General features: G+C 39.6%; 1 protein-coding gene across 1 annotated transcript; it reads left to right on the forward strand.

The window, feature by feature from the left end:
• The first annotated feature begins 16,783 nt into the window (after positions 1-16,783).
• Positions 16,784-19,907, forward strand: pou4f4 (POU class 4 homeobox 4). The gene is made up of 2 exons (XM_060890888.1): positions 16,784-17,128; positions 17,963-19,907. The coding sequence occupies exons 1-2, from the start codon at positions 17,012-17,014 to the stop codon at positions 18,917-18,919; spliced, it is 1,074 nt and encodes a 357-aa protein (XP_060746871.1). The 5' UTR covers positions 16,784-17,011; the 3' UTR covers positions 18,920-19,907.
• Positions 19,908-72,089: the final 52,182 nt, after the last annotated feature.

Consider the following 72,089-nt stretch of genomic DNA (forward strand, 5'->3'; position numbering starts at 1 on the left):
AGCATCGTAGCGAGTCCTGTTCGGGCATTTTGAAAATGGATTCTCAAAAACGATAAACATCGATAAACTTTGAATCAAACCGCAGTCCTGCTCGGTGGAGATCTTAAAGCTTGTAGACGGCTCTAAAAGCTAAACGCAATTCTCTAACTGCTGAGCCGAGCACTTTTCTGAGAAAGAGAGAGAAGAAAAAAAATGAAGCAAAAAAAAAAAAAAAAACAAACACAACACAACAGAAACCTAACACCCCTTCCTGTAAGCTTTCTCCTCACTCATAAGATCTCTCTCTCTGTCTCTCTATCTCTCTCTCTCTCTCTCTCCTGAGCTCAGTCTCCGTCCCAGCTCTAATAAATATTTCACAGGTGGAAAGTTTAGTAAACAGAGGTGCAGAGAGGCCACAGTTGCCCAAGAGATGAATCAGCAGGGGATGAGGAACAGGTGGGGTGTTTTTCAGGATCACCCTATCATCATCTCCAGCTTCTAGGGAATGTGACTGAATCTGATCTTAAACCTTTTTTCTATTAAATCATCATTTGATGTCATTCCACACCACAATAACACATAGCAACTTTTGCTGAGCAAGCTTCTTTTTTTTTGTCTCTGGTCTCTTCTTGAAATCGGGGGCATACCACAAGGCTGTAATTACGGTCCATTCATCTTGTGTTCCATGAGATGATCAAAGGGTTATAAGTGCATGAAGCACAGACATTACATTCATCTTTCCAACAGAGAATTAGTCGGGTTCATGATGCAACACCAGAACTCCGACGGTACACCTGTTTCCTGTCATTTCCTTCTACGGAATAAAGAAATAAACACGGATGGCTAAAATAGATCTATTTGGCTGATGGATAAAGAAGTACGAAATTGTTTACTGTCGACGACGACGAGAAGCCATGTTGATTTTTACGGACATTATTATAACAAATTTTAGTCACAATGCTTGAGAAAAAAATCGTTTTAGAAAAAAATTTAAATAAAAAAAAAAATGGATATGAATTCAGTCAGGATTTCGATCAGAAATACACTTTACACTGTATTTTACTTTAATAAACTTTACAGTAATAACGCTTCATATCATTTAAAAGTCTCACACTGGAAATTCAATAATTTACCTTTATCTAAAGATCTTAAAGATAATAAAAATCTTAAAAGATCTTAAAGATAATAAAAATGATAAATAATGATCTGGAGAATGACAAAATATTTAGAAAGCTATTCTGACGTTATTAGATAGAATAATATCAATCAATCAGTCAGTGAATTGTTTTATATTTTAAAATGCCATTTTTTTAAAAACATTATTATTTTATTTGATCTTTTTTTTATTTGTTAAGCAGGACACACTATTGTTTAGCGCTGTATAGCTAATGTAGCGTATTTATATGTAAGTACAGTGAAATTCAGTTTTCAGGAAAAGATCAGCAACAAATTAAACAACACCTTTACATTATAAGTGTGCAAAAAAAAAAAAAAAATCATTCCCACTATTTGGACCGTCGGCATTCCGTACGATATCCTTGACCCTTTGCTACGAATCGAATGTTAATCAAATTTTAGTTGAAATAAATGTTATAATGAGGATAAGATGGCTGATATTGTGTGTTTTGTTTTAAGTTCTTAGTTGGGGATAAAGTTAAGAGTGTGTGTGAGACAAAAGAGAAAGAAAGCTGGAGAGATAGCGAGATAGAGATAGCGTGTGTGTGTGTGTGTGTGTGCTGTACTAGTGCACAGGGTGCAAACGTGGTGACAGCAGTGAGATCCGCGCTGAAACAGTAGCCGACCCCGGCGGGCGAGCCACACAGGCTGCGAGTGGGCCCTCGCTCTGGGGAGGATAATTGGAGCAGCGCAGGCAACATATGGCTAAGCAGGAGAGCCTGCTGCTGTGGCAGCTGTGGACTGGTGCTGGAGATCAGAAGCACATTAAAGAGAACGTCCCCCTCCTTCTCCTTCTTTACCCCTTCACTCACTCCTCTCTACTCCTCCTCCTCCAGTTCACATCCTCTCTCTCTGCAAACATTTAAATGACAGCTCTTAACAGACCCCCAACCCCCCCTTCAACCATCATCGCCCGCTCGCATGCCCCCAGGCAGCTCTTAATGCAGAGGCAGAAAGAGAGAGAGAGAGAGAGAGAAAGAGAGAGAGGGAGAGTGCCAAGAGAGAGGGTGTGTCAATAAACCTCTTTTTTTCCCCCTCGATTTATTTCGCCTGTATCACTCGAACGTTTTTTTTCCTTCGTATTATTTTTATACCTTTGCCGCCGCTCGCCACCTTTCTGTTCGTCGCCCAAACTCTGAGCTGATGTAAAAGATATGAAGTGGCATCACAAACTCAAACCAAGACCAACTGGAAAAGAAGATCGGCGACGTCTTCTTATGCAGTGACAAGGCGCCGAAAGCAACAGCGCAGGGTTTCTGTAAGTCGAGGAAAGAAGAACGAGGCAGAGTCTCTAAACTGTAGGAAGTACTGTAGGAAGCAGGAAGCAGGAAGTAGAACAGCGTCTGTGTCTATGACGAGGAAGGACGAAGCGTTTGCTGCAAACGTTAAGAGCTGGAGAGTCCGAATAAAGAGCTAAAGCACACGTTGTGTTATAATTGTGTACATCTACACTATATGTGGTGTTGTGGATAGTAGAGTATAATAAAGAAAGTGCCGCGGATTTATGAGATGTTTTCAATCAGTATATTATGTGTCTAATGTGTCTGTGAGTCTGATCTAAAAGAAATCAGGACTCTGTCGTTCTTTCGGTGTGTTTTAGACGTGCGTTTTTCACTCTGTTGATGATCTTATGCTGAATTTTAGTGTTGAAGATAAATCTGAGCTGCTTTTTAGATGAACAAACACTCAGAGCTTCTCAGAGAGCAGAAATGAGTTTAATATCAACATTTACTCTGAAGATACAAACATCTGTGTGGAAGAAAAAGAAGCGTTTTTGTTTTCTGGATCTTTTCTATTAATCTATCACCTCTAGTATTGTAGAGAAAAACAGAAATAGTGATGAAACTCTACAAAGTCCTGAGTGTTTACTTTCATATGAGCTTCTTATTAACACCACAGTGGAGCGAGACACGAGGAAGACGTTCGGTCATCAACACGGACATGAGATAAACAGGAGAAATGACATTTTTTTGTTCTCTGGAAATGTTTCCAATTTTATTTTAGAAAATAGTAATTTAATAAATTATATTTAAGATATAGTGAAGGTTTTGACATTGGATTAACTTTAGTAATTATTTAGTTACTAAATTAATCTTGTAATATTTACTGTTAAATTCAAGAATGTGAACAAATATGATTATTATTTTGATTATTAAAAGCTTTTAAACTTTAGGAAACTTCCTACTGATTTCCTGTCCTCTGGTGGAAAAGACTAGAAACACCTCACGATGTTACTGTCATTTGTTCAGGACATTATTGTGAAATTTCACTCGAAATCTGAACGCATTATTCTCTCATTAAACGCATTAAACTCGCACCACGTGCCACGGGGACAATTCAAATTTTAATCCAACTTTATTTTAAAAAGAATAACAGTAAAGTAGAGCGAGGGGACTTTTCATTCATTCATTCATCTTCTACCGCTTATCCGAACTACCTCGGGTCACGGGGAGCCTGTGCCTATCTCAGGCGTCATCGGGCATCAAGGCAGGATACACCCTGGACGGAGTGCCAACCCATCACAGGGCACACACACACACACACACACTCTCATTCACTCACGCAATCACACACTACGGACAATTTTCCAGAGATGCCAATCAACCTACCATGCATGTCTTTGGACCGGGGGAGGAAACCGGAGTACCCGGAGGAAACCCCCGAGGCACGGGGAGAACATGCAAGGCAGAGGCGGGAATCGAACCCCCAACCCTGGAGGTGTGAAGCGAACATGCTAACCACTAAGCCACCGTGCCAGCGAGGGGAAATTCCTGTTTTAGGAAATTCCTAAAGAAATATTTCAGTGAAAGAATGAAAAACGTCCACGTTGTAGAATAAAACGTTTTCAATCCAGTGATAAAAACCCGAAGATAACGAAATGAAATTTAGTGTAGAATTCATTGCTATAGTGAAGAATTAAAGAAAAGCAAAACCTTTACACTTCTTCAGGAATTCCATCTGATTTTCTGTCATTTGCTGGAAAAATAAATAAATGCAGAGCGATATTTCGGAATTTTTTACTGTTTTTTTTCTTTTTTTCTTTTTTTAAATAGATTATCAGTGAGTCTTGGGCAGGATTTCCAAATCACTGAGCTACTTATGCTACGCTTGATTTAACTCCGTAGCTCAAGAGAACAAATTGAATTCACCAAATCTTAGGAATCTTCTCAAACAAGTGACATCGAATCAACACGGCCGCTCCGCATCATCATCACTGACAGTAAACATTGCTGCTTTGCGTTATTAAATCAATTTATTTCTTTTATATATTATATATCGTCGCTGTCGGGCGGAAACCTTGTATGTCCAAATTTGGTCAATTTCATATTTTTTCACATATCGATGCTATTGGTCAGTCCCCACGTGGGTCTGTTATTTTTACAAGTTATTAACCAATCTAAAGTCTTGAAAATAGCTTGAGCGCAAATCTCATAACTCCATTGGACACTTCAACTGTCCACCTCTTCCTCACTCCGTGGGAGAGCTTCACAGCATATTTCTCCTCAAGAAGAGTCGCAACGAATCAACACGTCTTCTGAGGTAAATGTCTTCAAAACACTGGGCTCAAAGAAAAAAAAATCTTGACCCCCGCTAGTTCTGGTGCTCGTCTGAGGACAGGAATTTAGCACAAGACAATCCACTGCAACGCGGACTAAACCCTGTGCACTGCAGATAAGGTACGGCGTTTTTTTAATTTCCTGAAAAATAACGGTTTTGGAGATACGAGGTTTCCGCCCGATAGCGACGATATACTAGTATTTGCCTCAGTTTCATCAACATTCAGACATTTTTGCTTCGCTGTTTTGAGGCGGTAAATATTTCACGCCAAAAACCCACCGCGCATGTTTAAATTAGCGAGCTAGCTCATTGCTAACAAAAGATGCACGTTGAGGCGTTCGCTTGGTTTTTTTCCCACCTTCTTAGATCTGACACATGGAGGTTGAAAATGATGTAACTTCCAGTTCCTGTTTATGAGGGAAGGCTTGTCTTCGGTGAAGTAATAATCGTATTTCAGGAAGAAATGATAACAAAACTGAAGGATCGAATAAAGCGCTTGAAAAAAAACTAAACAAAAAAAAAACTATCTTTTTTTTTTACCGTAAAAAAAAAAGAAAATGACAAAACTCTGATATTTGAATAATTGATAATGCAGCTGTGGTTAATAATTCAGATGAACAAATCAGGGAATGTGAGGTGTTATTAATGTTTTAAGTGAACACCTTGTGCAGACAGACTCATGTTTGAGTGCAACGTCGCTCCAGATCTGGACAGAAGAAGAATTTCTAGAGAAAACGGAAAGGAAGAACGTAGCGTACGTATCGAACAGATACGTCAGTCAAGAGCAACAGATATTCTGACCGTCTGTCTGTCGGCGTATCTAATAATCTCTGTACAAAAGAAAAAAAAGGAACTGTCCTGAAAGGTATGGCGATGAGGGAGATGTACTGTAGGGTTGATGCTCATAAAAAGAAAGAGATAACAGCACGCAACTGAAACTCTCGCATGGTGTCTAAATCCGTATCTGCGATATTTCCTTAGAATCGAGTCGAGACAGATGAGTCGTGATGTTATTCGTCCATGCGTATAATCCTTTCATCCCTAAATACACAACATGACATAGATCTCAATAATCTAGATTAAAATCTGCAACTTTACTCTGCCAGGCTTCTGAGCGTGATGAGAATAAACCAGAAATTTACATATGACACGAGATACAATTTTTTTGTCGTTTCTATTATTATGGAGATTTAGTTGTTGTTGGTTTTTTTGCTTTATTGAATTTTTTTTTTTTTAATATGTAACTGTTGCTGTTGTTGCTCAGATTAAAACATTTTAAATTTTCTATAAAAAAACAAAACAAAACAAACAATTGCATGGAAAATCATCCACAGGAAAGAACAGAAATCAAAGAAATTCAATTTCACTTTCATTACATTAAAAAAAAAAAAAAAGATTAATATAATTTTGCGAAAAATAAAATGAAGTATCTTCTGTTTAAATGTCATTTAAAAACAAAATGATTAAATGAAAAAAAAAAAGAATAAATGAATAAAAAAACACATTGCAAATGCTGTATGTTCTATTGTACATCCTGTGTTGTATTTCTGTAGCTCAAAATGTTCAGAGATTAAATTCTATAAACATTTGTATAAATGTTTTTTTTTGTTCTTGTTGTTTTAAATAAAACGATTTAGCGACGTTTCAGACGTGCACCGCGATTACGGCGTGTCCCTTTCTGTGAAATAAAACTGCAGGACGGACAGAATCTCTGAACAGGATCTGATCTGGGATTGTAAAGCTGCATGTGTTGTGTTACAGTGTAAGGTAACAAAGGCCTCTTGTGTTTAGCTGCTTGAGCAGGAGGTGCATCTGCTCCATGATGAACTGCTCTGCCAAGCCAGGCTCGGATGAAGGGGGTGAGAAAGAAAAGTAAAAGAGGAGCTAGGCACCTGAACCCCACCGACAGCTTCCACTTCCCTCTGACCCTAGTTATCTCAGAGCTTCGCCCGTTGCCAAGCATCAGCCGAGGTGTTGCCAGGCGAGCCCTGCATTATTAATGTCGCTCCGTTGAGCGCTTTCTGTAAACCACGCGTTCGAGCTGGACGTCGCTTCACCAAACACGGTACAACTGAAAATATCATTTCTAAACACAGGCACCTTCACTTTGTCTGAGTTACAGAATTTATCGAGAACCTGAACGTGACTCACCTGTGGTCCGAGTCCTGGGTTTTTCGATTAGAAGGCGCCATGTTTAAAGCGCACGGTCTTGACCTTGAGCTCATGGAAAGACTTAATGGATCTCCACGTTCGGAATAAAGAATCCATGGGAAGAAATTCTGACATCCAAACTAAGCAAGTGCAACTCCATCGGTCCTTAGAGAGAGAGTCAGGAGCAGCCATGCCTGCATTTCTAAACAAATATTCAAGCGAGGCATTCTGAGGCCTAGAGAAGCACAGAGAAAACTAGCAAGAACGAAGCACCGCTTTAAAAGCAAGACGAGCTTGCGTATGTGTGTGTGTGAGTGTGTGTGTTTGTGCAAGGGAAAGAGAGTGGCTAGAAGTTTATATGTGTTCTCCCTGAACCAGGGGACTGAATAAATAATACAATAGATATTCCTCTGATGAAGTCTCGCCGCGGCATTCATAATTATTTCATTGTTGCTGTAATGAGAGCGGTGTTCTGCTGTACCGTTCGATGTCAGGTATGAGCGCTGTGCCTCCAGGTGGAGCAGCGGTGCACCTACACCGACTCCGAGGGTGTTCTCTCTGTACTGTACAGTACGGTCCTTTTTAAAAAAATACTTCAACTTTAAGTGCACTGACAGAAAGAGAAATGTTTTTGTTCACACTTTTTCCCAAAGTGCATTTCCTGGTTCTCGTCGTCTCTTACGAAGCCTCTGTTCATTTCTTATGCACGCTTTTTTCAATAAACACTTAGATTTCTGGGTAGCGGTCGGCATCTTCCTTTGGTTTATTTTCTTCAGCTGGTTCTTGTACTGGGGCACGGTGGCTTAGTGGTTAGGACGTTCGCCTCACACCTCCAGGGTTGGGGGCTCGATTCCCGCCTCCACCTTGTGTGTGTGGAGTTTGCATGTTCTCCCCGTGCCTCGGGGGTTTCCTCCGGGTACTCCGGTTTCCTCCCCCGGTCCAAAGACATGCATGGTAGGTTGATTGGCATCTCTGGAAAATTGTCCGTAGTGTGTGATTGTGTGAGTGAATGAATGTGTGTGTGTGTGTGCCCTGTGATGAGTTGGCACTCCGTCCAGGGTGTATCCTGCCTTGATGCCCGATGACTCCTGAGATAGGCACAGGCTCCCCGTGACCCGAGTTAGTTCGGATAAGTGGTAGAAAATGAAAAATGAGTGGTTCTTGTACTGTATCTTCTGGAAACTGATTTCTTTTTCTCCAGAATTGGTTCAAATGCTTCCAAAGTCGGTTCAAGTAACTAACTGGCTCCTTATATCAAAGGCTGTGTGACTTTTTTTATGGATTATTTTGGAATTATTTTGGAAATCACAGCTCGCATTTTCAAAATGATTATATTTAAAGCTCCAGGCACCGAAGTCAACTCCAAAGTTGAAATAGAAAGTTCTTTTTTTTACATGTTTAAATGATGCTCATGAAATAAATCCATTCTTATAGAGCCAATGGAATTTATTTCACGGTTATAGACGCTCAGTGACTCCTAGTCGCGCCGCCATTCTCTAAAATTCTGAGCTGTAGCATCAATTAGAGAAAAATTTGGCAGCAAAATATTGCTTGAAAAGTAAAAAAAGACTTGAAACAAAGATCTTGAGAAGGTCTGAGTTTCGGCGTCAGGGGTTTGGGGTCCGAAATCTTTTGGAATTTGTTCATTACAGTTTTGTTATAAACCGAACTTTACGCTCTTGGTTGCACCTACAAGCCTTCGGTTCCTTTCACATGCGAAGAAACGTTCCAAAATGTTAATAAACTGTAGGTTCCTTATTAAAACCTTAATCCTTAATCCTTGTTTCTTCAATTCACTTCAAATCTTTGCAAAGCTTCTCAGTCCTTTTCGAGCCCTTTTCATCCATTCAACGTTGAAGAACTCGAGGAAGAACCAGAAGAAGATGTGGTCTGTTTTCCTAGAGCTCCCTGAGGACCAGCATTATGGTTTATCAAAGCAGGAGTCGAAGTTCCTCAAAGCCTCGGGTCAGACGAGAATCTGGAGGAACAGCTCGAAGCTGCGTGGAGCGGGTGTGCTCCGGTACGCTAATCCTGTTAGCATGGTGAAGAGGCAGTCATGGAGCACAATGACACCCCGACCTGCACCAGCTGGGGTCCAGAGGGCCCCCCTGCAGACCCCAGGTTTAGAAGCAAACCCCCTTTTCCCCAGAGACCCCAGAAATGTGTCTCCTCACCATCTCGTCCTGCGCCAGGGTTTTCATTTGACCACCTGCAGGATCCCTTAGTGCCGTGGCTTCTGGTGTGAGGAAACACCACGCATTCATCACATATTCATATCGGACCACATCACACCTCTGAGACTGAGACCCGGTGGCCAATTTATTAGGTCAATTTATTAGAAAACGAAGTGGAGTTTTTTGTGGGAAACAGCGACGACCATCACATGGTGATAGAAGATATTTTAGATACCGGTTCCTGTAACACGATGCATCTGATACTCAACGCTTCTGAGTCCAACTTTACTCCATTTTTCCATCATGACATCATGACCTCTCCTTGTGATTAACTTAGTTCTTACACATACATTATGATATAAATATTATACAATACTGTACATACATATTATTATAAAAACCACGAGAATACAAATAAATAAAATAAATATATTACACCTTAAATATTATTATACATAAATAATACATAAAAACATCATCTTAAAACGTTACTGTAAATAATTTTAAATTTTCAGGTCTAAAATATTCAAAATTGATGATAAAATGTATAGAAAATATTCTTTTTTTATATATTAGGAAATATAACAATATAAAACAATGAGATGTACAAAGTACACGTGGGATTATTTTTGCATGATGCAGCTAATTAGAACAAATGAATTTTCTGTTTATTTTCAGTCTAAAATTAAATATTTCTTATGTTCTGCAAAGCGGCTTTTAGACAATGCTGTACAAACTGAATTGAATTGAATTGAATTGAATTGAATTGAATTGCTGGATGTTTGCAAATTTTATCGAGTTCTTCCGAGATTCCGTGATTTCTCTGATGAGAAGCGAACTTTGATGCTTTGATGCAAACTTTCATGTTCTTTCAGAGATTATATGCAGATTTGGGTCGTGTGACGTCATCAAACACGTGTTCTGCAAAGCCCTCTTCTATTCACGTGTGTGGAACATGAGTTTATTATAAAAGCACAAAAAAACAAAAATAAATGGAGGTGCGAATTTGGATAAAAGACAAAATCAAACATTTTTGGCCACAACAATGACAAAAAACTTCAAAGCGACTGATTGGTATAAAGATTGGGGGAGAGTGGAAACAGGAAACAGATTTCCAAACAGGAAATACACATTAATGCAATTGTGCTAAAGCCACGATTATTATTATTATTATTATTATTATTATTATTATTATTATTATTATTATTTTATCATGTTTTTTCTTTTCGATTTTTTCAGGTTATTTATATTAGTAAGACATAACAAAAATCAGCTATTATAATTTCTAACTTTAACCATGAACAAACTACTGTATAATGAACACAGCGGTGCTTTGAAGCGAAGCTGACGAAGTTACATGAGGTTTCGTTATCTCACGTATGAAAAATGCAAAAAGAGTGAGAGACACGTGAAAGAAGGAAGAAGGGATTGCGGTGCACGCCGAGGCGACAGGTGATGGACACGACCAACTCGTGACCTGTAATTAAAAAGAAAAATGGCGTTCAAGGGAATCAATAAGAGGGCATCATTCAAAATTTCAGCCTACATACAGAAAGCTACGCATAAACACATTTGGCCTGAAGCTAGCCATTAATATTTCAATAAATAAAGAAGAAAGGAGATCCAAGACAAATATTTAAGCTTTTTGAGCCTCTTCCTCTTTTCTGCATTTCATCTTTGGCTTCTAAACAAGCCTGCCAGTTATCAACATGCAACACATCTGTCTCAATGTGTCACCCTGCTTCTGTGGAAAGCAGTTGGGAGTACAGATGAAACAGAGCCGTGAAAAAAAAAAACAATAAAAAATTCCCTCTTTTGCGCCCTTCTGTAGCACCAGAGACCAAAATTCAACAGAAATTTACATATCATTAATCTGCCTTCTTGTGTTCGCCTGGTATATTTACATCGTTTTGCTGTTTTTGCTCTTTGTTTACTCCTGTCTATTCATGTAGAGCAAAAAAATAAATAAAGAAAGAAAGAAACGGAAAATCGGGATACGGATCGTGATGATATGGAAATGTACAAATACGAGTACAAATTCAGCATGACAAACGGTGTAGAAAACGACAAGCTACTCTTCGAGCTATTCTTCTATCTCTAAGCGTCATCTGTAGAATATTCAATCACGATTTATTACGAATGTTTACATATTAAGGCTGCGGAAAAAAATGCGAGCTTGTATTAAAGTAAAGTGAAAAGGAAAACATTTTCCGAGCTGCTGTTTTAACTGAAAATATCAGTCGATAATAAATAAAATAAAATAAAAAATAATATTTGCTAGAATTCGACTTGTTAGCTACAACGTTAGCTAAAGGAATCGATGCTAATCTAACATTAGATTTAGCAAAGAAAACGAATCAATAAATTACAGATTGGTGCTAAATGTTAGCAAAACTATGAAAAATTTACATCAGCCTGCTTTCTGAGTGCCGTCTACTGAGGTAAAGGAGACGCCACGTTCTATACGCATCGAACCTTTGTGTATTCAAGCTAACTGAAACATTTTAGCGAGATAAGGTCAAAGACGCTAGATAGAGCGCTAACTACGTCGTATAGCATGAGAAGGTCAAAGAATTGCCATGAATTTTTCATTTCTTCTATTCTGTTTTCAACTCTTTTTTTGGTGCCAGACAGAAACAAACTGTATGGAGATCAAACATAAATTATAAATAAGATAAAAGTATAAATAGGTGTAAAGATACTAAAGCATGTTGATATGTTATGTAAGCGTAAAGTGACTGGTTTGATGAGAGAAGAAGAAACCTTTGATATCTTGAAGTCTACATGATTAGATGTTTTTCCTTCTTATGGAAAGATTATTAAGAATTATAAGAATTGACTTTCAATAAGACTTACAGTAAAATATACTGTAAATATGGCAAAGTTAGATAGTCTTGTTATGTATGATAACAAAGTACAATTATTTATATCATCGCTATCCTTCAGCTATGAGGTCCAAATCTGTTGGGGTCTCGGGATGATGACACGGAGGGGATCTGAAGCCTCGGCACACTGACTGCTCCTGAACAAGTAAACAGGCCTATACTTTAAAGCTTTTACACATCAATTTGGGAGCAGACACACTTTATGTCCAACTGCTGTAAAGCTCCTCTGCATAATTCATAAGCACTCAGTTAATCTATTGATCTGTGCTTTCCCAGCGTTTGTATGGACAATCATGCCGGGATGGGAAATGGCAGGTAAACCTGGAAGGGAGGACAGAGTATGAAGGGAAGAGTCGGATGAGTGGAGAAAAGGTTGGTCAGGAAGGTCGAGAAGATAGTTCGAAAAAGAAAAAACAGGAGAACTTAATAAACCATGACATGAAAGCAAACGCTTTTTGTGCCGAGCGTACTGATGAACAATCGAAAGAAGCCTTAATGTCCATGCGCTTGTTAAAAAAACTAAACAATTAGAAAAAAGCTGTGCTTCCTCTCACTCTGCCCTGACACCAGGGTAACATCTAATCCTTTTATGCCATGACTTGTCAGTTTATGATGCACTTCCTGTACGCATTTTATCATGTCGTTTCTCACGTCCTGTTTTTTCTCCCCATCTCATTTAAGACAAGAGTTTGTCGAACCTTGATAACCAACTTCTGATATCTGAAAATGTTGGTGGAACATGAAAGCGCATCTCCAACGTACTTGATCAACTATAGATATTAGGTTCTCGATCGTGTCCTATAAAAAGCCACATGGTCATTTGTGTTTTGTCACGAATAATAGAGTCTTTAAGATACTTCTGTCCATCACACATCTGTATCCATGTGTAGGTTTAGACAGCTTCTTTTCCAAAACAGAGGAAGAACAAGAGAACAACAAGCTTCCATGTTTTCTTTTCCCACAACAGCATTGTTGTTGATGTTGAACAGGACACGCATGAGAAAGCTGTTAATAACATGTTTGTTAGCGGTATATAAGTTAGTTTACCCGTGTTCTTGAAACTGGTTCTTGGTTACACTGAAAGACTGTATGACTGTAGCATAATGTTAAAATGAATGATGAAAGCCGATTGGCCGATGACAGCCATGTTTTTTTTCTTTAACGATAACATTTTTTTATTCAAAATTCCCTGACGGGTTAGGACGACCATTCAGTACACCAAAGATCAGCATCCTTATTTGAATGTAACTCTGCCCTTGTGCACGACCACATCCCAAAGGTTACACAGAACCATAAACCCAACGATGAGTCACCACCGTTAGAGTACATTAAGCCCCGCCCGCTAGGATCGATTGGCGTGCCATGTCGATATTGTTTCACTGACATTCAAATATAACTTTTATTTTGAAAACGACATTTGTATGCAGAGTTTTTTTTTATATTATTACATTATAATTGTAAATAATATTACAATATTAATATAATTTTATCAGATTATAGTGTGACAATTCAATTCAATTTTTTTTTGTATAGTGCTTTTTTCAATGGACATTGTCTCAAAGCAGCTTTAAACAACATAAACATAGAACAAAATAATATTATAAAGAATAATATAAAGATTAATAGAATACAAAATTCACGATTAATATTAGATATATTTAAATGTGTTTGTATTTATCTCCATTGAACAAGTCTGAGGTGACTGTGGTGACTGTGGTGAGGAAAAACTCCCTTAGATGGAAGATGAAGAAACCTTGAGAGGAACCAAACTCAAAAGAGAACCTCATCCTCATTTGGGTGACACTGGAGAGTGTGAATATAAATTATTATAAACACCAGAGAGTGTTATTATGACTAATGTCCTTTCTAGAGTCAGTTACAGTCTAACAATTGTGTATTGATTATGAGGTTGTTGTAGTCAGAGACTAGATGTTAGCCGCTGCATTGCTAAATGTTAGCCGCTGCATTATAATTCCATCAGCAATCCACTGGGTCACTGGAATCACTGCACAAACACTTTTCTTTCCTCATCCATTCAATACTTCATTAAATGATATACAATCAGCAGATCTGTACAATGTGTTACAAAAACACCTTCTAGCATACTGTTCAAAAAGTCTTCAAACTGCATGCTTTATCATACATAAATACACAGCTAAGAAGTTTTTATAAAAAGATTCTTTAAAAATTGGAATAATTTCCAATAATAATTTAATTAAAAAATTGGAATAATTTCTAATAATAATTTAATTGGAATAATGGTTCAAGAAGCATAAAGAACATTTTAAAAGGTAAAAAGAGGAGAAGAAGAATTCAAATTGAAATTCAATTCAAGTTTATTTGTACGGCGCTTTTTACATTGGACGTCGTCTCAAAGCAGCTTTACAGAACATAAACATAGAACAAAAGGTTAATATAAAGAATAAGATAAAGATTAATAGAACACAAAATTCAAGATTAATATTAGATATATTTAAATGTGTATGTATTTATCCCCAATGAGCAAGTCTGAGGTGACTCAGGTGACTGTGGGGAGCAAAAACTCCCTTGAAGGGTAAAGGAAGAAACCTTGAGAGAAACCAGACTCAAAGGGGAACCTCATCCTCATGTGGGTGACACTGGAGGGTGTGATTATAAATATACAGTCTGATAAATGTTGTATTGATGAGAAGGTTGTTGCCCTCAAAGACCACATGGAGTTGGTATCTCCTCTTTAGTATCGCAGAAGAAGAAGAAGTAGTAGAAGAAGAAGAAGACAAAGAAAAAGACGAAGAAGAAGAAGAAGAAGAAGAAGAAGAAGAAGAAGAAGAAGAAGAAGAAGAAGAAAGAAAACAAACAGGTGCTTGGCCCCCTAAACTTGTATCCATTAAAGCTACCAAGTACACAATGCCTTGACCCCTAAAAAAAAAATTACTATTTTAGAGAATATAAAAATTGGTGTGTTGAAGAACCTCATTCTGAACTCACATGGTTTCATCGTTTTATATAAAACGTCTGAGGATGAAGTAAATATTTACAAACAGTCTAGGCCTCACACGATCTATTAACTCGAAGAGGGAACAGCCAATACGACCCATTTCCCATTCTAGCATTAATATTCATAGGAAAAAAATGTTCCATTAGGATATTCAAGCACTTTCCCATGCTTGTTAGAAGAAAACTCAATGGATAAAATGTGTGGTGAGGATCCATGCTTGGTAAAAAAAAAAAAAAAGCATAGATCAGAGGTGTGTAGAGAAAGAGGTAGATAGGTCACGGGTAACGTGTAGCCGCTGGATAATAGCACATGCCTTCACACACATCGACTCTGTTCTCCGTGCTAAAGTTCCACATTCTGTATTTCTTCTCTGCTTCTCTTCGTCTTTCTATCCTGCTGTGCTTGGAGTCCCCTGGTGATGGTGGTTGCCAGGGGAGAGGTGACGGCGCTGATGTATATTTAATAAGAGGGTGCCAAGACCCTAGCGGAGAGCCAGGTATAAGAGGACAATGTCTCTGGCAGGGCTCAGCGCTCAGGTTTCTGAGTCACACTCACCGAGACTCGCTCTCCCATTGTAGACTTCTATTATCAGTGTCTGGAGTTTCAGCTCCAATTAGAGTGATGACTGTGTGAGGCTCAATACAAGCCAGAGCAAGACAGCTTGTGTGCGTCACAAAAAAAGAGGCCTGTCTGACACTCTGCCCTTTATACGTGATCTATGATCTACATCTTGTTCAGCCATTTTAGCTGTGAGCATGTTGCATGTTGTCGCAATTGGCCATGGTTTCGGTTTGAGTTTCTGAAACATAACTTAACTTAACTTAACTTAACTTAACTGGTAAACAATTATCCAAAGACTTTGATAAGGCTTTTGATTTACAGTATCATTCATTTGACCAGAGGTTTTATGATAAATATTTCATTGTGCTTTTATCCATTCTGAGCTGTTTATACACTAATTGGGAATCCATATTGTGGTATATACCACAAAGTAAAAGGGCAATAATTAATTCATGCATGAAATTGTATGGCTCGCCACTCAGAGATGCAACTATCAGATCATCACTGACACCTTTCACTCAAGGAATTTATTAAATAAGAATCTCTATATTTTGTTGTCGGGATTGAGTTCATTAAATGTATAGATAAATGTTCTATATTTGCTCTATAAGAGGAGTTAAACTGCGTAAACAAAAAGCTGCCGTTAATAATAATAATAATAATAATAATAATAATAATAATAATAATAATACTTTATTATTATTTATAAGTTGTATTTATATAGCACCTTTCCACAGGGACACTTATATAGACCATAATAAACAACAATAGACCATAATAAACTAAGCTAATAGACCATAATAAACAACAATAAACAAACAACAGACAATAAACAAAAAAGTGCCAAAGAGAAACAAAAACAGGTCAATGTGGCTTGTTTTAGCTATGTATATTAAGTTGTTCTAAATATATATAGAAATGTAAAGCTAGACGTTTTAAAAACACACATGGATAACGATATTTACTGATTTTCATACTTTCAGTATCGTTATCGTTATCGGACACAAAAATGTGATATCCTTAAACTTCTAGTCTCTGATGCTCTGTGTCATTACCTGCCAATACCTGAACCGTGTTATTTAGTTTAACAGCGTGCGAATCTGTCACATTGTTCAGCACCAATGAGAACACTCCAAAGGCGGGATGTCCTCACAGGCCACGCCCTTTTCCACCCTGACATTAATTCAGCAGTGCACGGAACTCAAAAAGGTGGGAGTCAGGGGAAGAAAGCGTGCTCGAGCTTAATTCGGCCAATGCGTAAAGAGTAAAGTTAGAAGAAGGCGTGATAGGTTTCGTCGTGTGGGCGGAGTCAGGGACACGTTTATATTTAGACGCCTGCGTCAATACCTGGGCCGTATCAAGGCTGCTGACAGGAGCAATTTATTTTTTTTTCCACGCCAAACGAAGACCTCCCAGGCAGGACTGGTGGGCTGCCTGTCCTCTGTGACGTTTCCCCGACTGCTTTACGCTTCAAGACATCAAGTGTGACCGGAGCAAATACGGACTTAAACAAGGAAGACTTGAAACGACCTTCTCTGACTTCTGCAATCATGATGTCCATGAACAGCAAGCAAGCTTTCATGCATCCGATTCTCCACGAGCCCAAATACACACCTCTGCACTCCAGCTCGGAGGCGATCCGGCGGGCATGTCTGCCCACACCTTCGGTAAGATCCGTGCGATTTATCCACATCCACGATTCATCTATAGCTTCATCATATCTGACATAACGGTGGTGTAGTGATGACATTCAGGTGTGACTTACAAGAATTAGTCATATTAATGTCTTGTTTTTTAAATGAGCAACCTGTAGTGTATTGAAGAAAAGCATTTTGTTACATACAGGATCATATACTATACTATACTATATTATACTATACTATACTACACTATACTATACTATACTATATTATACTACACTATACTACACTATACTATAGTATACTATACTAATAATCTAATACTAGCAAACTAATAATCTCCTAATAAGCACAGTCATTTTATTTTTGCTTTTAAACATACACGTTATTTAAAAAAAAATTGCATGTATATTTATTTTAAGCTGAAGAGCACTGAGGAACCAAGTTAACTTAAGTTGAAAATCTCTACTCCAAATTTCCTAAAATCCCAGTGAACGTAGACTTTCTATATAAAGTATCACTTGAAAGTTTCTTTTAGTCGGCATTCGTTTTTCGAGACCAATTTCAGAAAGACATTTGTGCCGGAAAAACGAAAAGATCTCCCGTGAATTGTTTATGTTTAGTTTATAGAAGGGATTAATAAGACAATTAAATATAGACAAATTGTGTAAACTGTAAAATAACTTAGATTAAAATCTAGCTGTATAATAGTATATATTTTTTAATAATCTTGCTGTTTATTTAAGTTTATGTTTGGCAAGAGGTGCTTAGTAAATTATAATATAGGTTAAAAAATATAATTTAGGCCGACGGTAGAGATTTTCAGTATGTATGTTCTTATTTTGCTCTCTTATTTCGTAGCTGCAGGGAAACATCTTCGCCGGTTTTGATGAGACGCTGCTGCAGAGAGCCGAGGCTCTGGCCGCGGTGGACATTGTGACCCAGAAGAGCCACCCGTTCAAGCCAGACGCCACGTACCACACCATGACCACGATGACAAGCATGACAGGAACCCCTACATCCTCGCCGGCGCACCTGCACCACCCGTCCGTGCTCACGTCTCATCATCATACACACCACCCGCACCACCACCAGCCGGCTCAAGGTCTCGATGGCGACTTGCTCGAGCACCTCTCACCCGCCATCTCGCTCGGTGGCATGCCGACCGCCGCCGACGTGGCCTCGGGCGCATCGCACGCACACTCGCACATGGCTGCGGCCATCAACCACGCGCAGCACCATCACCACCCGCACTCACAGGCTGTAAACCTGCATCACCCGCACCACGCCCTGGCCGCGCACGCCTCCCTCGCCAGCGCCAGCGCTGCGTCCATGGACGCCGAGCCAGACCCCCGAGAGCTGGAGGCGTTCGCCGAGCGTTTTAAGCAGCGTCGCATTAAGCTCGGCGTCACCCAGGCGGATGTGGGCGCCGCGCTTGCCAACCTCAAGATACCCGGTGTTGGGTGCCTGAGCCAGAGCACGATCTGTCGCTTCGAATCGCTCACGCTCTCGCACAACAACATGGTGGCCCTGAAGCCCATCCTTGAAGCGTGGCTCGAAGAGGCCGAGAGGGCGCAGCGCGAGAAGATGGCCAAGCCCGAGATCTTCAGTGGAGGCGACAAAAAGCGCAAGCGCACATCCATCGCTGCGCCGGAGAAACGCTCGCTCGAGGCCTACTTCGCAGTGCAGCCACGGCCCTCGTCCGAGAAGATCGCCGCCATCGCCGAGAAGCTCGACCTGAAAAAGAACGTGGTGCGCGTGTGGTTCTGCAACCAGCGGCAAAAACAGAAGCGCATGAAGTTCTCAGCGACGCACTGAACAAAACGCGCTCATTTTAATGGACATCGAGGAAGCATCAGACATCCCCAATCTAAAAAAATATAAAAACTAAAACTAAACAAAAACAAAAACAAAAACAAAAACAAAACAAAACCACGGGCCAGATAGAGCTCTCAGGGGGCGGACCGGATCCTTTCGGGATGTGAGCATGCAGGAGCGTAACTCCACTCATGGCGACGCGAAGAGGAGAAAAACACTCCGAAACTGGACGAAAGGAAAGAAACGAATCACTTATTGTACAAAAAATGGAAATAGAATAATAACATATTCTCTTAAATAACTCTTTTATATCGATTCATGTACATATCTGTGAATACATCACACCTCTGTGAAGATCACTTCGTCCTTTTAGGTTATTTTCTTTATAAGGGTTTAAAAAGTTTGCCATTAAAACTTTAATGTCATTCAGTGTGTTTCGGAGGAAGGGATTCGATCTCTGTTACAAGACGGAATTACAGTCATCCATTGCGTGGTTTACTTTAGGGCGCTTTTATTATTTGAAATTCCCCGGTCTGCATCGCAATAAGAGAGAAATACGCACAGGCGAAGGCACACTAACACACACACACACACACACACACACACACACATACACACACACACACACACACACACACACACACACACACACACAAAAGGCCCCAGTCTGTGTCTACCTCATGATCCTGACACATCTTTAGCCATCCTGGAGATACGGTATAATAATAATAAAAAAAAACATTAAAAAGCGGCTTTCAGATTCGGTATTATGTTTTAAAAAAGCACAGAATGCTAAAACCAGATTGTGGTATGTCTCAGCTAATTTCACTGCAACGATGCTTTGACAATCAAGTGGTTAGAATAATGATGGGCCCTCTATGTCTTCATCTAAAATCTGATATATATGGACATATGTTCTATTATTATTATTATTATTATTATTATTATTATTATTATTATTATTATTATTATTAGTGGGCCTGTGGATTGAAACATGGAGTCACTGCATTCTGAAAAGTTCATTGCACTTTGTAGATATTGTTGAGATACCAATTTTTGACTTATTTATATTTCAAAAAAAATATTTTTATTGTTTTTCTTTTTTTTTCGTAATTACGTATTTATTTGACATTAATTTATTTTGAAGTTGGCATATTTTTCATTTGTGAAAGTGTGTTTAAATGTGTGTCTGTGTAAGCGACAGAAAAAAGTCAAATAAACCATGCACGTTTTACCTCACTGGTGGCAGCAGAATTTTTCTCAAAAATGTATTTCACCTGGGACCGGAAATCAATTTTGATTTCTGGAAACGAAAAAATATTTTCGTAAGATTTTCTATTAAGAAATGAGACATTTTAAATGTAATTACAATAACATAATAATAATAATTATAATAATAATAATAATAATAATAATAATAATAATAATTAAAGTTAAAGTATTGTTGTTGTTATTATTATTATTATTATTATTATTATTATTATTATTATTATGTCCTAGATCAATTCCGATTTCTGGTGAAAAATATAGAACCCTTTTCCTCAAAATAATAACTAATTACAGAAATAAAACTATTGGTATTAGTTTCAAATGGTCTTTCTTTCTTTCTTTCTTTCTTTCTTTCTTTCTTTCTTTCTTTCTTTCTTTCTTTCTTTCTCTTTATTCGTTGCTTGTCTAATGTTATCGAGAAGTACCGACTTTACCGTAAGAGTTTTCACTTACTGTAGTGCTTTTGGTGGCGATCAGCAGGTGTTTTTTATCCTGTAATGTTGATTAATAATAAATACGGACGGTTATGATGGTATTGATCTCTCAATATGTTTGTTAAGAAAGCCGATTTGCTTGTGTTCAACAAGTCAAACTCTCATTGCACATTTAATAATAATAATAATAATAATAATAATAATAATAATAATAATAATAAAAAGAAGAAGAAGAATCCGTGACATTAACGTAAAGTTATTGACTTTGCTTTAAAACATACAATGAAGAAAGCAGGCTTTCAGAGTAAAATCTTTATAAAATCTTTATGTACAATGCAGTAATCAGTAATACCAACATTCCATTAATAAAAATCTTGGTGATTCTGATCGAATGAGCGTGTATGTTGGTAAACTGGCTTTTTGTCAAGGGAAAATTCAAGATTGAAACTCGACACACCAAACAACTACTTCAGCTAGTGACAGGGGGAAAAAAACTACACCCATCACTCACTACAGCAATAAATATTCCGTTAAATTAAAGGCTGCTATTTAGTAGCGTGTGTGTGTGTGTGTGTGTGTGTGTGTGTGTGTGTGTGTGTGTGCGTGTGATTTAATACAGCGGTTTTCATATAGGTTCAAACCACTGTACAATTCTGCCTTTAAAATTTCCACAAAGGCTTGTGTAAGACACCACGTTTAACGACTATTACAAAATAAAAAATAAAAAAAATGAAGCCCAGAAATTAAGATATTTTGATTATTTGTCCCCAGTTATTATTTTATTTTTTTTTACTAAAAATAATAAGGTATCCGAAGGGAAGAACAAGGCAGCAGCCTTGTCTCTATTCGAGCAGAAGAATATCTATTCGAGAAACGACAGATGCAGGGCTGCCATTAACTGATGAGCACTCAGTGATGATGGGAAGAGAGTGATAGAGATATAAAGAGAGGGAAGGAAAGAGAGGGAGAGAGAGATAGAGGGTGACCCTATAGCCAACCGTATAGTCCTGACGCATGCGGCTTCATATATAAATATTTGCATAAATCATTTGTATAATTCATGAAGTGGCAAAAGTATCAGGGTGCGTTTTTACGTTATCACTTGCGACTTTATTTTGCAACACAAAAAAAAACAACAACACAGAAACAAAAAAACCCAGGCCCGTAAGTAGTACACGCCATAATTCTGCTTTTAGATTTACATTCCTGCTTACTGGTTTGTGTTTCCCGTGGAGCGGAAAGCGCATTTTCATAAATAGACCTTGGGCCGAGCAGCGGCGTATGAAATTTTAATGACGCTCGAGTGTTGAGTGCCGCTCGGCTCGGGAGCTTTGGGAGAATGATTGCGCTCTCTCCGTTACATTAGCACTGCGCTGCGCTCTTTTCCTTCCGAAACTTACTAACACTGCAAGAAGACCCGTTCAAACCAAGAAGAGAGATCACACACACACATACACATACACACACCGCACTGTATTGATATTAGTAATAACGTCTTGTTGTTTTGCGGGTATTACGTCTACGTGGATAGATCTATTTCTCTCTCTTGGATAAACCGCGCTTCTCTCTGCGCATGCTCGGTGTTCGTAGGCCGACGATTAAAGCATTCCGCGCATTAAGAAGTTTAAAATCGGGAGAATGCAATATTTATTAAGCGCGTTATATGGATTAAATGCATGTTTAATAAATAATATATAGGTTTTAATGGTGAAACTAACGTTGTGTCGCATTAACTAATTATAGCGTCGTGTTTTACATTAAATGAAGGCATTGCATGTGCGCGCGCGCGCACACACACACACACACACACACAATCACACAAACAGCTGAGAGCTTGAAATGTTTTTTTTTTTAACTCGAGGACAATTAATATTTTTATTTATATTTAGAGCATTTAGCAGATGATTTTTGTATTGACTTCGAATTGTAAATAAAACTTTGCAGAACTGTGAAAGGTCTGAGTGAAAATCAAATGGATGGTGACAATATTAACAAAAGAATGAATTATAGTGTTTTGCAGCATCTGGTTTGGTCAGCAACAGAGTTTACAATAAAACAAACTGTGTTTTTTTTTTATTAAGGCATGCTATATAATGACATAGTTTACTTAATTAAGCATAACAAACGACTGGCGCAGTGACGTCATCCACCACTAACAACCCCCCATCTCACCCCCAAAGAGAGCATCAGCATAATTTCAGTGTCACGAGCCCATCTCACAACATCAGCTACATCACATCCCTGCACATCAGCAGGACTTTTGATTGAGCTTCCGGGTCCTAGGCAGGACATCATTTTATAATGCAATTTGTCAGTTTGCCTAATTCTCCTATAAATACAATTACAATTATTAAAAACACTCAAGAGACACATATTGTGTTCTCCCCTTGGGTGAAGAAACGAAATACGAGCCTCTTGTAAATGTTTGATGGGTTTCGGCGTTACTCAGGGAAAGATTCATAAAATATTGTCGAGAACAAAATCGTGTCATGATTTAGCCCGTGTTTATACAGTCAAGGAAAGAAAAATACCACACAAAAGACACAAATACGGCTTGACAACTGTTGTCGTCAGAGAATTTAATACAACCAGCGCTTAAAGAAAGTGTTAAAAAAGTGGATTTTGTTTCCCGGAGATCCCAACAGGTTTAAGACAGATTACAGTAAATGAAATGCATTTATCTTCTAGAAATAAACTTCACAAAAATAACAGAACAGTTGCTAACTTATAGCTTTTAAAAATAATTTCGTTGTTTAAAAAATAATAAAATAAATAAAGAAAAATCGTGTAGATGCAGTTTTTTTTGTACATTTCAGGACCGTGGACAGCTCTTCGGTGCTGAAATGTATAAAAAAGATTTTTTGAATTAAATGCATATATTTATAATATATACATAATAAATAAATAAAACCTGGGTATTCTACTGTAGAATATTTTAAATAGCACATATTGAACATCCCGATTTTCGTCCGTATTGTGATTATAAATAAATTACATATTTTGTCACAAGCCTGACATTATATATGGTCTAAAAATCATAAATTCAGCATTATGATACATACATTAAGGGTCTAAATAACATCATTACATGTTTTTTGTTTTTTTTTAGACACAAAAGCTTTCTAATAAGAGACCATTATATTTTTGTTGTGCTTTTTAGAAAAATATTATTTTACTTTTGCTTGTGGAATCCAGTTAAACGTTTCAGATACAGTTGCATAAATTATTTAGACAAGCTATTATTTTGAATATTTTCAGGATTTTATTTATTTATGTATTGTTTATTTGTTTATTTATTATAAGTAAGTAAATAAAACATAAGACAAACATAAGACAATTAGATTTAATTTATATTACAAACATTGTCGATCAGTCATGTCCCCTTTACAACCTAATTCCAAACATGCATAAAATCAATGTCTGACAATTACATAGCCGATATCTGAGGAATATTTTCAAAGAAATGCGTAGAAACTCTTAAACCTTGTCCCATACATTATTTATTTTAGACTGACAACATACTCTAACATGGTCCGAGTATAAAATCTCGTTCACAGCCAGACAACAAGCTAAATATATCCGTTTAGCCGAGGTACAAATTTAATGAAACTAAAAACACTGATGATCATTTATAAAGACGTGTTATATTATTTATTTTTAATACAGAAACCAATAGTTTATGATTCGCTGTTTAAAGTAGAAAGGAGAGTAAAGAAGGCTACACGCTGGGTTTCTTAATCTTATCTGGTATAAATCTTCTTTTTTAAATGGGTTCAACAAATTTCATAAATGAAATATTTGAAGAAAAAAAAATCCGCGGACGAAGGAATTTCCTGATGAAAAATGAGTCAGTTATACACATAACCCATAATTAAAATACGTATACACTATAAATACGTAAACCACTATATGGTGGTTAAATACAAGATTGTTTTGATCCATTAATGCTGATATATTCAACCTAATTTTAGAACACATTAATGTTTTGATGTTTTGACGCATGTTAAAAAAAATGGAACAAAATGTGGAACTAATGCCAAACTGTGAGCAGGTAAACTTGTTAAAAGACTAAGTGCTGTCCACATGCCACGCCGTCATGCGCCCTAGTTTTCCTCCTGTCCTGCAGAGCAGAGGGGAGCGCAGAGAGGAGCGCAGAGGCGCGGCGCTTCTTTTCTCGCATACAGGCCATGAATAATGCAAAGCTCGCAGGCCGGCGAAGTTCCACTTAAATACCAATTTGCTTAACCAATGTTTCCACCCTCCGCCAGCTCCACTCAGCGCGGTGCAAAGGGGGAGCTGGACACCACTATAGGGTGCGTAATGAAAAGCAAATATCAGGGTCAGTGGGAAAGGCAGCAGCTGCAGGAGCGGAGAGTAGTAGAGAAAGCAGAAAAAGAGAGAGAGAGAGAGAGAGAGAGAGAGAGAGATGCATCACCAACACACACATGCAGAAAAGTGTCTATCCAGCATGTGTGCAATGCAAATACGTGCGTTAAATCTTACGATCAGCGAGATACTAAGATTTCTAAAACCTGGGTTCATCCACATTTACTAAAAATATTTATTAACATAATCTGCACAGACGCAACCATAAGGTGTTTTTCATTTCATTTAGTATAGCGATGCCGATACTAAAAAACATACCGCTTTTCAGTCGATATCAAAACAGTTTTTTTTTTTTTTTTTTTAAAAACTCCTTTTAAAACAATCCAGGAGAAAGATTCATAGCTAAAACATGACAATCATGTATATCTCAAATCCAGTTCTAATATTTTTCCCTTTTATATTTAATATAGAATTAATTTTATTTTAGAAATTTAGAAATTGATGCTCATTAAACTGCCAAAATTGTAATACAGACAATGAATGAAAATAATAATAATAAATATATAAATGTATATATTTAATACTCAGATCAATGTTTTTGATTTTATTATAAGGAAAAATGTAACATAACCTGTGTGAGCGTCATAATAATTATAATAGTAAGGAATTTGTATATGTAAATATGCATATACTATAAATCACTAAAGCATTTAAGTGTATTTAAAGTATTTTAGCTTATAGGAAGCTGAGTGATAAACAGATAAACAAAAACCAACAAATAAATAAACCTGGAGCCATGATCATGACAGTTTGTGGCATTCTGTTTCTATTATTTGATATAACGTTGCTATTTAAGTCAAATTGACTGTGTTATTTTAACATATCATTATTGCGTGCAGTCACACGTATGTAGCTTCTGTGGAACCAGGAACCAAGCTGAACTTTTCCACTCGCAGCTAGTCTGGCCCTAAACGCTACAGGGAGCAGAGAGACGCAAACCAACTACGCCAAAGTAAACACAGCCTGCTGTCCCTCACCAATTGTTATTCATAGAACAGATGAATATTTAATATCTTCTAAGGATACCTTTTGTTAACAGAATTACCAACAAGCGCCCTGTGATGAATTCATATTTTACTCGCAGTACTCTGAGGCACATGCACAGCTAAACAATGAAAAAAAGTTAAGTAGGAAAAAAGTCATGGTTTTTGCCATCATTGTCCTGATTGAGAGTGTTGGTATTGGTGTTGGTGTTTGTGTTGGTTGGCTTTGACCACTCCAGTTATTGCCAGTTGGCCAAAGAGTAAAGGAAATACATGAGTTATGATTTTGGAAAAATAAATAAATAAATAAATACAGTTATTTATTATTGAATTGTAATTGTCACATCGATGAATGCATTAATTAGAATAAAGTATTAATTAGAAAGACAATACTGTATATTCAGATACAGATGTATTTAGATTCTCTGCATGGAGGTTGATGCTTACAGTAAAAAAGTTCACAGATGAATAAAATATCCTATTTTACACACAAGCTTGTAAAACCGATTGATTTTCTGTAGCTGTTCTGTAATTCAGTCTGGATTCCCCAAGTGGTTGGGTATAATTTCTTTCACTAAGTAGTCCTTGTTTGGAAATGTAGACATTTATAAGAACAGTGATCAAATTTCTGGGGGGCACGGTGGCTTAGTGGTTAGCACGTTCGCCTCACACCTCCAGGGTTGGGGGTTCGATTCCCGCCTCCACCTTGTGTGTGTGGAGTTTGCATGTTCTCCCCGTGCCTCGGGGGTTTCCTCCGGGTACTCCGGTTTCCTCCCCTGGTTCAAAGACATGCATTGTAGTTTGATTGGCATCTCTGGAAAATTGTCCATAGTGTGTGATTGCATGAATGAATGAGAGTGTGTGTGTGTGTGTGTGCCCTGCGATGGGTTGGCACTCCGTCCAGGGTGTATCCTGCCTTGATTCCCGATGATGCCTGAGATAGGCACAGGCTCCCTGTGACCCGAGAATAGCTCGGATAAGCAGTAGAAAGTGAGTGATCAAATTTCTGATATTTTTTCACCTCAGATTTCAATGTCTGCTGTAGTAAAGTGTCTGAGCAAAGCCAATAACGTGGATGTGGTAGCTCAGTGGTTAAGGTGTTGGGCTACTGATCGGAAGGTCATGAGTTCGAACCCCAGGTCCACTGCTGGGCCCCCTGCCACTGCTGGGCCCCTGAGCAAGGCATTTAACCCTCAGTTGCTCAGGTGTAAGTCACTCTGAATAAGGGTGTCTGGTAAATGTAAATGATAAAAGGAAGGCATTTGTATGGTCTGATATTGAGGCTTTACATTTATTTTCAGGACCAAGACTTTTGGAGATTTTGAATCTTTTTGAATTTTGTCCCAAACAAGGTTTCATACAGATGTCATGTCATGGGTTTTTATCACAGGATGTTACAAGAAGTGTTAAAATGGCATTATTATTGACTTTATTTGATTGATTGATTGATTGACTGATTGATTGACAAATATTTTCACTTAAACCATTTCACATGAAACACTTTTTTAAAAGCATGTGACAAGCTATACAGAGCTCCTTCTCTCCCATGTGAAGACTAACACCTACATCTGACTTTGCAGAACCCTCTGTATGTGTTAGTCTTGGGTTCTCCAGGGTTCTCTGGATACCTTCAACCTCCCAAGTAGGTGGATTAGCAAAGATAAATTTCTATGAAGTGTGAATGTGTGTGTGTGTGTGTGTGTGTGTGTGTATGGTCCACTGTGATATGATATGTTTCCTGGATATTTCCCAAATGCATCATGACCCTGACCCAGTCCTAGCACCCTAGACAAAGGTGTCACTGTGGTGAAGGGTGTGGCTCTGGGAATGCTGTTCTCAAACGTTCAGAAACACAAATGTGTTTGCTTGGCACACTCTGTGAACACGCAGCCAACACAAGGGCCTTACTTAGCAACATGACTGATACTAGAACTGTCGCTGAAACAAGCGAATGTATAATACACCCAGGAACAGGGTAAGGAACCAGTGTATTAGGGCAGTATGTCGTTTCCGACATGTCCGTAGAGCTGTAATGCACATAGCCTCTGACAGACTAGCTTATTTATTATAGTAGAATCCGGTCTGGGATGTTACTCGAATGTTTCGTCTTCCAGGCTGCTTGCAACTCAAAACGGTCCTGCATTTACTTCAAATACTCATATTTCCCTGTACCGCCCGAGATTCACTCGACGACCTGTTGAGGCTACGGAGTGCAAAAGTCTGTTGGTTAGCTATGAAAATTTAATCAGCCTCAGTGCTTCTGGCCACAGTTTACGGAGCAGGCGCTAATAAAACTCACAGTTTCTAGTGAAGACGGAGAGCGGTGGAGGTGGATTTTTTCGCAGGCCTTTTCATTTCCTGTAGAAGAAAAATAAAATAAAAAATGCAACAAAAAGGAAAAAGGCGTGCAGTGTCGTATGAAACGAGGCTGATAACACGAGAAAATTCACCCGAAGCAAACTGTGTGTGAGAGAATTCCCAACGCGAGGTCACACACTCACCTCATTAGTAGAGAGTGGGGCACTGAGGAAAGGAGGCTTTTGATCTACATTGGTGCAGGACATTAAAAGAACCCATTAGCTGGTGAAAATTGCGTAATATCTCCAATTTATAATGAAAATGCGAGTTAAGAGATGAAAAGCCACTAGATACGACTTCAATAACGCATCATCAGGCTACTGGTCTTACTGGTAAAAGGTTTAACTGGTTTCATTGGTTTTAAATTTACGCAAGTTGATCTAGACCTAAAAGGAGCTGCAGGCGTCTGATGCTTCAGCCACTTGACCAGTGATTAGTTTAGTCATCAGCGCTAATACTAACAAGCTAGCAACCCGACAGCTGACAGCTGTATGTTTATTACTCTAGATAATAACTAGCTTGATATTTAGATCTTAAATCCTCTGGTGTTTCTTCTCTTCTGCTTGTGTGTCGTTCCACTCCGTATATGTAGATATGAACGTTTCAGGATCGCTGCTCTATCGTGAATGTCTGATGTTAGCTGGTGTACTTTATTAAGTAAAGTAAATCACAGTTTCTATTCTGTTCCACACCATAAGCAATCCTAGTAACTGCATTAAAATTCACAGCGCCCCCTGGTGGTCAGGAGGACCAGAAGTGACCGCTTATACCTCAAACTTTTGCCACTTTGCTCGGTAAAAGCATGAACCAAATGAGTAAAATTACAAGTGCGCTGATTTTCTGGCTGATATTTTCTAAATATCGGCATTAATTACATCACATTTAATTTTTCTATTGGCTTGGCTTGCAATCAAGCAAACTGTCTGTCTGTCTGTCTGTCCGTCCAAGTGTCGCTGTGTGTCGAACATTTCAGATACAGAACATCCTACAGACTCTGAAGTTCAGCTGCTGAACGTCTACAACACAAAATCTGCATTTATTACTGCACTTCCTGCCAGGATATTTATATATACTACAGTACATGGCAGTAATGATTCCATCCAGTCGGAATGATGTCATAATTGAAAAGCGCTGTTATGTGGTCGGAGTGCAGATACGAGGTAAGCTGCTGTACTACAACGTGAGCATGGACCAGGTTACCGCTCCACTCACATCCGGTGTGATTAGCAAAAGCTCCTGAGTGCATTAATGCACTTCTGGATTAGCATGTTTTCCTGTGTGCCACAGGCTAGAGCTGTGGTGTGCTTTTGTCATGTCAGAACTCATAGGAGTCAGAGTTGCCTCAACCATATAAAAAAGTGTGTGTTTGTGTGTGCATGTGGGAGAGAGAGAGAGAGAGAGAGAGAGAGAGAGAGAGAGAAAGTTGATAACAATGTCAACGTCTACATTTATGATTGAAAAGCTTGCTCACACACTATACACTTTTAAATGGAAGAAATTACAGCAGCATCCATCCAAATTGGACTCATGAGAAGAAAAAGCTTCTGAGATACGATGATACCTGAAGATATGTGGTTTTGTTTTGTTTTGTTTTGTTTCTCTCAAACCCGCTAACATACCTGTAAGATAAAGAAACTAAAGTCTTGTAGCATTAGTAGTGATTTTTATTTATTTATTTAATTTTTTGCATATTTCAAATCTAAGGTGATGCAATAACGTTGGCTGACATCATAAAACTTGAATCGAACAAAACGTCCGTGTTAAAGAGCCGTGTTAAGAAAGCTGCGGGCTTATTTGACAGAAATGCTGGTATGCAACATTTATATTTCCTGAGAATCAGCTACACTTTTTCTGCTAAATATTTCAGCCCTTTTTGCTCCTTGTATTCAGCCTGGACAGAGTAATGTGTGCTGGAGGAGATGACGGATCCTAATTCTGAGCTGGATTTGAGTTTATCTTCAGCATGTAACGATGTGAGCAAAATCGTATTGAAAATTCGATAAGTGATGCCCTTCGAGTAGAGAAGGAAAGAAGTGCTGCTAAAAAGCCTGCTTTCTTTCATTGGTGTTATCTTCTGGAAAGCCAATGGGTGAGTAAAAAAAAAAAAGAAAAGAAAAGTAAATAAATAAATAAATAAATAAAATGAAACATGCAGACAACTTTAGAGGAGAGAGTACTGTACGTCTCTTGGCGTACCAACACCCATCCATTTGTTGTATCTCAAGATATCTGTAAAAGTGCAGAGAAATTCAGAAAAGGGCAAAATGCGAGCAACAGATAGAGGCAGCGATCAAGTCATGGAGGATTTAAAAAAGTAGAGAAAAAAAAAAGGAGAGTAGAATAAAAATTCCCTTTACCTTTTCTCATACTCCCAACCCCATTATTTCTACTGCATTACTTTCTTCTGAAATCACCCCGAGGCTAAGCACTCTCCTGGGTGGCTAGCCTGGAGCCAGCCTTGTTTTCACACACTGGTAATAATTTCACTGGCGAAGAATGAAGGCTTTTAAAAGATTGTCCTTCTCCCTCAACAACTGGCAGCCCCTTACTCTCCTCACAACTCCTTATCCAGTGCCTTTTCATAGCAACAGCAACCGAACTTTTTTTTATTTTCCTTCAAAATTTTGATCGGTCTCCTGCCGGCCCTATTCTCTCCGGCTCACCCTGCTCCGACTCCCCGACGAATTCCTCCCAAGGCTGTCATCAGAAGCAGGACTCGTGGACTGCTGTTTGTCTGCTTCCAAAAAAAAAATAAAAAATAAAAATGAATAAAAAATAAAGAAGGCCAGATTTTGGAGGAGGAGTGAACTTGGGTCTTCTGTGGATTCATGCATTTTGTAGCGAGCTACAGCGCAATCCGCTGTCCAATTTGAAGCTGCCGCCTTCGGTATGCAGTTTTATGCCTCCGCCTACACATTGAATCTTCTCTCCTGACATGATTTTTTAATCTGACTTTACCAGCCGTCTGCTGCGATTGACTAGAAGCTGAGTTCCAGAGGATTTCATATTGCATCCAGGACTAATAAAGTGGAAACCTGGCTTGGCCGGTTACTTACCAAACCAGAAATCTAAATACTTTTGTTTCTTGTGTTATCACCTAAAATTTAACTCAACTGAACTCATGTTATATATATATATATATATATATATATATATATATATATAAAATTAATGTTTAAGGGCCTTGCTCAGGGGCCCAGCAGCAGCACCTTTGTTTACCTGGGATTCAAACTCATGACCTTTTGATCAGTAATCCAACACCTTAAACACTTGGCCTTAAACATCGCTAAAATAGTTATGTACTTATAAAGCCCTAATATACTTTTTAATATATCGCAAGACCCCTTATGGATTTCTTAAAACTTTAAAGGTACATAAAGATAAACGGATGGATGGATGGATGGATGGATGGATGGATGGATGGATGGATGGATACATTCAGGTGAATAAGTAAGTGGATGGATGAAATTTAAATGAATGTACGGATTGCATAAATGGATAAATGGGTTGTTGGATAAATAGGTGAGTTGATGGATGGATGGATGGATGGATGGATGAAGAGATGGATTGGTGGGTGGATGGTTGGGTGGCTAGATCAAGAGATAGATGAAAGGGTGGGTGAATGGATGAATGGACCAGTGCAAGGAAAGATGAATGAGTGAATGAGTTGGTGCATACATGGATGTATGGGTGGGTAAAAGGAAGAATGAGATGGATGGATGGATGGATGGTTGTATACAGTAGATATGTGAATGGATGGATGGACAGATGGATAAGATGGTGGGTGAATGAGAAGGAGGATGAGTGGATAGATGGATGGTGTAAAAAGGTTTTCCCTAATTCACTGCCGTCTGGAGGATTTCCTACTTTGATTACTGAGTTACATCAAACATTGCAGATATTTCACTGAAGATGTTACAGCCTCAGTCACAGTGTGGGTTATAAAGCAAACATTCTGACCAAGTGCCTGTCTAATGATTTCGATTAGAACTCAAACATTTCTGAACCAGCGTTTCATTTTCCACAGTGATACCAGAAGTACGCCGACGAACATAGACGTTTGTAGTGCAAAGTCTTCAGCTTCACCAAATAACCACACAGACAGGTGACAAGTCCTGGGGATTGAACGTGGCTACAACGCCGCGTCATGCGAGCGACGTGTGCAACACAAACGTGTATTGATTGTGCTGTCTACTCCGCGACACAGGCTGAATGCAGGGGCAGCTTAGCCACCGCCGTCCCACCAGCGCAAGAAAGATCTTTTATTTAGCGTTTGCTCCAGTTGGCTCGTGCTCATGAATTATGTAGCGGCAGGCCCCTGTAACAAGCTCCAGCTCAACTCTACACCTTGTGTGTGGCTTAAAATATAGATAAAAGCTGAACAGCGAGCTACAAACGCCATGTTTTTTTTCTCTCCTCAGGACAGAAGAAAGTCAGCGAAGGCAGAAGGTTCACGGCAATTAAGAAAGACTGCAGCACCACAGTCTAGATCAGTTCTCTCCCTGGTGCACTCTCTAGAGAGCGAGCCAAACATTCACTCAAACTTAAATCATTAACAGTGGTGTGTGTGTGTGTGTGTGTGTGTGTGTGTGTGTGTGTGTGTGTGTGTGTGTGTGTGTGTGTTGCTGTCTGCTGCGACCGAACAGATTGTTGCACGTATCTGAAATATCTCACGCTGCGCTAAAAGTCTTTTGTTATTAAAAGAAAGCCAAAAGTTATGACTTTGTTTGTCAAAGTATTAAATGCCACATCATCTGAATCTGGACCGTGGATTAATTCCTCTGCTCGTGGATCTGTTCCAGTTTGTGTCTATATTAAAAGTATTCCAACTTTTTTCTCAGAATTCAGATTTTCCATATAAAAAATATAAAATAAAGAGATCCAATAAAACCTTCTTACAATAAGAATTTTATAATATACAGACTGTCAATCAAAAAAATCCTGTTGATCTCCTGCTTGGTGTCTGAGTGCTGATCAATCACTGTCCAACTTTATCAGAATTATTTGTTAAACAAGAATGACGACAGATTTGTGTGTTTAATTGGTGTTAACCATATATTTGCTTAACTCTCTAAAGATGTTAATATTTTTTATATTTTGTATTTTTTATTATTTTTATATATATTTTTATATATATTTTTATTTTATATTTTTATATTTTTTCTATCATTTATATTTATGGTTAAAGTCACTTTAACAAACTTAATGTAAACATTACTAATGTGAGTTAAGGAAAGTATATATATATATATATATATATATATATATATATATATATACATATATAAGATATAATAAAAAAAGTTATACATCAAAATTTATACATCCACAATTTCACATTAACAAACTTCTTACCTTCAAAACACTAAGGTGAGTTTAGGGGGCGGGGCTTCCATGGGGATTAAAACACCTTCCTAAACAGATACATTGACTGTCTTATTTGTTGTCTTTATTTATTTAATTATTTATTTATTTATTTTTCACAATCCAATGTAGTCCTAATTTTAAAAAAAACATGGATTTCCTAAGAAAAATCCATTATACAATTCATACATTTATCTAAAAGCCCAACGGTTTGAATTCCTCTGATTCACTGTATAATGACCAAACATAGTGATGCAAATTCCTTCCTGAGTTGGAATGTGTTGTTGTTCACACCATGTCACAGTTTACTAAGAGTTTACAAACCACAGAATAATGCAGTTCAGGTAAAACTGTGCCGGATGAACAAAATTATCTTTCCAAGACTACCTTTTAAATCCAGCTATGACCTAAATGAAGTACAGATCGTTCCCATCCAGGCCGGACCTCCCCGAAATTTTTTACATAAACGGACCACATAATGAACCCCAAAGATAAATTATATATTGCTAAGCAATGAATTCACACAGATCTGATGGTGGTTCATTAATTTATTGATCAACCTGTGTGCAATAACAGGGCGAGTTAAACGTCAATCAGACAATATTAGTCCCTTACAAGCACATCAGAGAGAGATTTTAATTTCCTAAGGAGACGATTTGCAAGATCAAGTAACAAACTTATTTATCTTGAAGATGGTTTTAGAAAGAACTTGCTGATGGGCTTCTTAAACTGTCTTCAATGTATTTTTTTCTGCATAGATACACTCGGTTATTTTTAATGACTTTGATGATTGGACAACATTTACACTTTTTGCAATTTATCTTTTTAATATAAATAAATAAATAAATAAATAAATAAATAAATACAAGAAGAACAAAAACAAGGCACAAAATCTTTCCCTTTTCCCTCTTGATATTTTATGGTAAAGTCCACATTTTAGAGACAGATCTTGCCTTTTTTTTCAGAGCTCCAGAAAGAATTATAGATATATCATCCACTTCAAACCAGCATGTGATGTTCAGATGCATTGCCACTTCTTCCACATGCCATCCGATGTTCACATTTGATTACGGAACATGGACGTGTGTCTGAAGCCTCATCCTGCTCAGTCTGAACCCCTTCATATGGACACTGACTTGAGTGAGAAAGAGTACTGAAGCGAAAGCGTACATAATGTTTCAAATTCTCAATTCACAGTTGAAATATCCAGCAAAACGTGAAAGTAAAAGAACTGAAGTATTTTTCTTTATAAATGATTAAATTAAGCCACATTTGTCACATTTCTATGCAAAATCTTTTATTACTTATCTAAAGCGAATTTGAAAGCAATTCCACTCCTGAAAACATCATCACGTCATATTCTGTAGGTTTACTGCACACATGCAGAACACTGTGTTCTTTGCTAATAAAGTACTGAATAGTAAAATATCTCTGGAATCGATGCATCATTTTAGACATACAAGGATGTTTATAGAGCTATCTACATTAGCATGTAGCATTGGTAGGTGAACTGGTCTCTCACTCACTCATCTTCTACCGCTTATCCGAACTACCTCGGGTCACGGCGAGCCTGTGGCTATCTCAGGCGTCATCGGGCATCAAGGCAGGATACACCCTGGACGGAGTGCCAACTTATCGCAGGGCACACACACACACACACACACACTCTCATTCACTCACACACTATGGACAATTTTCCAGAGATGCCAATCAACCTACCATGCATGTCTTTGGACCGGGGGAGGAAACCGGAGTACCCGGAGGAAACCCCCGAGGCACGGGGAGAACATGCAAACTCCACACACACAAGGTGGAGGTGGGAATCGAACCCCCAACCCTGGAGGTGTGAAGCGAACGTGCTAATTGTATTAGCTAACTAATAGCTAATAATAACTGTATTAACTGTATTGTCTCAAAGCAGCTTTACAGAAGTATGGAAACAGGAGAGAGAGAGAAAAAAAATAAAATAAAATAAATATATAATAATAAGAAGAAGACAAATAAGAATAAAAGTAAATAAATGAAAACATACAATTAAAATTTCAAAATAATTTTAAAATATTAATTTAAAATGTATTATATATAATTTAACTATCCCTAATGAGCAAGCCGGAGGCGACGGCGGCATGGAAAAACTCCCTGAGATGATATGAGGAAGAAACCTTGAGAGGAACCAGGCTCAGAAGGGAACCCATCCTCATTTGGGTGACACTCTACAGTAAATAATGTAAATGTAAATAATGTCCTTTCTACAACAGTTTATAATAGTGCAACCGAGAGCTCCTGAGGAACTAACGGGTCATCGTAAACTCTGAGTTCAGCTCAGACCTGATTGCTGATAAAGACGAGACCGTACGGCTGACTGACACAACATTGGTTTCCTTTCTATATTGATGAATTTGATTCTCATTGGCTGGATGAGATCAAAAGAGGACTTGAATAAAACTCAAATTAAGTAGAAATATGCGGAAATAAAACTTAAGTATTATAGGTACAGTTACTGCAGTATTTTCCATCTCTGGTCACGCAGACAAGCCAATTCTCTCAAGCTGAGTAAAGGACATGAGCAACAAGCTGTTTAAACCATCCATGCTGTTCTGGGATCAGTTTATGTCAGCTTTAGATCTAATCTCGCTGTTTCGTCCAATACATTAGTGACAGTAAAGAACAGTCCAGACGTGAAGCTGCACCAGCAAAGCTAAAAAAACTAAATACACTATTATACACTGTTATAGAGGCAGTGGTGGCTCAAGTAGTTAAGACACTGTGAACAGAGGATCAGGATTCAAGCCTAAGCACGGCCAAGCTGCCAACTGTTTGGCCCTTGAACAAGGCCCTTAACCCTCTCTGCTCCAGTGGTGCTGTATAATGTCTAACCCTGTATTCTGACCCTGTGCTCTGACCCCAACCACCAAAGCTGGGATATGCAAAGAAAGAATTTCACTGTGCTGTAATGTATATGTGACAAAATAAAGGTTGCTTCTTCTAGCTTCATCTAGATGAAGATGCCTTTCATTTAGAGTCTGCTTCCTCTCAGACAGTTTTTCTGACTCTGTATTATTCATTATGTATAAATATAAAGTAACATTTTAAACCTTAACATTTATATTCTGAATTTTTATATTTCTGTATTTTCACAATTCTGTTTGTATTGAATGTAATTCAGTGCTAATTTTACGCACATCTGTCCCCGTTAACGTGGAGAGCCAAAGAGGACACAACTGATGAATGGATCTCATCATCTGGATATCAAGTATCTGAAAAAAAAGACCACTTTTACAACACTTACAGGATATAGCGATTTAACGAGGTAACTTTTTTTTGAGGTGGCTTGAAGAGAAAAATGAATTCAATAACATTTAAATATATATATATATACTCTTGTATAACGCACACACAGATACACACACACGTTCTCGGACCACCCAGCACACCGTGGTCTAAAGTGGAGGCACAGTCTGCCCCGTCACCTGCAGCAACACTACTTGCGCTGAATTATTAATCCCTAATATCATTATGTAGTCACTACTTGTCATAACAATCTAGGCAGGCAGAGAGAAACTCAATCTGCTGCGGCCCGCACAGACAATGCCTATTAATTATTGATATGGACTAATTGGCTACAGGGTTTGTGGGGCACAGTTACTTTTGTTCTTCCCACTGCTTGCACCGATCCTTCAAGAAACAATATTATCAGAGGCCCACCTCCCCCTTGGCCTCATGTCAATGAATTAGCAGCTGTGTTGGCCTTCTACCCTTCTCACTCCCCAACCATCTTACAGAGGATTTCATGATACGTTTTTTTTCCCCAGACTTCTGCCCTCTCGGTAGCTGTGCCAACCTGATATTTAATGTTGGATAATTAATCTAAGTCAAGGTTCTCAGGCTCACTATGTAACTAAGTTGGGCTTCCAAATCGGTGTCTGTAATAAATTAGCATCTAAGTCATGTGCAGAAATCTATTTCAATTTTGTTTTAAAGGAACAAATTCAGAAAGGTCTGAGGGTTAGCTGATTAGCTAAATAATGGATGAACTTGGAGTGCGGCTGTGAGATTGTTCTTCCTTCTCCATTCTTCTCGTGCTGTATATAAAAGTAAATTTGTTTGCCATGTAGGTCACTCGTTACTTGTGGACAAGTAAGTGAGCTGTTGTCATTTCCGTAGTTATTATTATTTTAACCAATCAAAGTGCAGAGTAGTTAGATGTTGTATATTGATTAACAGCTCTGCACATTGTATATTAATATTACGTTTCCAACTTAACTATAAACATCTATACATGCAGTTCCAATAATTAAGTCTGAAATCAATCAGAATCAATTAGAACTGAGACTGTGCAGCATGGAAGCTCATGTCCATCAACAGTACCGTACTTACCGTACAGCTCAGTGATACCTTGCTTGGATGGAAAATATATCTTTATATCTATATCTATCTATATCTATATCTTTGACAGCAACATCCAAGAGGTTTTTACTATGTTTAACTAAACCCAACGAGCTCAGGATTTAACAAAAAATCATTCTTTAAATAATAAACTTTTCCAAGCATGTTTTAGAATTTGAAGCATTAGCTCTCTCACTCACTCACTCATTTTCTACCGCTTATCCGAACTACCTCGGGTCCCGGGGAGCCTGTGCCTATCTCAGGCGTCATCGGGCGTCAAGGCAGGATACACCCTGGACGGAGTGCCAACCCATTACAACCCACACTACGGACAATTTTCCAGAGATGCCAATCAACCTACCATGCATGTCTTTGGACCGGGGGAGGAAACCAGAGTACCCGGAGGAATCCCCGAGGCACGGGGAGAACATGCAAACTCCACACACACAAGGCGGAGGCAGGAATCGAACGCCCAACCCTGGAGGTGTGAGGCGAACGTGCTAACCACTAAGACACCGTGCCCTCTGAAGCATTAGCTTTATCTTATTATTTCTTACTGGAATAAAGTCCTGCTTTTTCCACCACCTCGTCTAGTCAAGATTTATAGTTGAACTACAAACTAGTGAATTAGTCAGTCGACTAGTTGCTAGGATTTTATAATTACGCCAATATTTCTTTCTGTTCTTATATTTAAAATTACACAATAAATGGTATAAATCAGTCCACCAAGTATTTCCAGTATTGTTTGTACAAGGTTTAAAGACCAATATTGTACGAGGGTCAAAAAAAAATTACTAATTATAAATACACCTGCAAATACATATATCTACTTTATAATGTGGGTGTGTCCAAAAAAGTGGCCAATCAACACCCGTCCGCTCCTTCACGACAATGTCTATTGCCCGTTTTCCACCGAGGCAGTTTGAGTGCTGGTTCGGAGCCTAAGTTAGAACCAGTTCTTTCTGTTTCGACAGCCAAAGCACCGGCTCTGAACCAGGAAAAGTGGTTCTTAAGTAGCACCAAAACGTTGCTGGTCTAGACTTAAGAACCGCTTGTGTCAGGGGCTGTGGGCGGGGCTACTGTTAGCGCATTTGATAATGTACCTTAAGTATACTAATGTTTAATACACTTTTACTTTAAGCACACATTATAGTAGGTAAGTACATGCTAAGGCTAATTTTTTTCTGTGTTAATGATAAAATAACATTATGTACTTTCTCGATTACGACCTCCGTTTATACAAATTACATGGAGCTGCATGTACACGTTGGATTCGCCGCGTTTGGATGTTAATGTAGGTTCACAAAGCCATGAGCATTAACAGTAAAGCAACATCCGCCATTGTTGATGTGTTTGTGTTTGCCGCTGCTGCGCTAAAGTTGCTGGGACACGTGACACGTATACAGTGACGTCAGACTCGGCTCTGTGATGGCTCTTTAGCCGGTGGAAAGGCAAACCGGTTCTTAGAAGGTTTACCAGTGGAACCAACTTTGAACCAGCACCAGTGCTAGCTCTAAACCAGCACTCGGTTCTTTTTGGTGGAAAAGGGGCATATGTCTACACAACAGTCTTTTTCCACTGGATGTGCATCATACAGTACAGCAGCTAGGATTTAATCTCAGAAGACATAAGGAAATATTCTAAATAAAACCACTGCATGAAACAGAGAGTCAGATGTGATCAAGTATTTTCAGCTGGACACCATGAGATAGAAGCATCCAAGAATAAGTATCTGGAGCTAGATAGTATTTCAGTGGTTTCAAATCTTAAATCTACCCCCTAGCTATGCCATTGGGGATAAGGAGAGGCTGATAAATTGTGCAGAGCAATAGCTGGACTACAGAAAGTAAATGTATACATAGCTATAATACACTCCTGATAATATAAGGTAGTTGTAGATGCAGATATAAGATCTGTAAAGGTTAGGTCTAATAACTAATAAACACACAACATCGTGACCGTCACTAATGAAATAGATTTGAACCGAGTGCAATAACACTGAGAACTGAAAGTTGGAAGCTAGTCACTTCATTACAGAAGAACCAGGACCAAAGCCAATTTAATTTTTCATCTAGCTATACCACTTTATTCATAGAAGAAAAAAAATTCATTCAAGTGTCTCATCCTCATCTTCAAAGGGTTGAAATATTGACCTTTTCTCTCACCAGGAAAATAAGGTATTCCACACAGTGCTCTCTTTCCTTGACATGGAATTCACAGGAGAACAATCCTGACCAGCTTCACTAACCAAGACTATGAGAGAAAGTCAAAGATTTGTTGGATTGTGTTGGTGTGAAGTGTGTGTGTGTGTGTTTGTGTGTGTGTGTATTTGAAGAAGCTATTTGTATGTCTTGGTGGAGACCATACTGCATGTCCCAACAAGGATTGGAATAATCAGACAGCTTTGACTTTGTGCAGACATTTGGATGGTTCTTGTTTTTCAGAAATATAGCAGCTTGTATTAAATAAAATGTTTGTTCGAGTTAAAGTTAGAATTCGGTTTAGAACAGATTTAGCATTGAATTAATTAGTTTATTAATAACGATGTCAATGGAAGGTCTTCAACAGAAGGAAAGGTTGAAAAACATGTTGATAATGTAGATGGTCCTTTTTTATGGTCAATATAGTATTAAGCAAAGACAGAACACTATTTGTGTAATATGAACCTGTTGTGTTTGGATCCATCACTTAAAGGACTGCATTATTGACCGGCTGTGTGTTTGGATGTCATTCATTTTGCATGACTACTCAGCCGACATGACACCATTATTTACTCAGTGTCTTGACAGAGATGTCAGATTAAGTCACAGTTAGTGAGTGTCTGACACGTGTGCATGTAGTCAGCATGGATCAGAGCATGCTCGCTGAGTGACTGTCACCCAGAGGGCCACCTCGACGTCAGATCTTCAGATAAAACACCGGTTGTTTAGCTGTGGAGAAAAGCGTCGACTGAACGGATAAATAAAACTTATTTCCTATTTTTCAGTAAGCCCTTTATCTTGGTAAGGGACACAGGGGATCCAGAAAATATCCGGGGAACAATGGGGGTGAGGAAGAAATACACCCCGGATGGGATAGGACACCAGCCCATTACAAGCACCATTCACACATACATTTGGATGCTTGTTTATACAGGTTTTATAAACAGGTTTGGACAGAGGGAAAATTTAGGAAGTAGACAAGACAAGGATTGGACTGGAAACACTAGATCTGTGCAGTGGAAGTGCTACTGATTGCACCATTGTAACTTTTACTTCAGGTGTGTTTCGAGGTATGTACAGTATGGAACCTCCATATTCATGTTTACTTTCTCTGGATTCTCTTCCATTTCTTCTCAACTCCTATTAACATGCTGGTGGATGGTTACATCCCATCCTATCCAAGCCATTGGCCAGCCTCATGCTCGATATTTCTGGTTACATCCCATCCTATCCAAGCCATTGGCCAGCCTCATGCTCGATATTCCTGGTTACATCCCATCCTATCCAAGCCATTGGCCTGACTCACGCTCGATATTCCTGGTTACATCCCATCCAATCCAAGCCGTTGGCCAGCCTCACGCTCGATATTCCTGGTTACATCCCATCCTATCCAAGCCGTTGTCCTGCCTCACGCTCGATATTCCTGGTTACATCCCATCCTATCCAAGCCGTTGTCCTGCCTCACGCTCGATATTCCTGGTTACATCCCATCCTATCCAAGCCGTTGTCCTGACTCACGCTCGATATTCCTGGGATTGCCGCAGGATCCTCACTAACACTAACTAATATAAAACATTTATTGTAGAAGACTAGATTTAGTGATGTGCATTATTTAGATCTTATATATTTTAGTGATATAACCCACAGATATTAATTAGCAAAGAGATTGCATGTTAAGTTACAGTCACTATTCAATTATTTTGCTGATTGTTAATTATATCATCGGAGAAGTATAGGAAGTATAATTAAATTGATATATAAAGTCTTTTTATGTACTGTATTTCATCATCAGTTGCACATTAAAACAATTTACATCAGGTAATACTAAGAGAATGTTGCTTGTTCTGTCTGCGTTTGACAGTAGCATCCCTCCTGTTTAGTTCTTCTAGTCCTGTCCTGTCGTGTGAGCCTTTTAATGACCCCCAGCCAACACACCAAAACTCCAAATCATGTGCAAATTCTACCCCTTGCGTCCCCAGTGGAATAACCATGTGACAAAAAAGAACCCCTATCCCTACTAATCTGCTTTTTAGAGGCCCGGCATGAATGCTTATTTCCATAATCAAGTCGACAGGTGTGGAGAGGGTGAAAAAGCACGGTTGAATGAAGAGAAGAGGAAAGGTGGAAAGAGCTGGAGCGGGAGTGGAATTGCTGGGAGTATGGGGGCTACTCTCATGAAGAATCTTAGGCTTTAGGCACGAAGGTCTGATTGGAGCTGACAGTCCCACCTGCCACTATCCCGTATCCATCAGCAATAACCATGCTGACCCATACTGGTCATATTTTAAAAGCCTGATCCAGAGCTCACACTCGTCTGCATATGCATGTGCCACAGGCCAGGACCTGAGCCAGTGCTCACATTAGCAGTCACACAGAAGCTCTTCGGAGCAGCCTCTTCATGCCCCTGGTCCACTAATTGAAACCTTGCTTCTATTTCCTACAATGACCAATGATCATGAGCAAGGGACTGGACATGGGTGTCTGTCTCATTTTCCTTCATTCAGTAGAAGAAGAACATGCCTTTATTTGACACATAAACATTGCAGAAATTGTGAAATTCCTTTTACACATATCCCAGCTTGTTAGGAAGTTTGGGTCAGAGCACAAAGTCAACCATGATACAACACCCCTGTAATAGAAAGAGTTAAAGACCCTGTACAAGGACCCAAAGATGGCAGATTGGAAGTGCTGAAGTTTGAACCCCTGGCTTTCTATTCAGTGACCTACAGCCATAACCATTGGGCCACCACCGCCCCCACATGGGCCTGTTCTGATCGGGATCAATACATAATGTGCTTAATGCTTAATCCTTTCCAGTATGACAATTATGACGTCTTTTTTCTTTGCACAAAGAATGTTCCATGAAGACATGATGTGTAAATGTTGGTTTAGAAACACAGGTGATTTGGAAGTGGTCTTCACTCCAGTGAACACCTTCGGGATGAAATCAAATGTAGACTGCAACCCAGGCCTCCTTGCCTGACCTCACTAATGCTCTAGTGGCTAAATGGATAAATCCCCACAGCCATGCTCCAAAATCTAGTGGAAAGCCTTCCCAGGAGTGCAGAGGTTATTAAAATTGCAAACAGGCACTAAATCTATAACATTACATTCAACAAGCGCATGGGGTGAGGGTCAAGTGTCCACAAAGATCACCAGCCATCTTTTCAGATGTGTCTACAGTTTTCTTGTGATTGTGATCAACAGGATTTACAGGAATCACTTGCAGATGTTTTTGAATTTTCCGCCATTGCTTTACTACAGTACGGATGGTCATAAATTATGTGCGGCTAAAAGAAACAGGTCAATATGACATTATATTGATTCCTTTAGTGTCTAGCTCCTCTCAAGGTTTCTTCCTGTCATCTCAGGGAGGTTTTCCTCATCACTGCCATCTTCAGCTTGCTCATTAGGGATCTACCTCGTATGCCTATTGCTACCTAAGAATTCATTCATTCATTTTCTACCGCTTATCCAAACTTCTCGGGTCATGGGCAGCCTGTGCCTATCTCAGGCGTCATCGGGCATCAAGACAGGATAGACCCTGGACAGAGTGCCAACCCATCGCAGGGCACACACACACTCTCATTTACTCACACACTACGGACAATTTTCCAGAGATGCCAATCAACCTACCATGCATGTCTTTGGAAACCGGAGGAAACCGGAGTACCCTGAGGAAACCCCCGAGGCACGGGGAGAACATGCAAACTCCACACACACAAGGCAGAGGTGGGAATCGAACCCCCAACCCTGGAGGTGTGAGGCAAACGTGCTAACCACTAAGCCACCGTGGCTCCCGATTGAAACAACAGTCCTCTTCATTTGTGCTTTGTTCCTTACACTTGGTGGTTTTGTTATTAATCACCACTGTGGTGGACTACAAGATCCTCACTCTTGAATTCAGTTTTGATAGTGATGACTGTCTGGATTAGAATAGAAGACTGAAGTCATCACGTAACTATGCAGAGCATCACCAAATTCCAACAGTATAATAAGGAGCAATGAGCTATTGCTCAGTAGCTATTTGTTAAAGCCCTGCCTCATTTCCAGGCCCCTGGTGTGTGTCATGGCAGAGGTTATTTGACAGGGTGACCCTCTCTGCAGGACATTTTGAATGCATCTTGAAGCATTACTATCCCACCATTTTCCTGAGGAAACTCAAAGGAACCATACGCCTTTCCCAGTGGGACACATTAACAAGCCCATCTAGTTAAATTGAGCTCCTGCATTACCTAATGTGCTCCCCAACTCCAGGGCTTGGAGACAGCACATCCATAATTGATTACATGACTTTTTTCTCAGGCATCTTAGGCTAACAGTGTGTGCAGCTTTGTTATGAGCAGGCTAAGATAAAGAGAAGAGCTTAGCTTACAGATTTCTTCATCATTTCCTCATTCAAAGATTAGACTATCATGGATCGATGTATGAGTTAGAGAACTAGTTACTGTATCAGTGGGAACATCAGCCTGCTTCATCTTCACTGCAGTTAGCGTGAGTTTGCATTTCACACAGAGCACTGGAGGTTTCATAAAGTTACCATATCCACTAGTGCCTCCAGAAAAACCCCTGACTTTAGTTGTAACAGAGCTTTCACATGTTAGATTGGACTTTAATTTAGTCTTGGCCAATTCTCACCCAGACAGATAGAATAAGAATTTATGTTGTCACATATACATAACACTGCGATCAGTATAATTCTTTCTTCACATATCCCAACTTTGGAGGTTGTGGTCAGAGCACAGGGCCATTTATGCTGGATCGGAAAGGGGTAAGGTCCTTGCAGAAGAGCCCAACTGTGGCAGCTTGGAAGTGGCAGGGCTTGAAGCAAGATCCTCCAGTCAACAATACAGAACCTTAACCACTTGAGCCACCACTGATCTTACCATACAACTGTTAACATGCTCCCTCCCAGTCTCATGAATCCAGTCGACCCAAGCGCTATCTGCCCTCTTCATCATACCTGAGACATTCACAACTGGCTAGTGTTGCTGTGATTGGCAGGGGGGTGATAAATGTCAACATTATGTCACAAACATAAATATGTAATATATAAGTCTCTGTAGATTCTGTAGCTTACATAATTTACAGCATAAAGTCTTTCGGCATTTGGCAGTGGTGGGTTTGGATTAATCACGTTGATGCAGAAGATTGATGTGTTCAGGTTTGATGTAAAAAATGACCATACCTGCAACAGAACAGTGATGTTTATTGTATAAAAGAAAAATTCATATAAATGTTATGTATATAAATTGGAGATTCATTATACAACTCCATAGGTTTATGGACACCTGACCATCTCACCCATATGTGCTTGTTGAACTTCCCATTCCAGATTTAATCACCTTTTACCCCTTAGAACCAAATACTTGACAATTCCCGAAGAAAACCTGTTTGAGTCTAGTGACTCAGGGCTTCAGGGCATATAATAAGCTATACATTCTCAAATTCAGTGTCAATTCCTTTATTATTCATTCATTCATTTTATACCGCTTATCCGAACTACCTCGGGTCACGGGGAGCCCGTGCCTATCTCAGGCGTCATCGGGCATCAAGGCAGGATACACCCTGGACGGAGTGCCAACCCATCGCAGGGCACACACACACACACTCTCATTCACTCACACACTACGGACAATTATCCAGAGATGCCAATCAACCTACCATGCATGTCTTTAGACCGGGGGAGGAAACCGGAGTACCCGGAGGAAACCCGAGGCACGGGGAGAACATGCAAACTCCACACACACAAGGCGGAGGCGGGAATTGAACCCCCAACCCTGGAGGTGTGAGGCGAACGTGCTAACCGCTAAGCCACCGTTCCCCCAATACCTTTATTATTACAATAAAATACTAGAAACACGTACAAATCATGTGTATCCTTTTTTTGCTTGTTTTGTAGAAACAAATGGAAAAATTGTAAATAATATATAAGTAAAAGTGAATAAATTTGCACAGAAGTTTTAAGTTGTGTTGCATTGTATGCTGAGTACGTACAGTATTGTCTTCTGGACTTGCAACAAACACAAAAAATTGTAAAAATATATGTAGTAAAGGCTATTTGTTTAACCAGAAATCATTTCCAGCAGACACATTTTCCCCAGGGTCCCACTTTGAGGAGTCACAAACCTAAGCACTATAACTTGCTCAGCTGAGGCTCTGCATGAGTTAAGCAGCCATCTGTCTATCATAGCCATCACGTCTTACCTTGCTTCAAAATGTCATGCGCAGTATACACAAAAACACAAAAGTCTCTACAAACATAAAAAGTGTACAAATGGGTGTTTGTGAGTCTTTCGCTGATCCCTTGATGCAGATTGTTGCTCATATCGGGTCTTATTGATTAGTTCCTATAGCCTTGTCTTGGCTGATCTCTGCTAAATGGGAAATTAATGCTAACTGTCACATTTTTGTGAAGAAAAACTCATCAATATTTAACTAGCTCCCTAGTTGTCCCCCATATCGCTCGCAGCGACCCCCCTCCCTCCTCGTCCCGTCCCTTCTCATTACCAGCTGCTTTGAAAGTGATCCCAGTATGTTCCTCATGTACATAAGCATCTTTTTAAAGTGGAACACTGTCCTTTTCTTCTTGTCAGATGGTTAAACAAGAGGAACGTCAATAAACCCTAGTTTTTTAAGACTCTTGTGAAGCTTTTGGACTCAGATACAAGGCAAAAACTATGCTCCTTTTGTTTCTTTTCTTTCCAGCTGACATCTTCATAGCGATTCTGCTGTAATGGCTTGAAGACCGTTTAATTGTGCATGTTAATCAATGACGGTAGGTACTTGGCAGCAAAAAAGGGGAAAAGAAGCTGCTAAGTTCAATTGATTTATTTATTCAGGGTGGATGGAGTTTCCAAAAACATTTACTTACTGAAGGCCTGAAGTAGGTCTGAGATTAAACTGTAAATATCTAAATATAGATGAACCTTAGATGTTTTTCAAACACTGCTATTTATTAATGCATTAGAGCTTAGCAAAAAAAAAGGAGCTCATTAAAAAAGCCTTAGCATTTTTATAGATCACACAATGATTAAATACACTTTGTAGAATTTACCTTAGTAAGTGCTAAGAAAGTCTCTGCTAATGTCAAAATTCGCAAAGAAAATCTTTCTGTGCACCCTGAAAGCAAATGTACACCCTAGTTATACAAACAGCACTCCACAAACCTCCTGGCACTGAGAAGAAAGCTTAGATTTTCACCACAATACACTTATGACCTGATAATAAGCTCTCTGTTCAGACAGAGGAGCTCTTTATTGACTGATCGATGCGGTGAAGAGGTCTCACGGTTTTTATGATCACTCCAAAAAATGCAAAGAGTAGGAGTGAATATTCTTGCAGATGCATTTTCTTTTACCCCAGCCCAAACAGAAGGGGCATATTGATTTTCCTAATGGCAGATTATTATTATTAGTAATAGTAGTAGTAGTAGTAGCAGTAGTATGGCAATTTATGTACATAGAAAATGCACCTCAGCAACATTAATATACAAATCCTGGATGATGAAGCCTTTCCTCAAGCACACTGATGTAGAATCAGGTAAGGAGACAAATGGTTGTTGATGCCAGACAGGAAGATAAACAGGAAGGCTACGGTAACTCAAATAACCACTCGTAATAACCGTGGTGCACAGAAAGGCATCACATAACACACAGCATGTCATACCTTGAGGTGAATGGGCTATAACAGCAGACCACATTGGGTTTCACTCCTGTCAGAGATGAAAAGAGGTACAAAATTTAGATAAATATTTCTATATAGATATAAGATCAATTCAAATTACTTGTAATTGCTGCACTTTCTAAAATACCTAACAAACTTCATAAGTATTTTGCTGCATACATAACACAATTAAGCTGCTGTTGTCTATACAATGCTGTCAGTCTACTTGGTGGTTGTAGTGATCAGAGAGCCACAAATCCCTAAAAAAGCAAACTATTAATGCCCTGCAGTGGCACGAGGTTATGAAGCGTTTGGCATCAGAAGTAATGTTCATTATCCTGAAGAAGAACTGCCCAAATAGAAGGTAAACCACAGAGGATTGAGGTGAGAGATGTCCATAGAGGAGTGATGGTGGCTTTGGAATTCTGCCTAATGGAGAAATCAAGATGCATCTGACTGAGGGAAAGAAGCAGCAGACGAAGAGAGTGGTGGGACGGTGGGGGCAGCCACCCAGCTGAATGGCCTCATAAAATAATCATCAGCTAATCATCACCAGAATGAGTCGCTTTCTTACGAAGCATGGCCAGTGGACGTCTGAGAAGGGGGTGTCAAAGCCTAGCTTCAGTTCGCACTCCACTGCCCTCTTTACTAGGACACACACTGGCACGGGGCAAGAAGCTCTTTGGGTTAAAGGCAACTCAGCGAGAAAGCTTTTTCAGATGGTAGAGAGGAACAACAGCCCAAAAGGGTGAGGGCTCACCTGAAATATTAATGATGTTGAACGTTTTTGCAGGAAGGTAATTGTTTTCTTTTTTCCATCATGGATGCCATCACCAAGACAAGGTCCCCATTGCACTAGCTCAACATTAGAGAGTCCCCACTAATGGTCCAGAAAAGAGACATGTCAAAGGAAAGGCAGAAAACAAATACAGATGAGCACTTTAGGCTCCTATTTTTTTAGCTTTTAGAAGAGCATGAGCAGTAGAAGTGCTCAAGTACTTCATGGCTTTCTTAAGATTTTGAGTGTACAGTAGCTATATACAAATATACAAATAAATTGAATTGGGTGTAACTGAAACATGTCTGTTGATAACTTCAATGGGTGCAAGATTTTAACCAGTCTCGTTGGATTTAGTTAAACTTAAAAGACATCCACTGCTCCTAATGATTGTAAACATTTAGTTTGCCTTTTTGGGGAACCAATAATGGAATCCTACAACCAAGATTTTCCCAAAGAAATTCCAAGTAAAACCACTATGGGAAGCTAAGAACCTTAGCCACCTAGTCATAGAATCATTGAGCATCCCAATGACACATATTTGATCTGATCATAAAACTTATATCCATATTATTCAAGTTTTTTGGGAAGAATCACTCAATAGATTTAAAGTAGGGTGACGTGACATACAGCTAAGTATGGTGACCCATACTCAGAATTCGTTCTCGGTTCGGTGCCTTGCTCAAGGGCACCTCAGTCGTGGTATTGTCGGCCCGAGACTCGAACCCACAACCTTAGGGTTAGGAGTCAAACTCTCTAACCATTAGGCCACGACTTCCCAACTCATGGTATGGTGGTATGGTGGAGCAATGGGACATAAACATTTACATTTATGTCAACTGGCTGATGCTTTTAACCAAATCAACTTGAGTTAAGATACAGTTGAGGCATTTTTAGTTGAGTCCTTCAGCAAAGACCATGTAGCGGCAGATTGGTGGTGCTTGAATTTAAACTCCTGAGCTTTATCCAACCTTAACTACCAGGCTACGCCTGAAGTATTGCATCTTTACAGCTCTAGGGTCCCTTGTTTTATCCTAGGCTTTTATATTATTCCCAAGATAATCTCATAATTACCTTCAATTCTGCAGGTACTGTAGACAGAGGAATGTTATATGATTATGGTGAGTTACAGAAAAAGCTTCTCCAAAAACCAACCCTCGTACTGCAACCAAATGTCCATCTGGGCTCTAATGAGAGAAGGAAAGATACAAGTAGTCACTGTTTCAACCAGTCTCAAGCAAAACTTGCTGATTGTTACTTGTTTCTAAAGGTATGAAATCATCAACAACCTGATACAGGCTCAGCACAGGAGATTCCCCTCAGCTACATCTCCCCTCTTCTCGTCTCGCTTGAGTCAAAGTTCTGGTCAAGCGGGCAGTGCAAGAGCAAAGGGCAAGCAGAGTAGTTCTGGCAGAGTGAAGAAGAGATAAGGAGGGAAGATGTGATGGGTGGAGAGAGGCAGAGGACAAGGCTCGCTACACTCAGCTACAGGAAAGCTGCGATCAATAATTCACATCATCTGTCACCACACGCTTCACTGGACCACTCAACAAACAGCTCAGACAAATTAAAGTAAAAACACACGCAAGAGTCAGGCATCCCGCCCTACTCGCTTCCTCAATCCCATAACGCAGAAAGACAATACACAGCCCACAGATACTCACAATAACCTTCTCACACAAGGAAAGGAAGTATGTGAACAGAAGCAGGACACCAAGACAAGAACACTTATTACTAATGAACCAATCAGCACTTACAGGGTTAAACAGGGCTTTTAATTATATTATTCATAGTTAGAATTTGTCTTGGGGGGCACGGTGGCCTCCGCCTTGTGTGTGTGTGGAGTTTGCATGTTCTCCCCGTGCCTCGGGGGTTTCCTCCGGGTACTCCGGTTTCCTCCCCCGGTCCAAAGACATGCATGGTAGGTTCATTGGCATCTCTGGAAAATTGTCCCTAGTGTGTGATTGCGTGAGTGAATGAGTGTGTGTGTGTGTGTGCCCTGTGATGGGTTGGCACTCCATCCAGGGTGTATCCTGCCTTCATGCCCGATGACGCCTGAGATAGGCACAGGCTCCCCGTGACCCGAGGTAGTTCGGATAAGCGGTAGAAAATGAGTGAGTGAGTGAGTGAGTGAGTGAGTGAGTGGTTAGCAAATATGCAACAACCCTGTTTCTAATGAATGCTAAGGCACATTAGCGACAAAAAAGACTAGATAGCTAATGTAACAGGCCAAACAGCTTAATTATAATACTTAATTATCTACCTAAAAAATTACTAAACAACACATACTTTACCTTTAATCACTAATTTTATGTGATATTTCATATCTACACCTAATTGTGAACTAATCAGTAACTTAAGCAAAAGATGACATTCATTCATTTTCTACCTCTTATCCGAACTTCTTGGGTCACGGGGAGCCTGTGCCTATCTCAGGCGTCATCGGGCATCAAGGCAGGATACACCCTGGACGGAGTGCCAACCCATCACAGGGCACACACACTCTCATTCACTCACGTAATCACACACTACGGACAATTTTCCAGAGATGCCAATCAACCTACCATGCATGTCTTTGGACCGGGGGAGGAAACCGGAGTACCCGGAGGAAACCCCCGAGGCATGGGGAGAACATGCAAACTCCACACACACAAGGCGGAGGCGGGAATCGAACCCCCAACCCTGGAGGTGTGAGGCGAACTTGCTAACCACTAAGCCACCGTGCCCCCCCCCCCCAAATATGACATATTGCTAAAAAAAAAAAAAAAAAAGAAAAGTAAAAAAAAAAAAATATCATGCTGATTGAAATCTGTAATAAGTGCTTTAAAGGTATCCTGCAAGTATATTTTTCAATAGCCTGCCATATTTTAAATGTAATCCCAAGATAATAAGTGTATCAACACGAGGCGAGACAACATGTTGCATGTCATTAATTCAGATGAGCCTTTCTCAACCTTTCTTTATGACCCACAACTGACCTTCAAATTTCATCAGCGGCCTCACGCTCAAATGTGGATCTCGTTCTGATGGTGGGTTTAGGCTCATGCAGATGTGAGAGGGCATCTTTAATTTCACACCCTGCTGAGTGCTTGCCATATTCCTCACTGATGGAAACCAACACGAAGCTCTGTCAATCAGCGTAGCTTCTGATGCTAAACGGAAACTTGTAATGAGGGAATACGAGGTTCAAACCCACTCACAACTTTTCATCTTCACCAAACAGGTCCATGGTTATTATACTCTACACCTTAAAAATGTTAGAGTTAAAAAATGGAGTCAGTTTGAGACCCTTTTACAAAACAATTAATTACCATGCAGAGAATGCTATGTTCTTTTGTAAGAGTTAACCACATGAGCTGCAAAACCTCTTGCTGACATCCATCACCTGCCACAAGTGCTACTTACTTACTGCTTATTTCTGAGGTCAGTTAAAGTACCATCACACTCCAAATAACCCCCAAAGTTGTCTGGACAGATCTGTTCAAGCTCCAGTTCAAAGGAAGTATGTTTGTTAGCCGGGGCTCTGATATGATAATAATGTGGAATATTATATACAAGTCAAGTGTGCTTGCTTCCATGTGCTGCCTCTCTACCCTGTTTGTTTGCCCTTCTCTCTAGTTGTCTTCTTATAGATGCATAGAATCCCTGTGACATTCACCATCATTTGGTTCTCAGCTGCATTCTTGCAGAGTTAATCTGTTTGCTAGATTGTTTGGTTAATCGCTTGGTTGATTGTCTTTCAGATTCGGTGTCAGACGCTGATTTTCTTTGTTCACAAACATCATGGTGTCCAGAAAGCCTAGAGAATCTTGGGCACTTTATAATCTCAGGCTCAGACTATTCTACAGATACCAAGACCACCTTCTCCTCTGAGCCTTCAGAAACTGGACACTTTGTTCAACAACTGGGAGGCTTGAGGCTGGTGGCAAAATCCCTCTGCTTAAAAGATACCTCTAAGCCACACTAGCCCCTGAGCAACACCTCAGAGACTCATCAATATTTGAAGTGGTACTTAATGGACAAAACAGAGTGAAGCCCATGACAGAGCCACCTGAAAGGACAGAAAATAGCTTTGGAAGAATATTTTTAGGGGTCAGACCAGCTGTACAGACTACAGCCATAATGTCAGAGGAGCTGTTATCTGTGTATTTGAATAGTTTGCTTGCTGAAGGAGAAGCTTAAATGCACTTCTGGTTCTGTCCTTCAAGACCTCAGTTTGTGAACAAAGCTCTATTGGTCAATCTACATCTCTATCCTAATCTATGGCTAGGTTACAGTATGGAAATTGACCAAAGGATACTGGGCAGAGAATGAGTTTCCTTCACATGAGTTGACAGGTGAGGTACTATGGGCACCTTAAAAGAATTGCCACCTAGTTGGCTCCCACTAGAGCTTTACTGGATGGAGACCCTGGACCTTCTGGAGATGATACATTACATAGCTAACTTGGGAATATCTAAGGATCCACAAAAGGATGAGCTGGAATATATGGCCTTGACCAACCTTAATTAATTGATTATAGTTTTATATTGGACCTGTGGTAAGAATTAGTATTTGAGCAAATGTGTGTGTGATGTTCTTTGATAGACTGCAATCATCATGGTGCATTCCTACTTCCAGTGTTGTATAAAGTACTAGAAAGCAATACTTGAGTAAAAGTACAAGTATCGTCCTAGAAAAAGACTTTGGTAGAAGTGAAAGTTACCTTTTAGACTATTACTCAAGTAAAAGTCTTAAAGTATCTGATATTTACTGTACTTAAGTATCAAAAGTCATTTTCTGATATTTAATGTACTGAAGTATTTGAAGTAAAAGTAAAAAGTAATATTTCAGTGATTTTCGGTCAGCATACGAGACACTACGAGAATCTTCAATGTACAGAAACATTTCTTGCAAATACGGCCACGGTGTATAACGTTATCTTACAGCATTTTCTTCACCCTGTTCACCGAATTCACCGCTATGGTCGGGGTGGTCGTCTACGATAACGGGAGGTTCTCCAGTAGGTGCTTCCATTTCGGTTTCAGTTGTGCTTCCTCCACCTTTGGCAACATTACGCTGAAATAGAGCGTGCAGAGCGTTGCGTAATGCAATCTGGGAGCAGTGATTCGCCAAACCTCCCTTATACACATTTATTATTTTGTAGTAACGAGTAACGAAGATGCTTAGAGGAAATATATGGGAGTAAAAGTGTACATTTTATCCAGGAAATGTAGTGGAGTAAAAGTGAAAGTTGACATAAATTTAAATAGCGAAGTAAAGTACAGATACGTGAAATTTCTACTTAAGTACAGTAACGAAGTATTTGTACTCCGTTACATTACAACACTGCCTACTTCATGCCCAGTGTTCCAGTAATTATCTCTGGACTGGGATAAAGCAGTTACTAGAGATACTAGTTACTGATTAATGAATATTGACTCTATTGCCAACTAACTGCAAATTATTAAATCAAAGAAATGCAAGAAATGGCCAATGAGAACCAATACTGTAGAAGTTCACCGGAATGGTTATAAAACTGCCACATTACTTGGACACATTACTCTGGTTATTTCCCTCGAAACATACAAAATTAGCACTTTCAAACTGCACTTTTGGAAGACATACAGTATTTCAAGCAAGTTTACTGACCCATATCGCATGTAATTTCTAGAACTGAAAATGAATTAAACTGGAAGACAAATCCAAAGGTGTGAGTCAGAAAGTGACTCTCCTTCCACTCCTCACTTTATCACAATGGGTTCAGTTAACAAAATCAATATGAGCGTGCGTGTGAAACCAGGCTTGTTGCAGGTGAGGCTTCTTTCCTTGGCGTACAGACACACAGATATAAATTATTGAGCTTCCCAGTGCTCCAGCAGGTCAGAGGTTAGACGCCAGGACCCGATGGCACTCAATATGCTCCTGTACAGACAATTCTTGGGAAAACTAGACAAAAAGAAAAAAGAGTCATGCCCGAAATCCTAGCTATATTTACTGAATTGCGCCTCAGTCAGTTTACTGCCAATTAACAAGGATTTTTTTTAAAAATCAGATATGCTCATGATTTTTGCTAACATCTTATGATATATCTTTATGTTTGTGGGAAAAATATGATTTTGTCCATGTGAAGCTAGTGATACAATGATTTTAATTTTGGTATACTAACTTTCTCACACCATTAATGTTTTCCTCCAGTGCAAATGTACAGAAAAATCCTAATCAAGCAATACTACAGAATATTAAAGGCGGGGTGTACGATGTTTGAAATCCAATGTTAACATTTGAAATCACCAAAACAAACACGCCCCTAACCCAAATGGGTGTCACCCCTGTTTTGATAGCTCCGCCCCACACATACATACGTAACCCAGGCAACTATTATGGCGGAACCTGCTGGGGCGGCTGACCGAGGGGATATTTTTATCAGTAAATGAACTCAATGAGTAATACTATGGTGATACAAATGTGTTTTTGTAGTACTGTGTGTTGTACTGTGAAAGTTTTAGCTCCGTTTCACGCGGAAGATGACGTTCAACACCTAGAACCCGAGGCAGAGGTAACGGCAGGTATCCGCCATGTCAATGTTTCAGTCGCTTCTTGCTAACGTCACACATGCGTACTGAACACTCTCTCCGCCGCATACTGACAAGACACACCCCTTTCTGCTAATTGTCTACACGTTTGTTTTGTTTGTCGGCCCGACTCAGTTTTCTGAAGAATTTTTCAAACATTGTGCACCCCACCTTTAAGGCCACATGTTCCATACCACACAACTTCCTCTTCATAGCCTACTGTATATAAAACACTTTATGCTATTTTTCTGGACATCTGACCATCAAGCTCATGTGTCCTTTCTGAACACCATTTTCCAGATTTGTTCCCCATTTATTGATATAATAAGCTCCACTCTTCTCATGAGGCCTTCCAGTAGATGTTGGGGTGTAGTCATGTTCACTGAATGTTCATTTAGCTGCAAGAGTTTCAGTGAGATCAGGGATGTTGGTAAGGAGGTCTGAGGTGCAGTTTGTGGTCCAGTTCATCGTAAAGATGATCAGAGGGGAAATACTGTGCAGGACACTCGAGTTCTTCTACTCCAACCTTAACACAGAACCTTAATTTTGTGTACAGAGGCATTTTTATGCTCGAATAGTTTTGGACCTATGAGTTCCAGTGAAGGAAATTTAAATGCTACAGCACACAAAGACATTTCATGCAATTTTAGTGGCAACATCTTGGATAAGAACCATGTGGGCATTCACTAAATTCCAGGGGTTTCGTTACCACAACGTAAAGTGGGCGTGTTTCCGGAGGTCTTGGAAAAACGGCCACTTTCAAAAAAAAGAGCATACTACGAAGGACAAAACAGTCATACAGGTAGATTTATTTTAGAAAACAAATAAACAAACAAAAACTACGGTTAGTGTTAGGGTTAGGGTTAGATTATCAAACAGGCCACGCCTACCCGATGTCGCAATATCTGTTACGCTGTTCTGAAATCCCTGGAAATAAATGCATCCCAACCATGTGTGGTTGTGGGGGTCAGGTGACCACATACATTTGGCCATATTTCTGTAGGGTTTCTTAAACCTGGTCTTCCCCTTAGGATGCAGCTTACGTGAGAAGTTGTGGCCTAATGGTTAGAGAGTCTGTCTCTTAACCCTAAGGTTGTGGGTTCGAGTCTCGGACCGGCCACGACTGAGGTGCCCTTGAGCAAGGCACCGAACCACCTCAACTGCTCCCCGGGCGCCGCAGCATAAATGGTGGCCCACTGCTCCGGGTGTGTGTTCATGGTGTGTGTGTGTGTTCACTGCTGTGTGTGTGCACTTTGGACGGGTTAAATGCAGAGAACGAATTCTGAGTACGGGTCACCGTACTTAGCCGCATGTCACGTCACGTCACTTTCACTTTCACTAGAGAAGTTATATACAGGCCAGAGGTTGTGCTTGTGACATGAAGAAACAAACACAAATACCACAAGCTTGATTTTCTTAAGCCCCTGACTCTCCTACAACAATCACTTTACAAATCAATCATTAATTTTAAATTCAGTACGATGTGAACCTTCCTGAAAGCTTCCTGAGCTACCTGAAGGAAATGTAGGAACAAAGATATTCAGCCTTTTCTGAAGGACTTCTGTCTTAGTTTAAGGGGACACATTTTAGACCCACTCCCCTCCTCCACTCTCATACCAATTCATATATCTGAGCTCTCTCTCCAGCCCAGCCTAGTCTCAAGCTCTGGGTCCATTAAAGGGACGGCTGATGCGTGTAGCGTTAAAGGGAAAGGCAGCCCAGTTGCAGGCCCCGTGTCTGGGCTGGGGCTGCTTCATGAAATATTGAATGCTCGTGTCCCTTCGAGAAGCTGCCTCGCTCATTCTTGGTGGAGGGAGGTTGATTAATATTTTAAACTGCAATCTCCTGCTTGACAAACTCTCCCCCATGATTGGGTAAGAGTGCCTCGCTTCCCTTCGCTCCACTCATCTACCCCACCATCACCCACTCCTGTCTTTTTTCCCCCCTTTTTAACCAAATTTCATTTATGGGGAAATTAATTACGCCCGGTGATTTTGGCTACCTTCAACCTCTCTCTTGCAGGTCCTCCATGGGGGCCCTGGTGGTCCCACTGAATGAAGTAGCATCCATTTTTTATGAAGAGCAGGTTATCCTATTTAGTCAGATTAAAACAGACGATGAGAGAACGGTACCGAAGAAACAAGCCAGGCAGAAAATGCAGCCTCCCAGGTTACTCTCTTTCCTGCTCTCTTTATCCTTCTTCATGTTATCCAGATTTCCAGAAAACTCCACTATTCTCTAAAAGGCACATTTTGCCCTATGCAGAAGCAGTGAACTAGGCTGGCATTCCCTCGCCATCTCTTTGTTCCCTTGCTCAATATTTCATAAGAGTCTAATGACATTTATATACATGAAACAGACGAAACGATTTAATTACACTTCCCCGATTCCATTAATTATTTGCACAGGAGACAAGTGCAGTATTTACATCTTATTGACTAACATCCAGAAAGCCTGTAGAGTTAAAATTTTAATAGAATGAAAACATTAATTGAGGGTTATGTACTGTACCTTCTGACTGGATTCATTTCACCAACTGGAATATTTTTAATTTACGCTTCGAACTAGTCTTCCAAGTAGCTCTAGGAAAAAAATAAAGGAGAAACTGAAAGGATTTGGGGACCAATTTCTATATTTACAAATCATACAAATATAACAGTGCTAATAATTTGTTGAAGGTGACGGAAGATTAAGGTTAGATGATTAATTCTAAGCAATATATGAACTCTAATAATGGTACAAAGTAATTAGAACCTGATTATAATTACATGATTCTTTGATTCCTCTGCCTACATAATCTAGTGTTAGCATGCTAACAAGATTTAACATCAGCAAGGACTTTCATAACAAGACTTTCAAGTGTGTTTGTTTGTTCTTCGTATCTTTTAGTTATAGGTTCACAGTTACTTCCATATTTATCAGTCCAGACCACCTTTGCTGTCCTGCTTTTTTCTTCATAATCAGGTCTTACAAACATTGTTAGCATCGCTAAGAAAAAATATGTCACAATTCTATAAACCTATAAAATACGCATAATAGCTAATGCTGATTTATTACATTGGTTAGAAAAATGTTGGAGATGGAGCTGCCATGTAAGAAGTGAAGAGGAAGGACAAAGAGTAGATATATGGATGTGATAAAAGAGGTCATGAAGGTAATTGGTGCGAAACTGATGATTCGCTGTGGAGCCCTAACAGGAAAAGCCAAAAGTAGAAGAAGAAGCTAATATTTATTTATCAGAATGATCAAGACCACCTTTGCTGTACTGTTTTCCTTAATAAATTTAAGCATCTATTTAATCCTCTTGATTCATTACGGTACCAAAGCTGGCCATTCAAACTAAGCAAAACTTTACACAGATTACAGTTAAAAGCTTCAACTTCATACTGTTCAGAAACCAGTAATTATTTACTCCATCTTGAAAAAGCAATACTGTATGTTTATTTTGATTTTATTGCGTTTCTTCATTCATTCATTCATTTTCTACCGCTTATCCGAACTACCTCGGGTTACGGGGAGCCTGTGCCTATCTCAGGCGTCATCGGGCATCAAGGCAGGATACACCCTGGATGGAGTGCCAACCCATCGCAGGGCACACACACACACTCTCATTCACTCACACAATCACATACTACGGACAATTTTCCAGAGATGCCAATCAACCTACCATGCATGTCTTTGGACCGGGGGAGGAAACCGGAGTACCCGGAGGAAACCCCCGAGGCACGGGGAGAACATGCAAACTCCACACACACAAGGCGGAGGCGGGAATCGAACCCCCAACCCAGGAGGTGTGAGGCGAACGTGCTAACCACTAAGCCTATTGCTTTTCTTGACTTTATTTTTTAAAGAAGAGAACAGTTTTTTGCTCACAGGAGATTTATCTGGCTGAGCTAAGTGCGTACAAAATTCAGCCATATTGTTTGTTTACAAACAAACTGAAATGCAGACTGGGAGTTTGAGTGTATAATTTTATTTTCCACAGCATTAATTCTCTTACTTGTACCGAGGCCATGGGTTAAACCTTACAAACTGATCGTGTTTCTAAAAAAAAAAATTTTAATTGATTATCGCATCTTTAAACTAAAATTCTGACCATACTAGACAACGTGAAATTACCCGATATAGTTGATTCTACGATTAATTTTCCGAGCCATGAAAAATTAGAACCGTTTAATAAATTTTAGTGCAGTAGATACAGTACAGTTCCGACGGATAGACGTCTCATTTATGGTCCCAGCAAGCATAAGTGTGATAAATGACGTAGGAAAAAACCAGGTGTCATGTAAGAAAGAGCACAAAACAATACACAAGTCACATATTCAATATTTCAGTTCAATATTTTCACACCTTTGATGTCACTAATGTTCCAGAGACCTTTGGCATGTAAAAGTCGTGGCACTGGGAAAAGCTGCAAGCTCGGCATTACTGTGTAAGACACAAACCGATCTCCAAAAACACATATATACACACTCACTCACACACACACACACACACACACGAAACGTTCATGTGTTGAGTGCATCTCATAACATCCATGCTTTAAAGGACAAGGCCACAGGGAGAGTCAGTGAGCAAGAATCGATGAGAAAGCTGTGTCTCTGTCAGGGAGGTGAGGCTCTTTGCTAAAGGAGCAGAAGAAACACACACAAGCAGTCAGGCAGAAAGACAGCAAGGTTCCTGCTGATCCTCTCAGCATGCTCTTCTGTTCTGCCACAACTCACTATCGCTCACCAAACAGCCCGTATAAACTCAGTGAAACACACACGCATCACACACACCTGCTCAAGTCCTGGAATAAATACACTAAAAAAAAAAACTTGGTTTAAAATTAAAAATAAACCAACAAATAAATAAATAAATAAATAAATACGGCACGGTGGCTTAGTTGTTAGCACGATCGCCTCACACCTCCAGGGTTGGGGGTTCGATTCCCGCCTCCGCCTTGTGTGTGTGGAGTTTGCATGTTCTCCCCATGCCTCGGGGGTTTCCTCCGGGTACTCCGGTTTCCTCCCCCGGTCCAAAGACATGCATGGTAGGTTGATTGGCATCTCTGGAAAATTGTCCGTAGTGTGTGATTGCGTGAGTGAATGAGAGTGTGTGTGTGCCCTGTGATGGGTTGGCACTCCGTCCAGGGTGTATCCTGTATCCCTACGCCTGAGATAGGCACAGGCTCCCCGTGACCCGAGGTAGTTCAGATAAGCGGTAGAAAATGAATAAATAAATAAATAAATAAATAAATAAATAAATGAATAAATAAAAGCAGGAAATTGAAAAACTGAAAACAAAAAAAATTTAAGACCTATTTTTTTTAAGACAAAACAATTCTTTACAAGAATTTAAAACAATTTGTTGCATTTCTTGTTTAAAAACCTTTCTTTCATTTGTTTCCATTCACATTTTAATTGTTTACTGAGAAAAAAAACTAGAGTCAAAATCATGTTGCTAGAATTTATTTTAAAAAGAATAGACACACTTTTTTCTCGTATACGTGCATATATACACGCTTTCTTTTTGTTTCACACATTAGACCATAAATCATTCTATTCGTTTAACATCTACTTTAATACATTACAATCAGAAAATGACTTTTTCCACCATTAAATTTCCCCATAGTTTGCCTACATTATATAATATAATATAATATAATATAATATAATATAATATAATATAATATAATATAATATAATATAGAGATTAATAGACTAATAGATAGTAGAATAGAAGTGAAAACACTAAGCGGTGGTTATAAAAGCCTTGCTGTTTGTTTCTGCATTTCTGACGGGTTTTTTCAGCGTGAATGCGATTGTAAATCTCCTGAATCAGATTCTTGATGTTGTAGACTGATGACGTTTATAGTCAGGCTCGTATTGAGGTTATGGATGATGACTGCACTGCTGCTGTTGTGTAATATCTAGTGACCATTTTAATAAATCTGAATCTGACTATAATCCAAATTCTGTGTGTTTTCAAGCAGAATGCGTGCGTAAAAGTGATGTCATATCCTGTCCGTGGCGATGCTAATTCTAGTTTAACTCTATGGCACAGCTTGCACAGCTTACACAGCTTTGTGTAAATGAGTGTGAATGTATATTTCAGGACATCGGGACCGTTAAACAACCCTCACCTGACTACACTAACAGTGAAAACAACACACAGACATAAAGCCACAGATTCCCTGAAGTCCACGCTTCATCTGTGTTCAGTATCTCAGTACACCGTTAATGGAACCTGCCCTGTGCTCTGCCTGTAAATTATAAATAGTGAGGAGGGTCTAAGTTTCCAGGTTTATTCTGAACACCACTCAAAAAAAAACAATAAAAGAAAACGCAAGCCTATAGATAAGACGTGACTTTTGTGATCAGCTGCCGAGAACTTTAGCTTCAAGATATTATATCACCAAAATCTGATATATTTATACACACACATCTTCTACCACAAATCTTTCAGAAACAAATGTATTGGAGTTGTGTATATAAAATGTATGCTGACAAAAAAATGTGTTAAATGTGAAAGTACTGCAATGTTACTGTGATCTGGGTGGGTTTTTTTTTCAGTATATCTTCCAGATGATCTTGAAATGGTTTTGAAACAGCAGCACTAACCAGCATTTACCTGTACATATGTAAAAAATGAAAGGAAAGAGCATCATGTGTGAGAGAGAGAGAGAGAGAGAGAGAGAGAGAGAGAGAGAGAGAGAGAGAGAGAGATATTGCTTTCAGGACTAGTAGAAATAATTATTAATCAATAAACATATTTAGAAAGAAAGAAAGAAAGAAAGAAAGAAAGAAAGAAAGAAAGATTGATTGATCCCCTGAGACAATACCATGTGGTGATGCAGCTGTGACTCTGTCGTGATGCAGCTGTGATGTAGGCATGATCCAGCTGTGACTCTGTCGTTATGCAGCTGTGACTCGGTTGTGATGCAGCTGTGATGTAGGCATGATGCAGCTATGACTCTGTTGTGATGCAGCTGTGAGCCTGTTGTGATACAGCTGTGATACAGGTGTGATACAGGTGTGATTCAGGTTTAATGTAGCTGTGATGTAGGCATGCTGCAGCTGTGATGTAGGCATGATTCAGCTGTGACTCTGTGGTGATGCAGCTGTGATGTAGGCAGGATTCAGCTGTGACTCTTTTGTGATGCAGCTGTGACCCTGTTGTGATACAGATGAGATACAGATGTGATTCAGGTTTAATGTAGCTGTGATGGCATGATGCAGCTGTGATGTAGGCATGATTCAGCTGTGACTCTGTGGTGATGCAGCTGTGATGTAGGCATGATTCAGCTGTGACTCTGTGGTGATGCAGCTGTGATGTAGGCATGATTCAGCTGTGACTCTGTGGTGATGCAGCTGTGATAGGCATGATGCAGCTGTGACTCTTATGTGATGCAGCTGTGAGCCTGTTGTGATACAGATGTGATATAGCTGTTATACAGGTGTGATTCAGGTTTAATGTAGCTGTGATGTAGGCATGATTCAGCTGTGACTCTGTTGTGATGCAGCTGTGATGTAGAAATGATGCAGCTATGACTCTTTTGTGATGCAGCTGTGACCCTGTTGTGATACAGATGTGATACAGCTGTTATACAGGTGTGAGTCAGGTTTAATGTAGCTGTGATGTAGGTGTGATGTAGGCATGGTGCAGATGTGATGTAGCTGTGATGCCAGTATGATGCAGTTGTGATCCAGGTGTGACACAGCTGTAGGAATTCCTGTCCTTTACATTGTAATTCTAAGCGTAAGTACTGTATGAGGATGTCCCACACGTGCATGCTGCCAATGTTCATCATGCCTGTAATGAGCTGAATGAAAGGTCTCATCCTGCCAAATAGAGCAATTAATTAAGATTACAGATGTCAGATTTGTTTGATTTGAGTCTTTGATGTGCTGTGTAATGTGCACTAATTAGGTACTTGCTAATGAGAATCAAATTCGCTAATTATTTTTGAGAACGTTACAAAAAAAACAACAACATGACATCACTCAATAGCAGCTTCAACAGTGATCTCATTTGCATCACACGGCACTTTACACACGTGACTGAACGCTATGATCTCTAAGCTACAGCTTCTGTGCACTCAGCCTTTATTTAGGGTCCTGATCATCTATAGATTATCACAATGTAAAGCTTGTTCCTGTCCCCAGGGCTGTTCGCTCTCGAAGACAGCACAAAGCAAAGGCCAGGCAATTCCCACAGAGGATTCACAGTGTCTGTGGCATCAGCCGCCTGCCGCACACAAACACCCACCGCTAGCTGTGTGGAGAAGAGAGTAGCCAGAGACGCAATTAGCCTCATCAAAAGGACTTGGAAAGTATTTAGATTAATGTAATTAGCATTGCGATGAAGCTCTCCTTCTTTAAAAAATTATCCCCCCAAGGTGCGGCCTGCAAGAGAACTGAAAACGCAATGAAATAAAAAAAGACTACAGGAAAAAGAGCAGCTGTTTTAAAAGATAAATGCGACTGTTTTAACCAAACACCAAAGGAATAATCAAGTTTTAATTCAGCTGCTAATTTAATCAACCGCTCAGACGCCCACAAAGACTCCCAGAAGTGTTGTTGGAAGAAAAAAAAAAGACAGCGGATGGGAAATTTGCTAAAAATTGGCGCGTCTTTTAAAGTTTTTCTGGTGTTAGCCATCAGCGCTTACCGCATGTATTAGCATCTCCACAATTGTCACAAAACTGTAGGCTTGTGAAAGCTAAAAAAAAAAATTTCTAATAAATTAAACTGGACCTGAAACAATTGCCATGAATCTGAAATGACTGCTTTGAATTCTCTGGCATTAATTGACAGTCTGGAAGCCCCGCCCCTTTTCCCTCCATCATACTAAGACAGCTCTTTACTAAGGCATCCTTTCATTTATCTTTAATAAAATTACCGAATATTCGATTTAGCTAATATACTTAGAAATCTTGCCATATTTTAAATATTGCTTTGTTTTTTTTTCTTATTCTTCTTGCACTTGTCAACTCTTACAGAGAAAATGTCAATCATGTGGACGACAGATGTGTAAAAAAATCCAAAAAATTCATTCTGCTTACTGCCACTAAGCAGCACTCGACCGCACGGCTGCTAAACTTTTACGCTAAACCCAGATTAAATTGTTTATTTTTTTGGGGATTTTCATCATCTCAAGAATCAAAATGTTTTGTGTGGCATTAATGCTAATAAGTTAATAAGCATTAGTGAAAGGCTGTAAGAATTAGCATGACAAAGGCTTTACGCCTTCAAGAAGTCATCTGCATGCTTTGGTTCTTGATTGGCCCAAATGACTCGGTGCTGATGAGAACAAAGATCTTAAGCTGGATGTTTGAAAGCGCATTAATCAAAGCTTTGGTTTGATTCGGGATGCGTGTGTAGCACGTGCCACGGTGGAGTGATGGATAGGGGGAGGCCCGAGCCGGCGCGTGCTATACCGGTCCGCCAGCGGTGAGGGGGCCGGGGGCTTCATTAGAGGGAGCTGGAGGCTGACCCCGGCTGGGGTTCTGGGGCGCTATGGGGGGAAGGAGGGAGGGCAAAAGTAGCATAAGCTAGAGAGGAAAAATCCTCCCTTGGCCTCCCCCTCTACCGACCTCCCAGATCTCAGGACGGAGGAGCAGAAAAATCAACAGTGCTCCCCTTTGAAGCTGTCTCCTTCTCTGTTTCTCTTTCTCCACACTCCCTTTTCCCGTGGACCTCATGAATCATGCATGCAACACATGCCCTCCAATACACACACCCCCTTCATATTTTGCTTTCTCCTTTTTTTTTTTTTTTTTTTTTTTTTTGACAGCCTGCTTTTCAGACAAGCCATGAAATAGGCAACAAAGGATGAGCGCCCATTTGTGTCATGGCTTCTGAGGGCAGCCCATTATCAGACATGTTTGACAAATTACTTAACACTGCTCTGATGCTGATTCCACACACACACACACACACACAGGTCTCCCACATTCCACAATCTTTTTAATAAGACACTAATCACTAATGAGCAAGCGAGAATTTGTTATTCACGGCACAAAGAGCATCGTCTGAATAAATCAGTTTGGGATCTTTGCCGAGCAGTTCAGAACAAACGGAACCCCGGGATTATCAGTATCCTGGTCGAAAGTGTGTGTGTGTGTGTGTGTGTGTAGGTTATCATGTGGTGACTTCATGATTCACAACAATTGTGATCGATTTGGAGTCAAAAATTTAAATGAGCATGCTGCAGGGCAAACACAAGATGAAACACACACACACACACACACACACACACAATTTGTGTATTTTCTTGGGCTGAATCTTTATACCAATTATTCTAAACGATTTAAAGAACGTTCTAAATTTGGACACTATATGGAGGCTTCACATTGGCAGATTAGTCAGAAACAGAGCATGAGTATGGCTTGGATGCAAAAATCCTGAGACCATCTGTAGGAGGTGGGTAAGGTTTGGTTGCGCTGGAAATGTGGGACGATTCCCAGGAACTCAGGTCTGAATTTGTCCAGAAGTAAAGTAACCAGTGTATGTTTTAGATGATGACATCATGACATCATTTGCTTCCACAACACATGGAGGATGAGTGTCAGGGGAGCATCATGGGATACAGAAGAACTGTATTATAATAGCACTAAAGTAAGCTGATACAATTTTGTACAGTATGATGCCAGAAGAACAGGTTTAATAAAAATTAAGCGGGTCTGAGATCAGATGCTGCCCGGGGGACGTCTAGAACAATCGGACAATCAGATTCAAGCCGCAGCAAACGTGTAGTGTGAACTCCAACGCACAGCAGTAAAGAGGTTTTGTGCTTTTATCAATGTTCAGTAAACAATTCAAGAAGGTTTGAAAGAATCGTTGAAAGCTCCCTGGGAATCGTTAAATAATTTTTTATTATTCTCAAACAAAAAAAAAATGTAAAAAAATGTAAGGCTCCTTTTTCCTTCCCGCCAGAATAATAACAAAAATAAGAATGTTGTTTGGCTGTAAGACATGTTAAGGTGAAGAAAAACTGATAAACTGATAACTTAAGCACAGAAAAAAAGTTATGCAGCCCTATAAGAAGTTCAGGAAGAAAACAAAAGGTTGTTTAGCTGTGGTGTTTATTGAGGCTCTGATGTACTGCGAGGAGAAAATAAGTCTGCAGACACGTCAGCTTTTGTTATTTAACATGACAAAGAAACAGAGAGACTTCATTCATTCATTTTCTACCGCTTATCCGAACTACCTCGGGTCACGGGGAGCCTGTGCCTATCTCAGGCTTCATCGGGCATCAAGGCAGGATACACCCTGGACGGAGTGCCAACCCATCTCAGGGCACACACACACACTCTCATTCTCACACACTACGGACAATTTTCCAGAGATGCCAATCAACCTACCATGTATGTCTTTGGACCGGGGGAGGAAACCGGAGTACCCGGAGGAAACCCCCGAGGCACGGGGAGAACATGCAAACTCCACACACACAAGGCGGAGGCAGGAATCGACCCCCCAACCCGGGAGGTGTGAGGCGAACGTGCTAACCGCTAAGCCCCCAAAAGAGAGACTTGTTTAGTCTAAATTTTACATTTAGACAAAACAAACTCCAAACAAATATAAAACTCCTTGGAAATCTCATCATCTTTGGACAAAGAAAAGTTGTGTACGGTGGCCCTAAAGTGTGGCCCTAAACATTAACAAATCAAATGAATGAAAGCAAAAACACAAAAGCAATCAAAAACAGTGAATAAAAAAAATAAAACAGCAATTAAAAAAAACAGCAAAAAAAAAAAAAATAAAAATCAGGAATCAGGAACAAGCATGTGAGGTTCAATAAGAAGTTAGAGTTACTGTTGATTTTGCTGTAAGTTGTTTTTGGTTTGTTAACGTATATAACGTATTTTAGATTTGTTTGTTTGTATTGTAGATATCAGGAGCATCGTGTGGGGGCAGTGGTGGCACAACTGGTTAAGGCTCTGGGACGTTGATCGGAGGATCGGGGGTTCAAGGCCCAGCACAGCCAAGTAGCCACTGCTGGGTCCTTGAGCAAGGCCCTCAACCCTCCCTGCTCCAGGGGTGCTGTCTCATAGCTGCCCCTGCACTCTGACCCCAACCTCCTCAGTTGGGGTATGTGAAGAAAAGAATTCCACTGTGCTGTAATGTATATGTGGTGATAATAATGGCTTCTTCTTCTTCTTAAGAGGCCTTAAAATAATAATAATAATAATAATAAAGTAAATATTCCCAGATAGACCTGTTGTTAGATTTAACGACCCAGTATTAATATTGGTATAATACCATTTTTAATCCTGTGGCTCTACAAGAAAGTACAGCATATTTAAAAAAAAAAAAAAAATCAGATCATGTCCCTGAAGATCAGCTCCTGAGTTTCTCACCATCTGTTTCTCAAACTTTTCTTCAGGAGACACGCTAGTCTGGGTTCTGGTCTGGCTGTGTATTAAAGGACACAACATGGTAGAAGAATGCAAGAATCCCAGCGCCCAGCATGGGAGGCCAAAAAAATATAGTCCCCGTCTCCGTTAACGAAGACTCCAAGCATATAGAGTTTGATCCGCCTTCCAAGACACGGGCAGAACTTAAGAATCGAAAGCGATGACCAGCTTGTTACGGCTAATTATAAACTCAGCCATGTCTGTCAGCTCCACCTCTGGGGATCCAACCCGAGATCTTCTGATATGTGAGAGATGAACACCATCTGTCTCAGAGATGCGTCTGTGTGTGTGTTTGGACATGTGAAGTGTGTGTCCTGCTTTAGGTCTTGGGGTGTGTTGATAGGCTGTCCAGTGAGATCTTTTCAACTCCAGCCAGCTCAAGGAACCACTCCGCTTGGCACGTTGTTTACAAGAGACGGCAAAAATGTCCCTGGCCAAGGGAAATATTAAAAGCTTTAAAAAAAAAAAAACTCTTGATTGATGTGTTCTTATTTCATGCTTCTGATCAGTGATTATCTTGGATGAATAATTCAAGGCGCTAAAAAGTTAATAAAGAATCTTGAGAAGCGCATCGTTTAAGGTAGGAGGCTAGAGATGACTGAAGAGATGAAGGATGAAAGAGTGGGTGGAGAAAGAAGGTGAGTCCGGGGATGGACAGAGAAAAAGAGGAAAAGTACAGTAGGAAGGAATGAAGGAAGGAAGGAAGGAAGGAAGGAGGACCGATAAGGGAAGGAATAGAGGTGTGGCAGCATGGACCAAGGGAATCAGGCCCCTAATTGGTACTTAAACACTTGCGGCATGCTGAACTGTTGCTATCATAAGAAATTGATGAATTAACCGAGAGAGAAAGAGAGAGAGAAACAGAGAGAGAGAGTGCAGGAGAGACTTCTAAATCTTTTAACAGGATAACTTACTTGGGCAAAACAGCTGTTTATGCATTATTTGTGCCGAGAGCAATTTACCACTATTTAGGAAGGAAGTAAGGCCTGAGTCTGAGGAGACACCCACAGGGACTGGTGCCTGGGAGGACAGAGCGAGAGGATCATTTACAGATGAAAATGAAAGATGAAAAATTCATCCATCGGTCGTTCCTTTAAAGACTTAAAGACCGGCCTGTCAGTCTGTGGCTTGCAGCTTATTGACAAACAGCAGACATGGGAAAGGGAAGAAGGACACCAGGGAAAGAGCTACATGATTTCTGGGCAGGACAACAAACTTCACCTCTCACAAACTTGTGAGTATGCAATATTAGTTTCATCAACAAAAAGTGAGTTTGCCATCACAAGCGTGCAAATTTTAAAATGGACAAAAACTTACAGGAAGCCGGAATCATTAAAGCATTTACAGGAACACTTGAGGAACTTAAGGAACTTTTCTCTTTAGAAAAGTTTGCTTGATCTTTGCTTGTTTGTGTGTGTTGGCTCTGGTCATAATTTCACAGTCAAATTTCATAGTACAAATTTTCACGGTGTAAAAACAAGAACTTCATCATCGACATATCGCTGTGCATGCTAACATGGCTTCTGTTTCCGTTCTGACGTCTACGTTTCTTTTTATTACGTCAGCCCCGTAATGTCTGAAAACTTTCCCTGTTGTCATCGAACAAGAAAACAAGAAAATCTCAATTCGTTAGCCTTATATTCATTTCACTGTGGCTGTAAAAAAAAAAAAACAGTGTGAAAACTTCAAATAACTTTATTGTGTAAGAATAGAGCGCTTACGTACTGTAGTGTGGCATTAACTACTGTGTTTTCGTGTTAAAATTAAAAATAAATCAGGACGCTGTCGTTCTTTCGGCGCGTTTTAGACGTGCGTTTTTCACTCTGTTGATGATCTTACACTGAATTTTAGTGTGGAAATTAAACCTGAGCTGCTTTTTAGACGAACAAACACTCGGAGCTTCTCAGAGAGCAGAAAGGGGGTTTGATATCAACATTTACTCTGAAGATACAAACATCTGTGTAGAAGAAAAAGAACCGTTTCTATTGTAGAGAAAAACAGAAATAGTGATTCTTAAATTTCTGAGTGTCTACTTTCATATGAGCTTCATATTAACACCACTGTGGAGTGAGACACGAGGAAGACGTTCAGTTGTTAACACGGACACGAGACAAACGGGAGGAGTTTTTTTGGGCTCTGGAGGAAAGAGTAGGAAACACTTTCTTTCCTTCATACTTTCAACTGTTTTTCAGAATTCCACTTCAGCATTCTGACAGGTTTTTCCAAACTGACACAAACACACACACACACACACACACACACACACACACATTAAAATAGTCCAGCACACGTCAGTCTACCTACAAATGTCTGCATGCTTTGAGGTGAAAGGTAAAGAAGAAAAAGACGAATGCTTTACTGTGGTAAATGGAGCAGTGAGAGAGTTTTGGTCACCTGCTTCTCCTTCATGTAGCTGCAGCTCAGTTTACTCCCACAGTGCCTCAGGGCGACAGACAGCTCCATTTCAGTAGCTACTGATGCTAATCGGACCTGAAAGATGAAAGTTTGCCCTCTGTTTGTTCTCTAAAATAGCATTTTGTCTGTCAAATGCCTGTGGGTGACCCAACCATGGCTGATCTACCTACTGTACACCAGAGTCTTACACTAACCGTAACTCGTCATTCGTGATAAGGGAAAATGTGAATTTTTGAACGTTTTATTACCATACACGTGTAGGAATGAAAAAGCACAGAGAGACCATTCATAAGTGAAAATGTTGCTCAAATAACAGTAGAAATACAAAGACCTATTTGACATCACTGACAAAGAAATGATTAAAAAACAAACAAGTTTATCATAGCTGATCCTGTATGACTAGCTAGTTCGCTAATCAATCAGTCAAAAAGAAAATGTTATGCTAACACTTACAAACAAATATAAAACTCCTTGGAAATCTCATCATCTTTGGACAAAGAAAAGTTGTGTACGGTGGCCCTCACCGTGCCCCCACTGGCTAGGTTAGCTTATGTTAAATAATCCTTTTGGAATTAAATGCTAAGGCACATCTAATATTAATTCATGAATCGATTTAGCAAGATGGTTTACAAATTGTTTTCAGCTTTAATCGAATTTCACAAGCTAATTCACAAAACCGTAAGTATCTAATATCTGTTATTTAAAAAAGGTTGCTCATTTAGCTAGCTAATGTACCACATTTAAAGATCATTTCACGTACTCAGAAGGCGAATGAGACGTCTAGTGCTGTATGAACTTTAGCGGAAAAGGAAAAATCGTATTGCGTTCGAGTTTTGTCAGAAGTACAAAGCAGAAATGTAAGAAATGTCGTTTTCTTTCTGTTGAAAATATACTTGAGTAAGATTACAAGTATTTAGTATAATTCGATACAATTTACATGAGTACGGTAATGAAGTCGGCTGCGTATGTGGACGTAGTCCTTATATCGTTTATTACACGTCTTTAAGTAGTTTTATCGTCTATACAGTTTGCACATCAAGTCAAGTCAAGAACCATATCATCATTTCAACCATATAGAGCTGTTGCAGTACACAGTGAAGTGAGACAACGTTTCTCCAGGACCCTGGTGCTACATAGAACAAACACAGAGCTAAGGATTTAGTAAGTAACCTGGTGTACACAGTGTGAGACACAAGACAAGAAGAAGGTGCAGGACAAAAGACGGTGCAAACAAAAAATACAAGACAATACACAAAAGCAGCACACGTGTGCAGAAATACTGGAACGAACGCATTAGTATTATAGCAGCAGTTACATGAAGTATTGTAAAGTATTGTGCAAAACAGCAATCGACTGACATGTGAAAGACAACGTGTGAAAAGAGGAGTGTTTGATGGGTGTATATTTGGTGTAGGTCTGTGCAGTCTATTTTTCTGTAGATGTGCAAGTTTAATCACTATATCTTTTTGACCTCGTGGGTTTAAGATTAGGTTCAGTAAAATTATAATCTGGGTCGATGAAAACCGATCCTTTCGCTGCGACTGAAAAAAAAAAACAACAGAATTTCTCTTTCAATTTTGAAAAAAAAACAAAAAACAGACTATTAAGATTTCTCCCACTTTTCCCAAAGGTCTGTCCCTGCAGTGAAAGCCCAAAAACCAAAGTGCCCAAGAGGTCTCATCACCCGAAACATCATCATTCAGGTCTTTGCTCTGCCCGAGCAGGCCGAGCCATGATTAGCTGGCAATTTATTCCCTGCCTGCGATTGAGAGGCAGGGTGCCTAAATGGTAATGTGTTTAAAATGTCAGCAGAGAGGTAAGGATCTCATCAACCTTTGGTCACCCGGCCGCTTTGAATATTCTTATTGGCATCATGCATTAGTGATAAGCTTTTGAAAAGTAAGTCAAATTTAACCTTCACCGTACCTAGCCCACGTCATGAATATTAACCGGGCCTATTATGTGTACATGATC

This window comes from Tachysurus vachellii, chromosome 17 (genome assembly GCF_030014155.1).
Source record: "Tachysurus vachellii isolate PV-2020 chromosome 17, HZAU_Pvac_v1, whole genome shotgun sequence".
NCBI lineage: Eukaryota > Metazoa > Chordata > Actinopteri > Siluriformes > Bagridae > Tachysurus > Tachysurus vachellii.

What these genes read in the sequence shown, in the direction of transcription:
- pou4f4 (XM_060890888.1), top strand. Translation starts at nt 17,012, where the DNA reads ATGATGTCCATGAACAGCAAGCAAGCTTTCATGCATCCGATTCTCCAC. An exon ending in CATGTCTGCCCACACCTTCG is followed by an intron (nt 17,129 to 17,962) that starts GTAAGATCCGTG and finishes CTTATTTCGTAG; the next exon opens with CTGCAGGGAAACATCTTCGC.